We start from the raw sequence: 62689 nt of genomic DNA on the forward strand, positions 1-62689 counted from the left end.
AGAGGCTGAGACAGGAGGATCCCAAGTTGGAGGCCAGCCTGGTCAATTAGTGAGATCATGTCCCAAAGTAAAAAAGGGCTAGGGTGGTAGCTCAGTGGTAGAGTGCTTGCCTACCATGCCTAAGGCCCTGGCTTTGATTTGATTCCCCAGTAGCACACACAATCTCTCCATCCCTCCCTCTCCCTCCCTCCCTCTCTCTTACACACACACACACACACACACACACAAACACACACGAGAATCCTAAAGAATACACACACGTGTACAAGCAAAATTAGAACTAATAATAAGTAAGTTCCCTTTCTATTTTATGGAATAGTTTGAGGTGCACTTGGTGTTATCCAGGCTGGGGTTTTCTCTCCTCTCCTCTCCAGCTCTGGCCAGGAAGCCAGCCAGGTCAGTTGCTGTGATTATTACTGTTGCCACATTTTAAAGATGACAGAAATGCTAAGTGTCTTTCTTAAGGTCAAAGAGCCAGACACTGTGGGTCTCCAGAGAGCGAGGCTCCTCCCTTCCAGGAGGCATTGGTCCCAGCCCCCGGCAGCCTCCCCACACTCCCAGGAAACATGCTTCTCTGAATATAGAACAGACAGGCACAGCAGCCGTAGGAAGCAGCAAAAAATATTTATGAGTACTTAAGAGTACATAACAGGCATGGGGGGCTTGCACTTCCATCACTGGGTGGGAAGGGGTAGATGGGAGGCTGAGCCTCCTCTGGGGGCCTCCCGCTGCAGCACGGGGCTGATGAGAAGCTAAACACCGTTAGGACACAGGGGCTCTCCCTGACCTCCACCATGCAGCTCCCAGTCAAGTCCCTGGGCCCCTGGAGGCAGGACAAAGGACAGGGGTGGTACCACAAGTCACTGCTGGGGCCCTTGGGGGCACTGGGGTTACTCCCCCACTGCACTCCTAATGCTCCACTCCGTATGCTTCACATGGGACTTCAAGTGAAAATTTCCATTAAAAAATTAAAAAAAGAATCTCCTTTAAAACATTATAAACTACTGGACTCGTCTAGTCCTCATTAATAGCTGAGGAAATTGAGACTCAGGAAGGTAAGGGACTGGCCCAAGGCCAACAGTAAGTTAGCGGTGCCGTCTTTTCTCTTTGTCTATCCAGGACACCGGGGTGTGCTCTGAAGCCCTGGGTCCTGGACCCTGCACCCTCCAGGTCCATAGTCCCTCTCCTTAAGCTCCGAGGGCTCCAGCCTCAGGGCCAGCCCAACCCTAGGAGCTTCCCCAACATGTGTGCAACCCACGGACATCCCTCTCCTAATGCACCCCCTCAGACACCCCTCTCCTAATGTACCCCGCTACTCCTCACCTCCTAGAAAGCCGCAGCCTGGCCACTACTTGGGGGGCCCTCCCCACCTGTGTTGAAACCCATAGTTTGAGACCTGGGCCAGGAAGGTCTGGGGGGCGGTGTGTGGGGGAGTACCTTGGTGAGTGCAGCCCCTGCGTGGGATCCCACTTTGCTCCTTCCTCTCTATAGCCATTCACCTGGGGAGTGACAGGCCAAATGCAAGGGGTCACTACCCACCTTGGCCTGGTGTCCCTGGCCACCCCCTCACCCCTCAGCTTGGAGCACAGACCCCAGGGCTCTCAGCCAGGCTGCGGTTTCCCTCTACCTCATTTCTCGGGGTAAGAACCTAGCAAGGCAGAGGGAAGTTTCCAGAGGCTCCCAGAGTGCCCTGGAGAAAACCCCAAAGGAAAGGAACAGTGAGTGTCAGGGCCCGGGAGCTGGGGAAGGGACCAGGGAAGAGGATCCAGCTTCGCCCCACCCACCAGCCCCAGGGTCCACCACTTGAGCCTCTGCTTTACCAACTCACTTGGGTCCTGGCACAGCCCTGGTTGAAGTGGTTGTCCCCCTGAAGGCTGTCCCCTAGAGGAGGTGGGCATGGGAAGAGGAGCTCAGAATGAGCAGAACTGAGCAAGGCCATCTCCCAGGGACCCTGCTTAAGTTGGTCAGCTAAGCCAGGGCTCAACCCAGGCCTGGAGCAAGACTCCTGGGGCAGGGAAGCCCTAGAGTGACCCAGGGCCTCCTGTCTCCCCAGGCTCCCAGGAAGAGTGAGCTCCAGCCACCCACTTGTGAGCAGCTCTCCCCAGATGAGTGCTGACCTGGCACCCCCCCTCCTGCCTTCTCAGGGCTCCTCATCACCTTGTCCCTCCCTGTGCAACACCTCTGCTCTGTCTCCATTGGCCACACACGTCCTCCCGCCATGTCCTGCCTGACACCTCCCAAGAGCTTCCTTGTGCTGTTCAGCTGCTCCAAAGACAGTGTCACCACCCCTCTCCCACTTCACTTTCCCACATCTTTTTTTTTTTTTCTAAAAATGTGCCTTAATTGAATTTCCCTACCTGGGAGGACAGTGGCAGTGGGGATGCCCAATCATATTTTCCTAGTCAAAAATCACATGGTCCAGGAAAATCTGGGCTGAAGACCTTCAAAGCAGTAAAGGTCAAGCTCAAAGGTCAAGTCCTCCCCTGGACACTGACTGGCCTCTCCTCTCCCTTATGCCACTTTCTCCTTCCCCCCACTCCATCCTCATCCCCTCCTCCTCCCAGACCAAGATGAGTCTCAGCACAACTTCAAGAGCTTTAGCTAGCAAACATTCTGTAATGATGGGAAGTGGCCCAGCAGCACCTCTGTCCACCCACAACTCTCCCAGGGTCCATGCATGAAAACCTTGATCTTCAACCCTATTCTCCACCAGAAGGAACTAGTATTCCACATCAGGACAGCGCTGGTATATCCCACCATGTCCAAAAAGCAACATGAACCATTGGACTCTATGAGGTTCTGCTGCAGTCCAGCTGCAGCAAAATAACCGGGGGGTGACGAACAACTTGTGTAGATTGATACAGCAGGAGTGGGAGCCATTTATTGTAGGACAACAGAGGTATTTATACATTCCACACAGCTTATCTTAATTAGCATAAACTAGATACATCAGTCAACCAATAAGGAATCTTCACATTTAATGGCTCGCTGGAGTTACTTCACAAATTATTCCCTCTGGCATTTTGCCAGGCGCCATCCAGACTTGTTTACAGACTCTAACATTTTCCAGGCACCATTCTGACTTGTTTACAGACTCTAATATTTTCCCCTTTTGTTTAATTTAAATAACGACCATAGCGGTTTTTACATAAACACCATAAATAATCTGCTACAAGCAGAAGGGGAGGATACAAAATGCCAAAATACCAAGCCAATTGATGGCTCCATGCAAGAAGCCCTTGGAAAAATTATACCAGCAATGACACCGTTAGTAAAGATACTGAGTTACTATTTGTTGTAGATTACAGTTTGTTGTCTCAGTCCAGATAAAGCAGTGTCTCAATAGATTAACTCACAGTCCAGGTAAATCACAGTCCAGGTAAGTTCTGTAGGCAGCTAGCTTAAATCATAGTCCAGGTAAGTTCTGTAGGCAGCTAGCTTGATCTGAAGTTTCGTCTGTTTCTCAGCTGAAGAGATGGTGGCCCGTACGGGGAGCCCCGAGACACTCGGGGGTAAATGACGAAAAAAGCTGCCCGTCCATAGATAGGACAAGAGCAAATCTGCTCGTCCCTAGGCAGATAGGGCGAAAAGAAAAATGACCATTTCGAGAAAATTGCCACAGTCTGGCTGGGCACAAATGCCGCAGTCTGGCTGGGCACACAATCACGAGCCACCACACAGCTTGTAGATTCAAACAGCAACTCTTTATTCCCGAACTCACACCAGCCGTCTCTGCCCAAATCCACCTCCACTGGGCTTCTATCTCCAAAATATACTGTCTGAATCCCATGAGAACTCAAGGGGAACTCAGGCAGCAAGATACGCCCTATTCCCAGGAGGAATAATCTTAAACCTTAAACCTGGAACCTAAACCGGGAGCGCCCTAATCCGCCTTGGTCCTTGAACAAGGTCACCTACATTCAATGTCACTGCAACATGGGGTACGCTGGCAAGGAAATTGTCATACCTACTTGGCTAATGGCTCCCAGCAGAAAATGGAGAAGATTAATACAGTATGTTTGTGTCTTGTTTTGTCTCAGTGTATTGTATTGTCTTTGTGATGAAAATATGGAAGGGGTAAAAAGTAAATTGATAAGGGCAAGAGGCACCCCAGTGGAACCAAGAGCAATTAGGGCATGTGTTGATAAGAGCCCAGGAACTCTAGTCAGAAAGAAAAAGAAAGTTCAGAAGAGGAAGGATTATCAGGAAAAAAGTTGCAGCAAAAGGCTATTACTAAATACTTTTCATTATTTATGGTGTTTCTGTAAAAACCACTATGGTTGTTATTTAAATCAAACAAAAGGGGGAAATGTTAGAGTCTGCAAACAAGTCTGGATGGCGCCTGGCATTTTGCCAGAGGGAATGGTTTATGAAGTAACACCAGCGAGCCATTAAATGTGGAGATTCCTTATTGGTTGACTGATGTTATCTAGTTTATGCTAATTAGATAAGCTATATGGAATGTATAAATACCGCTCCTGTCCTGCAATAACCGGCTTCCACTCCTGCTGTATCAATCTACAGAAGTTGTTCATCACCCCCCAGCTATTTTGCTGCAGCCGGACTGCAGCAAGGTTCTGCAGCAAGGTTCTGCCTCCTTTAAGGTGCTACAGCACTTAAGAAACTAGTATCCTACCAGGTGCAGTGGTGCACGCCTGTAGTCCCAGTGACTTGGGAGGCTAAGGCAGGAGGATCACAAGTTCAAGTCCAGCCTCAGCAACTTAGCAAGGCCCTTAGCAACTTAGTGAGACCCCTCTCTCAAAACAAAACATCACAAGGATTAGGGCTGCAGCTTCAATGGTGAAGCACCCTTGGATTCAATCTCTGGTACCAGAAAAAAATAAATTAATTAATGGCAGAGTATTAAAAAATTTACAGAATTTTTAAATTTACAGGAAAAATTTTTGGTTAGATATGTATAAAGTATAGAAAAGGTTGATTATATGTAAGTTATAGAAAAATGCTTTAAGGTATGATAATTAATAAATTTTTAAGAACTGAGCAGTACATTTGAATATCTTCCTCTCCCCATGTGGATCTCTATCTGACATGAATAGAATCCAACAGCTCTGAGGCACCCAGACCAGCCTCTCTCACTGGCTCCACTCCTGGGCTCCTGCTGCAAGTCTGCGTCTCAACGCGCTCACACTCCATGGGGCCAACCCAAATCAATTGCCCCATCTTCTGCCCAAGTTCCTGTTGCCTCTCCTTCTTCCCCTTATCCCAGGGGATCAGGGCACCAGGCTTCTCTCTGTTCCTCTCTCTTTTTTCTTCTATCCCCCAAACGTTGATTCTTTTGTTTGTTGGTTCACTCATTTACTCAGATTTCTCTTCTTTGTGTGCTGGGGATGGAAGACCCAGGGCCTTGCACATGCGCAGCAACGATCAACCACACAGATACACTCCCAGCCGGAAATATTTCAGGGCATCAAAGATGCCTCAGTCAAGCCGGGTATGGTGGTGCACTCCCGAAATCCCTGCGACCTGGGACACTGAGGCAGAAGGATTGCAAGTTCGAGATCAGCCTCAGCAACTTAGTGAGACCCTGTTTGAAAACCCTGGGGATGTAGCTCAGTGCTACAGTGCCCCTGGGTTCAATACAAAAAGTTAAAATCCAGTACCGCACTGGGGTTGAAAGCACTGTAAACAGCCCGGCCAGCCTACTTTCAGGGTGGTGAGGGCAGCTGCAACACGAGGCCTTGAGCACCATGGGCAGTGGCCAGGGTGGCACAGACAGAAGAGGGTAGGCAACCCAGCCCACAACACCCAGGCACATGCAGAGAAGAGGCCCAGAGCATTAAGTGCTAAGACCCTGAAGAGGGCGATTCCAGCTACTTCTGGTTTCAGAGGCTGTGTCTAGTCTGGAGAGAGTAGTCTGAAGAATGTCTGTTGGCTTTGGCCAGCAATGAGAGCATCATCGTGACAGGGCAGGGGCTGGGTTGAGTGGGCCAGGAAGTGAAGGGTGGGGCTAGTGAGCATGGTCAGCTCTTTCAGGGAATAAGGCACAGAGGGTACAACAGGTGGAGTGGGGGCTTGGGACATTAAGGGTGGGGGTTGCTTGGCTTTGAGGATGAGGCACAAATGTGTAGATGACCCCGGGAAGGAATGGTAGTGAGTGTAACAGCAGCCCATAGGGCACTTTCTGGTACCAGCCACTGTTCTATGTGTCTTTTGAGAATTCACTCACGCTTCTGTGTTTCACAGATAGGGCACTGAGCGACCAGGTGGCTAAGTAGCACACACAATGTCCCCCTGCTGGTAATTTGTGGAGCTGTGATTTGGACTTATGTGGTCTGGTTCCAGAGTCCTTGCCACCAGCCACCAAGCAAGTGACTCCAGGAGGAGTTGCAGTCAGGGAACGGAGTAGGGAGGGAATGAAAGTTGGAGCAAGGAATCAATGCCTGTCGTGGCTGCTGCAAGTAACGGAAAGGAGCCCTGTCTGGTGAATCCCAGAGGGCAGACCACATCTTGGATCCTGGATGTGGAGGGCCTCATTCTGAGCATGGGAGGAAGGGCAGTGGCCTATGGCCTGACCTGGGGCTGGAAGAACCACAGGACAGAGGAAGGGAAAAGGCTGCCAGGCAAACTCAGTGATGGAGTGAAGCTGGAGAGAGGAGAAGACAGGCAACCACAGGGCTGAGGAAGAAGGGTCAAGCAGAGGAGTCCCAGGTGGGAGAGAACCAGATATGGCAGTGACTGAAAGGGTGGGAGGTGATGAGCAGAGAGGCTCCTCTGTCTGTTCAGCAGCCTCCCCTCCCCCTCCCCCATTGATGCTGCCCAACAGTCTTCCTGAAAGAGCCTTTAGTCAAGTTATTGTTGTACTAAAGGAATCCCATGGCAAAGATGCCCACTCTTATCATTCCTATTCAACACTAAGAAGAAAGAAATAAAGACACAAAGATTGGAAAGAAAGTATCAAAAGTGTTCTTTGCAGAGGACATGAATTTCCATGTAGCGTGAACAACAGCACTCAGCCAGGGAGCACCCGGATTCAATCCCCAGAACTGGTAAAACAGCAACACTTAGAACTCCTGTTCTCTGGAAGGTGCTGGGAAGAAAAGGAGGAGACAAGCCATGGATCGCAAGAAGAGATTCTCAATTCACAGATCTGATAGAGAACTCTTAAAACTCAATAAAACAATCCCCCCGCTTTTTTTTAATGGGCAAAAGATTGGAGCAAACACTTTAACCAAAGACATACCAATGGCCAAGAAAACATTAAAATATGCTCAACATTGGGGCTGGGGTTGCGGCTCAGCGGTAGAGTGCCCGCCTAGCACGTGCGAGGCCCTGGGTTCGATCCTCAGTGCCACATAAAAATAAGTAAAATAAAGGTATTGTGTACAACTAAAACTAAAAAGTATTTTAAAAAATATGTTCAACAACATTGCTCATTATGAATACACAAACTGGAGCCTTAATGAGATACCACTACTCATTTATTAGGATACAATTAAAAAACAAAATAAAAAATGACAGTGTCAAATATTGGTGAGGATATAGAACAACAGGAATTCTCATACATTGCTGGTAGAAATTAGAAATGGTACAGTTGTTTTGGAAGACAAATTTGGCAATTTCCTATAAAGCTCCACACATGGTTACCTTATGACTCAGCAATGCCACCCCTAAGAATTTACCCAACAGAAATGAAAACTTAGGTTCACATGCCTGTACACCAATGTTTGTAGCAGTTTTATTTATAACTGCCCCAAACTAGCTGGGCACAGTGGCCCATGCCTGTAATCTCAGTGGCTTGGGAGGCCGAGGCAAGAGGATTGCAAGTTCAAAGTCAGCCTCAGCAACTTAGCAAGGCCTGAAGCTAATTAGTGAGACCCTGTCTCAAAATAAATCATAAAAAAAAATAAAGGGGATAGGGTGGGGGATGCTGGGAATACAACTCAGTGGTTAAGCATCCCTGGGTTCAATCTCTGGTACAACAAAACAAAACAAACAAAAATACTACCCAAAACTAGATATAACGTAAAAATCCTTCAGTTGGTGAATATATATATATCTGTAGGGCATCCATACAATACTACACAGCAAAAAAAAAAAAAAAGACAGAAAAAGAGATAAACCACCGATATGAGCAACAACATGGATGAACCTCAGATGCACTGTGCTAAATGAAATGAAGCCAGACTAAAACGGAAGGGCTCCATTTATATGTGATCCTGGAAAATAAAAAAATCAGAAGGACATAGGGAGAGAAAGTGACAACAAAAAAGATGAACGAAAGAATTTTCTGGGGTAATAAAACTGATCTAACCTTGATCATGATGGAGAACGTACGATGGTATCCATTTGTCAAAATCCCTAACTGTAGACTAAAAAGATTGGATTTACTGTTTGTCAATGATTCCTCAATAATCGACTTAAAAAAAATCCTACCATGGCTCCCAGGTTTCCACTTCATCAAAACTGAATTCCACGCTTGACTTTCTGGGCCTTTTTAATGTTGACCCCATGGGGTCAACTTCATTGCCCATGCCACCTTGTGTTTGCATTAGAGCCCTTTCCTCATCATTCCATTAACAGCCTGGTAGGGTGGCTGGTCCTAATCTACAGTGCGGGCCTGTCCAAACTCTTGTTTCTTCCAGTCTGCTACACCACTCAGGACCGATCCCCTCTCAGAGTGTTCCTGGGTCTCTGCGGGCGGTATTCTGATTGCAGGTGGCACAAGTGCGGGCTATACTTACTCACCTCCATACCCATCCTTCAAATAACACGCAGCCTAGCCCCAGTGGGCTCTCTAGGCGATGCATCCTGTGGGAGGATGACCACGGAGCTCCAGGGGGAGGAGAGAGCTGAGCTGCAGCTTAAGAGGTGGGTCTGGGAGGACTAAGGAATGCGGAACCCTCAGGGCGAAGGGCAGTGCAGAAAACGCAGAGTGGAGTCGCTGAAGTGCAAGTTGCCTCTGCACAGCTGGGTATTGCGGCCCAGGGTACCTGGCCCTCAGAGGGGCGCTGGGCAGTGCTCACCGGTGCTGCCTGGATCTGCAGCAGCCAAGTGAGCCGCAGCAGGAGGCCCGAGGTGGATACAGCCCTCACGCGCCCTGGCAAAGAAGCCAAACCCAAGGGCCATTTTCTCCGTGGCCCCGCCCCTCGACCCGCCCCACCCTCCCTGGCCCCGCCCACCCTCCCTGGCCCCGCCCACAGTCTGGGTCTGGCTCCGCCCTCCTAGCCCCGCCCCCAATAGCCCCGCCCACAGACTCTTCCTCCCTGAACTGACCGTTAGCCCAGTACACCCAAGAGAAACCTCACTGGCGTCCCACTCCGTGGCTCCGCTAGATTTTTAACTCCACCGTCCGTCCTACCTTGCCCATCTCTCTGACTCCACTTGGTGCTTTTGACTTGTCCTTCACAGGTCCTCCCAAGTGACTTCTCCCTCTAGCCACGCCCACGTCAACCCTGCCTTCAGTTACCCCGCCCCATCCTCTCCACAACCGGGGCTGGTCCCATTGCGGACCCTTGGGACTGTGTGGATACGTCATGGTTTTGTCCAGGGAGAAGGACGTGTGTCTTGTGCGCAGGAGGAATATCATGCAGGTAACCAGCAGGGCACCCGCATAGAGGCAAAGGGACACGAGCCACAGCCGGGAAGATGCGGAAGTTACAATGACAGATGCAGTTATTGACCCACTTGCAGGGGTGGTCAGACTCCTAGGGGAGAGGAAGCAGGCCTCAAGGCTCTATCTGGCCTGGCCTCCATCACCTCCAAATACTGAGGCCTTTTCCAACCCGGCCCTCTAGGCCGCCTGCTCTTGGCCCTACACACAGGCTCCCATCTCAGGGAGAACCTGGCATTTCCATTGTTAGAGCACAGGACTCCATGGCTCATCAGGTCCCCCCACCCTGTCATGAGTGAGGTCTTTAGAGACAAGACCTGCCTGGTGTCACTTGGAGGAGATGGAATAACTCTGGGCCTCTATTTTCTCAGATACTGGATAAAGATGAAAAGAACACCCTTGCCCAGCCAGCCTTCTGCACCTGGAAACCTGTGCAGGGTGTGCACATGTGAGAAGAGCACTCAGAACCCAGGAAACCCTCCAACTTGGACACCCAGAGGCGGACAAGCAAAGATCTCCAGAACGGGGCAGCAGCCAGCCTAAGGGTCTGGGCATATAGTATCAGCAAGCCAGGGGATGGGGCAGGTGCTGGCTTTTCTCCCCCTGACTCTACCAGGCTCTGCACGGATGTGATGCCCTTTGCAAGTCAGCACCTGTGCAATCAAGGCCAGTCTCTCAGGACAGGTGCAGACACAGAGGCGATAACATATGTAAGTGACCAAGAGTGGCTGAGAGTCACTTTTAGCAGTCTGGGAAGACGGTCTCAAACCCACCCCTGGCCCCCGCCTATGATGTGAGGTTCCTGGTCCTGGCCAGGTACCTGATGATGGGTTGGTGAATGGACAGGGAGGAGTACTACTCACCTCCACACAGATGTTGCATGAGGGACAGTGGAAGGTCCAGAGTGGGTAGTGGAAATAGCATTTTGGGTACCATGGCATTTGGAAAGCCCTGCAGTACATCCGTGCCACATATGGTGTCTTGGGGTCCTGTTTGAAGGAGCCTGGCATGGGAAGAGGTTTGGCATTGGCAGGAGGTCTTTCCATCACTCTGATGCTTGGGGCAGCCCCATAGCATCACTGGGCAACAGGAAGGTCAGGGAGGAGCTGGGCAGGGGAATCCTGGTCCCTTTGAGCAAGCTGACCACTCTGATGGGCGGGCAGTCAAAGAGAAGGGGGTTTCCAGTCAGAGGAGCTCCACCCTTCACAATAGTGATCAGTGCTTGAAATCGTGTGTGAATGGGAAGGAGGAAGAGTGAACTGCATGGTTTGGAAGAGCCTGCTGACCTCTCTCGCCAGCCTGCCCCGTCCTGCCTTCTAAAGCAACTGGAAAACGTCCAGGATTCTGTTTTTTCACACCTCAGTGGCTTGGGACATGAAGTGCCCCCAGTCTAAGTAATGACGACATGGAGAGAAGGGATCCTGAGCCATAGGTGGGTTAGCACTTTAGAAATCACCCCTGAAGGCATCAGCCCTTTGGGTGCCCCCTCCTCCTCCCGGGGTCTGAGGCCTTACCTCGATGTAAGATACCAGGGTCTGACAAATTGAGAGAAACCAGACTGCAGAGGATGATGAGAAACAGAAGGCCGGTCACCATGGGAGAGGCCCCCTCCCTGTTCTGGGCCAGCCATCTGCATCTGACACCAGAGCCAGACTCAGTTCTAGTCTGGGGCAACCAGAGCTCCCCACAAGGCCTGGCTCACCTCAGGTAGGACTCACAGACCTTAAGGGCAGATTTAAATATTCAGGCTAGAGACAGACCACGGAGACGCCACCAAATGTCACCAGCATTACCAGCCACCGGCAATTCCCTAAATGCACCAGGCACCCTAGACGTCTGTGCTGGCGCATGGGCTTCTCTCTCGCTGTCACTCCCTCTGCACGTGCACGTCACTGTCTATTCTCCTTCTATCTCTTTGTAAGAAACCTGACTCCTTGCACAGGAGACTCATGGAAAAGCAAAGAAGAGGCCACTAAAAGTGACCAGCAGCACCACACTGAAGCAGCAAAGAGACTTGGGAGAAACCAGAAGTGTCTGACCGGAGGCTGGGCTGGACATGACATCCTTTGAGAACAGCATGGCTAGGCTTCCTGTTCTCAGAGAAATGAGAGCCACCAGTTTCCTTTTTTTTGGATTGGCACCCAGAGTGCTGTGACCACAGCAGGGAAGGAAAGAAGTATCAAGTGTGACATCACAGAGGTTCCGGAATGGGGGCTCTGGCTGCTTCCAAGGACCCTCCCCTACCCCCACATACACACATGTTGTAGACTGGGACATCCTCCTCTTACAATGTTGGCTTTGTTGGAGCTTGTGACGATGTGATGTGGTTTGTCCCCCAAAGGTTCATAGGCCGTTGGCTGGGTCCTCAGTGTGGCAGTGTTGAGGTGGTAAAACCTGTGAGAAGTGGGGCCTCATGTGAGGTAATTCAGTCCCTGGGGATGAGGCCCTTGGAGGAAGTAATATACTTCTCATGGGCCCCAATTAGTTCCTGTGAGAGTGGGTTGGTATAAAAAGAGCAAGAAGTCAATCACCAAATCTTGGACTCTAAGCTCAATAAACCTCATCTCTTTATAAAGTACCCATTCTCAGGTATTTTGTTAGAGCAACAGAAAGCAGGCTAATACAGAGATCATATAATATGGTCTCTGGGGAGACGATGGGGAGACGTTGGCTGATTCTTACCCTTCTAGGCCCAGTGCTGACTGAAGCAGGCAGTGCTCATTGCTCATCCTAGCTCCACTTCTTTTTGTTGTACAGAGTCCTAGTTTGGGGAAGGAGGTAGCAATCTACCCGACTAAATAGCTTCCCAGTTTCCTGAATTTCCAGGGTGGGCTTTGTGACACAATTCTAGTTAAAGAGATGTGTGCTAGTGTCCATTGAGGATTTCTGGGAAAGTTTTTGCCTTTTCAATAAAAGGAAAGATGATGCATTTGGCAGAGCTCCGTCCCCCTTCTTTCTGTCTTGAAGCTAGTTCTGCTGGGTGGGGTATGACCTGGGATCCTTTAGGTAATAAGTCATGCTACCCAGACACAACTTGTGACATTGTCATAAAGTCCTATCCCTCAATGCCTCCCCCTGAGCTGCATATTATGAGAAAATAACTGGGTTTCTATTATCCTGACATGAGTCATTGTATTGTCCACTGAGCGCCTGAAACCCTCTGTGTCAGATTCTTCCCACTGTAAGTCTTGGTGAAGGGAAGAAACCATTTCCCCATCCCAATTGGAGTTGAAAACAGCCAAATACGTGTGGCTTCTCTTGCAGTGATTACGGAGGCCTGTGTTTCAGGTGACACTAATTTCACTCTAGAACTGCTACCATTGACTGACTGAGAAATCTGTACTGAGATGCAGCAACTGCCCAGATGTCCAATGCTCATATGAAGTCCCCCCCCGCCGACACCTTTTTTTGGACTAGGGATTGAACTCAGGGGCACTGAGCCCTCTTTTATTTTGGGACAGGGTCTCACTAAGTTGCTGAGGCTGGCTTTGAACTTTGCGATCCTCCTGCCTCAGCCTCCCAAGCCACTGGGATTACAGGCGTGCATCACTGCACTGGCTGAGGAAATGAAATTGATTAAAAATAGATCAGGACTGATGGCATTGAGATGGGGGGTAAAAGGACAGTCAGTGTAGATAATGAAGGATTGGGTCAGGAAGATGGGGACTGATTCAAAAGGAAATAAAATGCTAATACTTCCAGAGCACTTCCCCCTCCTCCAAACTGTTGCTAAGGTTACCTGCCTCCAGGGAATTGTTCCTCCCAGCTAAGAGCTGTTAGTGAGCACCCTTTGGGCTGCTCCCTTCCTGCCTTTTGGCTACATAGGCAGGATGGGAGGAGGGGACATGAGAAGAAAGGAAACCTGAAATCTATAAAAGGTGCAGGACACCCCTACTCCCTTAGATACCAGCTCTGGACCCCCTCCTTTCCAGAGGAGTCTCTCTCTCTCCAATCTTTAAATAAAACTTTGCTCTTGCCTCAGCATTTCTTGGGTATTCAATCTTTAACACTGGGAGAATGAGACCCAATCCTGATTTTCAGGATTCTCAGATGGGAGCTCTTCAGGGATTGTCACAGGGGTAAGCTCCTCTGCACCCACATCTTTCTGAGGTGCACCTTTCGGCCTTTATGGAGGACATTAATGGGCACCCATTGGCCAATTAAACAGCTGGTGCAAGTTGTCATTCTCCAAGACTCGGGTGACAGGATTCACAGCCTAGGTGCCTCCTACTCACCTGTCCTGCGGGTCAGGCATGGTGGGTTCAGCCAAGGTCATCTGTCCTACCCTGGCTTGAAGCGTGTCCAGCAGGAGTGTGCAGCGTCTCTAATCCCAGTCTGCCTTTGGACGTGTGGAGACAGAAGGTGGAACTACTGTAAGAGTCTGGCGGGGGCCACTCCCTGGGAACCTCAAAGGTTTCTCCCTGACTCCTTTCCCGACTGCCCTTATGGGGTGTCCTTTGGTGACTGTGGATGAAAAGGCGCTGTGCAAAAGCCCTAGTGACACACACCTCAGGAGGAGCTGGACTTTATCCCCGCATTCATTCTCCCACACTCCCCTCCCCTCCCTGTCAGGCTCTAGCCACGGTTGAGAGACATTTTACATGGAATGGCTGGTAAAGGAATGCCTGGTTCCCTTCGTTCACACACTGAGCCTTTACTAGCCTGTAGGGCTTGTCCCCATTGTCTTCTCTGTGCGCCATAGGTTGTCATATTTGGAAGTTTCTAGTGGCAGGAGAGGTCAGTCATGCCTCTAAGTCTGGATCTCAGGGACCACCTTCTCTTCTCCTAGGCCAGAGCTGGGAAACCGTGTTGAGAGGGGGGACCAAGCCACTGCAGAATGGGCAATGCATATTGGATTGGCCCCAGAGCCAGGCCACTGGCCTCGAACTTGTGGTCCTCCTGCCTCAGCCTCCCGAGCTGCTGGGATTACAGGCGTGTGCCATTGCACTGGCTTGGGGTTTTTTAATATAGAAGAAAATGAAGCTTATAAAAGTTGAATCACACATCCAAGCCCATATAGCTGACACGTAGCAGAACAGGGGTTTCAATCCAAGTTTTTCTTCCCTACTGTAGTACAGCACTTACTGTACAGAAACACAGCTGAATAAATTGCACTTATTATTTTAGCCAAATTCCTTTGTAAAACCTCAGACATAGTCTACTATTCTTTTTTGGAGGGTGGGGGAGGGGTACCAGGGATTGAACTCAGGGGCCCTCAATCACTGAGTCACATCCCCACCCCTATTTTGTATTTATTTAGAGACAGGGTCTCACTTTGAACCCACAAGCCTCCTGCCTCAGCCTCCTGAGCTGCTGGAATTACAGGTGTGTGCCTGCACCTGGCTACTATTCTTATATAGCAATCTTCATATTCATCTTCTGTGATATTAATAAATGACAAAGAAAATCCACTGTGTCCTTCTCATGAATCTGGAAAACAAAGTGTTACCACAGATAACAATAATAAGCTATTTTGTCCTTAGTTCCAATAACTTAGGAGTTATTACTTAGAACAAGAAGCTCTCTGATTCAAATATAAAAATAATTCAAATACAAGTGTATTCTAGTCACTAACACAAAGATTTAAAATCCCACTCTGAGCCATTTCTGTATAGTAAGAAGAGAAGATGAACTTTAAAGGGACAGGGACTGTTATGAGGACAAAGGGCAGGTACACTCCCAAGGTCTTAATTCATGATCTATTACCCACTAGGAGTATGGCATGCACGCCCCTCCCCAGGCCCCTCATCAATCTTATCCACCAGACACGAGGTGCATCATGAAAGCCAGATGGCTTTACCATAAAGTCTCCAAGAATAAACGAGGTAAGAATGGTGGGGACTACCCTTCACCCATCACTGGTTCAAAGCATGGTATGCGTTTTCTCCCACCCCACCTGAGTGCTCTCTCAGCTACAAAAGCCTGGCCTTATCCCAGGCTAGGATGTTAGTGTGGAACAGTGGCATGCATAGAGAGAATTCAACAGTTCCTGGCACCGACTAACCGTCCACTCTTCAAGGCCAGGACGGTGCACAATGCCCGACCAGTGGAAAGATCCCACCTTTGCAATCCCCTGAACATGGGTAGAAGCTCTCCTCCTCTTTTTTTTTTTTTTTTAAGCAAGCAGGTAGGAATTTTATTTAAAATGAAAGTGAAAGACTCAAAACTCTGGGCACAGTGTGCCTGGGAGGGGCAAGAGTATCCCCCCTTCATTTATGGGGACCAACCTGATTTATCCCCTTCTCCTCTAGGAGAACTCCCCTGCCTCTGCCGGCTTCCATTAAAGCCTTGCCTGTGTGTTTGCCCTCACTGATGGGTTTTGGATCTACCACTGCCAAGTCAGGAGGTCCCATCTCTTGGACCATTAAGAGTGGCAGATACCCGAGAGAAGCAGATGGATATAATTCACGCGTAGGGGAGTCTCTCTTTGGTCTGCGGAGTCATCAGGACATTTTGTCTCATAGTCTCTTGTGCCAGAGAGGGAGAGGGTATTTTAAGAGCATCCTCTGTACTGCTGAACACTGCTGTGGATTTCCATCAGTAATAAACACAGGGGATTCAGGTCATTCTTTTATTTTGGAAGCTTATTTTGCTAGTCAGCACCTCTAGAACAAATGCAAGGGCTTATGATAGGGCTCTTCAGTCTCCCTCCCTCCCTCCTTCTCGTCTCTTCTGCCCTCCTTCCTTCCCGAGGCTCCATTCCTCCATCCCTCCTTCCCTCCGACCTCCCTTCCTTCCTCTCCCCTTCTTTCCTTCCTTCCTTCCAAGGGTATCTCAGCTTCTCTGCAGCCTTTTCTGGAAGGTTCCATTCCAGGGGGCTGATTTCCTCCCTATTCATCCTTAGAAGTGAGTCTCTTGTCAATAGAACACTTTTTCTCTCTTGTGTCCTCTGATGTAGAGGGGTGAGTTAATTATCTATGGCAAATTTATCATATTAGTGTTGTGCAAGGTCCTCCTGTTGTTTTACTTAACTGATTTATTGGCTCTCTGCTGAGAGCCACAGCCGAGTCTGTATGGCCCCTGGCATTTTGCCAACAGTATTGATTGACAGGCGAGGCATTACTATCCGCCTTTGCCGCAACTTTTGAGTTCTCACACTATTTTGGAGTTCTCGTGGGGATTTCCGGGGATTCCCCGAGAGTTCCCATTGGTTGGGGAAGTGCAGGAGGAGGGATTTCCGGGAGAGATATTTCCGGCTGGGGGTTCCTGGACGAGCTGCGTGGCGTTAGGGAGGATTCCCCGAGAGCTGTGTGAAGTGTTTTCCTGCAGTTCAAAAATAAAGTTTGTTCCTGCTTCAGTGGCTCGTGATTTGTGCCCAGCCAGACTGCGGCAGCTCTCCACTCATTATCAACCCTCATGAGTCTTCCACAGACACCTCTTTGGATGTTGTAACGTGTACCCCATATCATATGTTTATCAGCACAAGCTTTTACCTAGTCAACTTTCTTGAGATGTGATTTACATAAAATAACATTTTAACCGTGCAAATGATGATGGACTTTGATCCCTGGGTACCAAGAAAGCACTTTCATCACTGGACCCTCCTCAGTCAATGCCCATCCCCTCCCACTGGCCCCAGGCAGGCACGGTTAAGGTTTTGTCACTGTGAATCAGAATGGTATTTTATAAAGGTTCATATAAACGGACCCATTCCACATGTTCTCTTTTGGTCTGGCTTCTTTCACTCAGTCTAATGCTTTTAGAGCCATTTATATAGAGTGAAGCAATAGTTGATTCCTGTTTTGCTGGATATTATTTTATTGCATGATGGCTACACCATGACCTATTTGCTTATTAGTTGATGGATATTTAGGTTGTTTCCATTTATGAAGAATACAGCTGCAATGGAAACTTAAGTTTTGGTGTGGACAGAGGTCTTCATTCTCTTGGATAAATGCATTCGAACAAATTCCTGGGCTGTATGGTAGACCTATGTTTAACTTTATACCAAACCATCTAGCTGTTTTCCTGCATGGTCATACCATTGCAGTCAGCAATAGCTGTTAATGTCGATCTATGTTTTCATGTACATCTAATTCTCCAGCTTGTTGATGCTGCAGAACACTCCATGATGTGTGTATGCAACACTTATTATTATTATTATTATTATTTTTGTGTGTGTGGTACTGGGGATTTAACCCAGGGCTGCTCTACCACTCAGCTACATCCCTAGGCCTTTATTATTTTTGAGACAGGGTCTCACTAAGTTTCCTAGGCTGTCCTTGAACTTGCAATCCTCCTGCCTCAGCCTCCTGAGTTGCTGGTATCAAAGGTGTGTGCTACCTTACCCAACTGCATCCATCACAATTTATCTTCCAATTTGCAGATGAAATCTAGGTCATCTTCAATTCCCTGACACTATGAACTTTGCTTTAACAGACATTAAAAAATTACATATATATATATATATATATATATATATATACACACACACACACACACACACACACACACACACTGATCTATATTCCTACCACTTTTTGTTTTTTATTTTGAGACACGGTCTCACTAACTTGCCCATGCTGACCTTGAATTTGTAATCCTCCTGCCTCGACCTCCCAAGTTGCTGGGTTGACAGGTTTGCCCCACGGCCCCCAACTTAACAGACACCTATAAGATGTCTAAATGTATAACATTTCCCTAGTGGACACATGGGGATTTCTTTGGTATATATACTCAAAGTGGAACTTTGAATCAGAATAAAATGCTCACCTAAATTGGACTAAGTGTCATTAGATTCTTCCCCAAAGGCTACCTCCCTCTCAGAGGAAGATCCTGGTGTCTGACACAATCATCATGTTTAGATTCTTTTTAAAGAAGAATACAGAATTAGGTACAAAAGTGAATAATGTATTTAGGAAAAAATGAGAATTCACGAGGTATTACTGGGCTCTCCCTAGGTAGTCTCCCTGAACTGCTTTCTTGCTAGAGGCTCCTGGCTGCAATCTGGTTCCTCTCCCTACTTAGAACATTCTTAAACTCCCAGCCACGGAGGAGCCCTGAACCCTCATGAGAGTCACAGTCCACGCAGCTCTGATCCACACTCCACCAGCAGTGTCTGACTATTCTTAGAATAATGTCATTTGATGTTATGACCAAATATTTGACAGTTTTCACGTTTCTAAAGTGTGCCAGTCTAGATCATCCTGACACCTGAGTTTGTGTGATTCCTGAGTTAACAATGGTTTGTATATTTTTTAGTTTCTTTTTAAAAATTTATATATGACAGCAGAATGCATGACAATTCTTATGACACATATAGAGCACAATTTTTCATATCTCTGGTTGTATACAAAGTATACTCACACCAATTCGTGTCTTCATACATGTATCTGGATAATAATAATCATCACGTTCCACCATCATTTCTAACCCCATGCCCCCTCCCTTCCCCTCCCACCCCTCAGCCCTATCTAGAGTTCGTCTATTCCTTCCATGTTCCCTATCCCTACCCCAATATGAATCAGCCTCCTTATATCCAAGAAAACATTCAGCATTTGGTTATTTGGGATTGGCTTACTTCACTTAGCATTATCTTCTCTAACTCCATCCATTTACCTGCAAATGCCATGATTTTATTCTCTTTTATCACTGAGTAATATTCCATTGTGTATGGTTTGTACATTTTTAAGTAGTTGAAAAACCTAAGAATAATAATAGTTAGTGATATGCATAAATTATATGAAATTCAAATTTCACTGTCTATTACTCAAGTTTTATTGGGATTAATTCTCAGCCTTTTGTTTATACACCGTCTACAGCTGCTTTGGTGCCACCACTGCACAGGTGAGACAGACAATATAGTCTGCAAACCCTGAAGCATGTCATCGGCCCTTGACAAAAAAAAAAAAAATCTGACGATCTTCAGTCTATAGCATTAATTTTTCTTGGAGACATAAATCTTACTCCATGCCAGGAAGAAGGTATTTCTCTTGGTACATGTCTTGGAAATGATAGACATTGCCATTATTTTGCTAAAAGGCACTCGACTCTTTTCCGATCTCTCTGCCAGCCTTAGGTAGTAGCTAGCCATTACCATGTAATACTACATTTCACTCCCAAACTCAGAGGCTTAAAATAGTGATCCTTTACTGTCACTAGGTGTCAGCAGGTAGCAGGGGTTTGGCTGGCTTGCTCTTTGAGGCTGGCTTGGCCAGGGCAGCTCTCTCTCTCTGTGTCAATCTGTGGGCCATTGGAGAGGCTCTGCCCCATGCATCCTCTTCAGACACGGGCTTCTCTCACATTGACCGCAGAGGCACAGAAGGGCTACTGAGAACATCACTTGTTAGCGGCTGGGCTCAGAACTACTGTCCCTTGGGACCTCTGGTGGGCAAAGCAGGTCATATGCAAAGACTCTAGTAAAAGGATAGTGAAATACATTCCTCCCGGGTGTGGATTCAAGCATGACTGAAGAATTGGGGTCAACATTGCAATCCACTGTACGTGGATTTAGAAATGTGGTGGTTGTCATGTTATTTTCTTTGCCATCAGGAGGATGCTACCTGTTCCTATTAAACATGCTCTGTTGAAGGCAAGGCTGTGGCTTTCTTGTTCATTGCATTCTGTGAATGCTGACAGTCTCTTTTCCATTGGTGACAGCCCCAGAGCTATCAAGGTACTTTCTTTTGCTTCTGTCCTTCCTTTTATATCCTTACAATGAGCCACCAACATATGGGACAGCTAAAGATGTCTGCTTTACTGAAAAGAACCCAAGGCACACAGAAGTCTCACTTCTTTTCAGTCTTACTTGGTGTTTCTCTCTTCATTAATCAGAATTAATTAATAATGAAAACATTTGGGCCAGGAGCCGTGGTGCACGCTTGTAATCCCAGCAGCTCTAGAGCCTGAGGCAGGAGGATCGTGAGTTCAAAGTCAGCCTCAGCAAAAGTGAGGCTCTAAGCAACTCAGTAAGACCCTGTCTCTAAATAAAATACAAAACAGGGCTGGGGATGTGGCTCAGTGTTCAAGTGGCCCTGAGTTCAATCCCTGGTACCCAAAAGAACAAAACCATTTGTGCCCTTCTCATTCTTCTGAGCTGTATTACAAAACTCTTCAGAGGCTAAGTTGCCCTCTCGTTAACCTCCCTGCCCTCTCTCCTGGCCTGCCAGGAGAGTGTGATTGATCGCTTGCCTGGCCGTCTGGTCTCTAATGACTGTTCCTTTTTTTGGTTCACTGATCATGGATCTGCCACACTCTTCAGGGCAATAAATACCAGCCTGGACTGCCCAGAATGGAGACTTCTGCTTGCTCTGCCAGTCTAGAAGCTTCTATCCCTTCTGCAGCTCCTGCCACTCATGCAGCTCCTCTTCCTGTTTCTGACTGTCATGGTGCTCCTGGCCCAGGGCGCCCGAGGTAACTAGGCTCTCTCCCAGGGGGTGTGTGTCGGGGGACCTGATGCATATTCAGGGAACCTTGGGGGCTCTGACAGCTGAGGCCCGGAGCATGGTCTAGCAGGCTCCGTGGAGGCTGTTGGACAGTCTCTTTAGTTAAGGGAAGTTTTCGTTCTTTGGCACCAAATAATTTTTCCATCTCTCATTATTTGACCCCTCTGACCACCTTTCTCTGATTGACTCTGAATAAGTTGAACTTGATGACCCAGGGATATGGTTGGGGTCAAAGAGAGAGACGTAGGTATGGGGTATAGAGAACGTGGTGCTTTCCCAAAACATTCTTTCAGAGGATCTGAATTTTGATTTACTGTTGTCTCCATGAACAACATTCTAAGTTGTTGTCTCCTAAATTCTAAGTATTTGAAGATTCTGATTCTACTTTTTCATGCAGGTCCAAATTGTCCAGGCTACTTTAGGTTGTTGGTTTCTCCCAAAAGTGGTTCCTAACTCTCTTGACTGGTTAAGGCCAGTGAGAAGTCCCAGGATGTTGTAGAGAAGGGAGTGAGAAATTCTTGGGAGTTTTATGGATGTCAGAGAGGACTTATATTTGTTCCACTGGGTTCGTCTCAGATTCCTGTTCCTCTTCATTAGTACAACCAGCGGAGGTGCCAAAGGGCAGAGGGTGAATGTGGCTATTTGATATTAGGTAACTGGGAATCGTATAATATGGGGGAGATAAAACCCTGGAGAAAAGGGGTCCTCTTGCCTCTCCCAAGTGAGCTGTTCAAGGAGGGGAAGCTGCCTAGTAGATTTCACGTTACTGAGTGGAAAGGGATTGGAGAGGACAGAGTGGAGAAGGGACGGACCGGGATCTATGATCTCACTTAAACCTTGGGATTTTCATATGGGCTTCTACCCCACAGATCTTATTTCTCTTGTTACAGGGGACAGATGAGGCAAGAGACCATGAACATGAATCAGGTTTATTTGGCTGTAGCCAGGTTCAGAGGGCAAAGCTTTCGCTGTAATCAATAAATCCCCCCAAACCCCGAGATCAGGCAGTTTTAGAACTTTATACCTGGCTTGTAGGTGGAGGGGCTCAGAAGTTCACAGTCTGCAGAAGTTCACACAAAAGCAGCTTTTTCTTTCGCTATTCTGGGCAAGTTAACCCTTCAAGGACAGCGCTGGAGAGGGAGAGAGCTTCTTCTCCCCTTTCTTCCCTCCCACTGCCAGCTGTTACCACTAAGCCCAATTGGCAACCTCTTCTCCTCTTTGAAATGTAAACATCTCTGAAGCTCAGGTCCAAGGTCAGAGAGCTAGTTAAAAGAATCTGTTTTTCCTATCACTCTCTGCATTTGCAAACACACTTCTGCAAACTACTACATTAGGAAAGGGGCCTTCAGCACCTGGGTGCTGATCTCTTCCAGGATGGTGGCCAAGTAAGACAGAGCGACAGGAAATAGGAAGTTTAACTACACTGAACTCTTTTGTAGAGACTCTTCTTCGGCTGATAGTCCGAAGATCAGTTATAGTGAAGGTTTTTGGAGAAGCTCAGAGAAGATTTTCTGCGGAGGAGCCGGTGCCGCTACCCCTCAGTGCTCTTTCCTGTCCTGGAATTTACCTTCTCCCTCTCCAACCCTTTGCTTTCTTCAGGACTAACCCTGCTCCCTCTTTCCCTTTGGCTTTCAGTCAAGAAGTGTTGGAGCACATTTGGCAGGTGCAGAGAGAACTGTAAAGAGAATGAAGTATTCTATCTATTGTGCAAAGAAGAGGGTAAGTGCTGTGTGGACCCCAAGTATGTCCGATTTAAACCGAAGACCTTAAAGAACCAGTTGGGAACCAAAAATTAACTTCTGCAGACTGACTCTCTTCCGACCTTGAGTCTCAGGAGCATTGGAAACCACAGTTCTATTAAATCATTCATGGCTGTTCCCTGTTTCTGACTGACAGTTCCATCTAGTTCAACTTGGAGACAGAGAAGGAAAATGTGTGCGTGTGTGTGTGTTGGGAAGAACAGGATGAAGCAGTACGTGGTAATAGCCTTATCCTTTGGCAATAATTCCCAACCTGCCAGCCCCTAGTTGGTCCACAGGATATTAATAAGGAATATTTATCATATTCATTTAATTCTTTTTTTTTCTTCTAGACTAACACCCATAGAACCTTCTAAATGATGAAAATGTCCCAGGTTTGGTTGTCCAATATGATAGCTACTAGTCAGCTGCATGTAGCTACTGAGCACTTGAAATATGGTAGTATGACTGGGGGACTGAATTTTTAAGTTAATTTAATGTAATCTATGTTTAAATATATAGCTACATGTGGTTAGAGTCTAGAGACGTTAGGCTGAGGCAGGCTGTAGACCCCAATCCCTGGGTATTTCAGGGCAGTCAAAGAGGCAAGCAAGAATCCAGGGTGAACACAGAACTAATTTAAAAAAATATTTATTTTTTTAGCTATAGGTGGACACAATATCTTCATTTTATTTTTATGTGGTGCTGAGGATCGAGCCCAGTGCCTCCCGCATGGTAGGCAGGCGCTCTACCTCTGAGCCCCAGCCCCAGCCCCAGAACTCATTCTTGGCCCGCTGCTTCTCTCTGCTTCTCCAACAACGGCCTCACTTTTCTCCTGATCATATGGGCAATTCTGCCCTCCAGGGACTCCAAAATCACGCCTCTGACACATCTCCTCACCTTGGAGGGAGCTGGGACCAGGTCCTGGGCTCCATCTTTTTTTTTTCTCTAGCTGGGTCACCAGACACTGGACCAGGATTGATCCTGAACTGAAAAAAAAAATAATAAAACAGGGATTTGGCCACTTTTCACCCCATGATCTGGGTCATCATGGCCCCAGTATCTCCAACCTTTATCAGACCAACCAGAAAGAACAGGATTCCTCACCGTGGGCCAGGAAGTTTCATCCTGAACACCCCTCTCCTATCCACTAAATGACATCGTCAATCCCTTTTATTTTGAGACAGGGGCTTACTAAGTTGCTGAGGCTGGCCTCAAACTTGTGATCCTCCTGCTTTAGCCTCCGACTTGTTGGGATTTCAGGCATGCACCACTGCATCCAGCTACCTACGGTTGTTGAGAAATGCAAATTGAATCTAGGTTTATCCTTTCAGGCCCTGCCTAGCAGTTTTCTGCCTATAAAAAATTAAGATCCTCCTTCATATTTTGCTTCCAACTCTTACTTTCCACAATCAATCCCTCTTAGAATTGAGCTGAGGGCCCTGACCCCACACTTTTCCTCTAATTATCTCACCCTCCTGACTCCATTTTGCCCCACCCGGCTTCCGGCTTCCATATCACAATCTGCTTTGTGGCCTCTCCCCTCGCTGCATGGTGTCAATCTCAAATTCCTAACCATGAAAGAATAGCCCCCCTTGCCTTCAAGTTGGGGGCCTCAACTCTGCCCGACCCGTCTCCTGCTTCTCCTTAAGCTTCATTTCTCACTCTCTGAAATGGCTATTCTATGATTTTCCCCTCTTCTCAATCTTCTATCACTCTCTCCCTCTAAAATATCACCAGAAGCAAATGCATATTCTCTTTACTAAGCCTATGCTCCCCTGCATCTGTCTGTAACTCCTGTCTCGCTTTTGTTTCCAACTAAAGAACGTCTATCCCGAGAAACAAGCCCACACCCCATCTCCCCTTCCTACTCCAGGACCTCTGGTGAACACTGACACTAAGAAAAGATCACCATCCCCAATGTTAAATCAAATTAAAGCAAGCTTGTATTTGTGTACACAAAGGCTGGCCAGCGACTGTCTCACCCGAAATCCCGGGCTAGAGATCAGTCCCCCAGCTTTCCAGGGACAGGGCTTTATAGCACAAAAAGTTGCAAAGGAGGGTGTCTTGAGAACTTACAGATAACAGGATTTTGACAAGCATAATATAAAGGCAGGTAGCAGGTTAATGATCTACATGGCTTGAATAGTTCAAGGTGGGGAGTAAATTCAGATCCCAACATCAGAATTTAGGAGGCACCGCTGAGGTTTCAGAGAAGGTTGTTTTCTGGTCAGGGGGAGCCAGGCATGGGTGAGTTCAAGGCACGGGCAGGAATTCCAAACAAGTTCAGAAATCACAGTAATTTATAGTAAAATAGAAATTAACTTTTCATGACTTTGTGATGAGATCTTAAAATGGAATTAGGCTGGGTCCACCACCTCACCTTCTATGATCCTCTTCATTTTTCTCTTCTGTGCCAGACCATTTCACCATACCAAAACAAAACAAAACAAAAACAAAAACAAAAACAAAACTAATACTCCCTCCTTTAAAACATCTCCCAATTCCACATTTTTCCCCGGACAGAGCCTCACTTCTTTGTAGACCTTCAAAGAAAACCTTAAAAGGTGTGTCTTTGCTTTATCCATTTTAAATTTCTCAATCGTTTCTTCAGCTTGACCCAGCTGGGTTTCATGTGACACTGAAATTTCTTCCATGAAGCTTCCCAGCTGTCTCCGGCATTGCCAATCCCAGAAGGGTCCCTCGTTTTCCTCTAATTGATTCTGAGCAAGTGCTTGACGTGTGGACCACAATCTCCTCATTCAAATGCTTTCTTCTGTTGATTTTAAGGTACTACATCCTCCGTTTTGATATGTGGCTATTGCTTTTCAGCCTTCCCTCCCAAATGCCAGGCCTGTTTATATGTCTTTTCTTTTCTCTGCCTACTCCTTTTTTTTTAGTAGATACCTTGAATACTCTCTATAGACCAATCACTTTCACATTCATATCTCCCCTGCCAAGCTATCACCCCTGGACGGGCGTATCTGCTCCCTGAATGACACCTCCATTTGGTGCCTCCTGACATACCCAGAACGGAACTCCCGGTGGGGACCTCACCTCATCAAGCCTTGTTACCTCCTTTCTTCTTCCAGTCTTGATGAGTGGTACCAACGCGGGCCCAGTTTCTCCAAACCTAGATGGCTTCCTGGACTCCTCGCTTGGGCTCACTGAATTCAATCTATCAGCAAGTCCGGCGGCTCCATCTTTAAAAGACTTCTCAAACATCGACTTCTTTCCAACTAATTGACCCAGCGAAGGTTCGTCTGTCCTTTGGTAGCCATTCAAGAATTTATGGCAGCTCTACCCCATCCCGACGCCTGAGACTTTTGATGCTTTCCTCTTGTTTTCTCCCATCCCCTAAGGCCCCTTGACTCTTTCTCTGTTTTTGTGCAAGCCTTGCTGTTTGGGGGCTTCTCTGTCCCTCACTAGCATCCCCTCCCCTCCTTTCCTGTCCTGGCCTTCCCTGAGTTTTGCTGCTGTTCCCCTAATGTCCCTGCTAGGTGGTCCCTCTTTCTAGCCTTCAATCCTTTTGGAATTCAGCAACATTCCTGCAACATAGTTGACAATGAAACATCTTGACTTTTTTATTGCTTGTGACATTAGAGTTCATCAGGGACCAACCTAAGCAGAAAGGATATTTCTTAGAAGGATATGGTGTGCCTCATAGAACTGACTGGAAGTCTAGACGATTGGAAGAACTGAGGGAGAGTGGGCAGAAGTATTAGCCTGAAGAGGTCCTATAGCAAGCTTTGCCACCTTGGCCCTGGGCACGGGCATCATCCCACCTGGGCTCTTGCCGTTGCTGCTGTACTTTCCCAGTTCCCCTGAGATTTGGGTTGAGCTCTTTGAGACTCAGTCCTTGGCTGGAACATCCCGTTGGCTGAGCCAGGAGCACACACTTGTTTGCTAACTCCCCCCAGAGAGTATTCACCTTCAGAGCTCCCTGTGGTGGAGGGTCAGCCCTCTCTTCCACCAAGACCCACAGAACAGAGAGTAACTCCTAGATGGAATGAGGCCAAGTGTCCAAAGACACAGCACGTGACCACTAGAGGGAATGTCACCCAGAGCCTTCGCCTTCCTGCAGAGTGTTTTCCCTCCCACTTTGACCCTTCTGATTGCCAAGAGAGGGGGTGCCTGGGATGCCACACACAAATGAGGCACTCACTCTCAGGGTTGTGTCCTTAACTGTCACTCCTCAGGCAGTCTCACCTCCCCCTTATCCCGACCCTGCCAGCTGCATTCTGCACTTCTTGGCAGCACCCAGCCACCTGTGCTTAATACCTGTCCAGGAGGGTGCAATGCTGAGCACCTTGCAGCTCCAGCTCCTCAGGAGGCTGAGGTGGGAGGATCACTGGAGCCCAGGAGTTGGAGACCAGACTGGGTCACATAGTGAGACCCCGTCTCCAATAAACAAAAGGGCAAATTTGCTCAGTGTCTGTCTTCCTGACAATCTTCATGAAGATGACTGATTTATTTTCTGTACTCAGAACAGCCTTGGTGCAAATATTGGTGTTCAATCAGCATTTGTTGAGTAATTGACTTAAGGAGATAAAAATCTGGCTTAAAATAGCAAAAATGATCTTATAAGAAAGTTCCTCTTTGTAGGTATACATTCCCATGGGAATAGTAAAAATGTTTGATATGTAATAAATGCCAGAGCTACTAAAATACAGATTGAAATGAAAGGATAAGACAGTGGGGATGGGGTGAGGTGGGGGAGTGGGAGTCTTATCCATTGCTGCAAAGGTCGATGGTCACGAGTTAGTACTTCCATTGTTGATAAGGAGGCTAAAGGGCATGCTCTTGGGAATCAGGTGATGTCTTCTTTCACTGTCCGGTGGGTTTTTTTTTTTTTTTTTTGGTATTGGGTTTGAATTCAGGCTGAGCCACATCCTTAGCCCTGTTTTGTGTTTTATTTAAAGACAGGGTCTCACTGAGTTGCTTAGCACCTTGCTGTTGTAGAGGCTGGCTTTGAACTTGTGATCCTCCTTTCTCGGTCTCCTGAGCCGCTGGGATTACAGGTGTATGCCACCACACCTGGCTGTCTGGTATTCTTAAGAGCAAGATAGGATATACTAATAGGGTCAGCTACATAAAGTAGTAAGTTTATTTGTGGGAAGGTGATGTATCAAGAATTTAACGTAGCAATTAATTGCTTGATATATATATATATATATTCCATTTTACTTGAGTAAGCATCAGCAAAAAAAAAAAAAAAAGATTTATCTGTGCTGTTTTTGGAGGGGAAGCCGGGACTTTCCATTCTGAGCCTGGCCTTCTTTTCCTGCTGCAGAATTCAAAGCAGGTGCAGACGTGTTTGGGAGCTTTCCTGGAGCCAACCCCGACTGCTATCCAATTTTTGCTAGGAAAACCTGGGAACAAGGAGGCTATTTAAACTTGTCTTGGGAGGAGAAGGAGGGTTTTCTTTTTCTTCAAGGACAGGAGAGAGGAAGGTCGTGGCATCTGGGGGGTGGGGGTCAGATCTCCTTGGAATGGGAGAGGAAATAGGGGTTTGGTTCGCAGGGTGTTTGATGAAGCACCCCAAGGGGGCAGGTATGTGGATGGGGTAACCTGGAGGGTAACCACTGTGGAGAAGAGAAGCAGCAGAGGCCTCCACGGCTGGTCTGGTGGGTGGAGACGACCGTGGTGAAGAGCCATCCTCTAGCCTTCAGAACTGCACAGTGAACAGCTGACGGAATTCATCAGCAGCGTCCTGACCATGAGAAGCCAGGGAAACAAAGGCCATCATTATTGATAGGACCAGGTCCTTCCTCGTTTCCTAGAACATGAGGTCCTGTGGGATCAGGCACGAGACCCCAAAATAACGGACATCGGACATCTCACCAGCTTCTGCAAGTGGTGTCTTGGAGCCGGGCTTTAAACTAACAAATAAATGCAGCATTTCCTGAGATTTGGGTGTGGTGGTTACTTTTCATATTTCCCTTAATATTTTAAAGAATCCTAGAGAAAATATCCCCCCTCTGTTTATTTCTTGGGGAGTGCCTGGAACAGGCTGCAGGGGGGACATGCTGGTCCACCGTCCAGCCCCTCTGTAGTGTCCTTGCCACACCTTTAGGTTACCTGGGCTTCATGTTTGCTTCCCTGAGCCACAGACCCTACCTAGGAAGCGAGGAGATGATGTGATACTCAGAAGTCCGCAGGAGGCTGTGATTTTAGTTATTCCTTTTACCTTCTTGTCATATTCATATATATATATATATATCTGGAATTGAACTCAGGGACACTCAACCCCTGAGCCACACCCTCAGTCCTATTTTGTATTTTATTTAGAGACAGGGTCTCCCTGAGTTGCTTAGCACCTCCACCATTACTGAGGCTGGCTTTGAACTTGCGATCCTACTGCCCCAGCCTCTCCAGCTGCTGGGGTCACAGGCATGCGCCACGCCACGGTGCGGAGCTTCTTGCCATATTTCTAACCTGATGGATTAGCAGGAGGAATCCGTGAAATAAGGCCGGGGTGCTGACTCGCTGGGAGCATCCTGAGAGCAGGCTAGCTGACGTCCCCTCCCCTGCCCTGGAGGCTGTAGGCTGGGGAGGGAGGCTTTCCAACAATTAAAAAAGACAGCTGCTCAGATCTGAGGGTAAGGGTGGTGCACGCCTTCAGACCCGCAGGGCCAGGCTGTACCAGTGTGGGAGACATTACAAAGTCTGAGGCTGCAGTCTGTCCTCATCTTGGCGGGTCCCAGAGACACCATGACAGGATGAGTTGGCTCTCTGGCTAAAGCTCACTTCCTTCCCTATCTCCTGGCCCCTGCTGCCGACACTTTCTTTGGCCACTTCCCTTAGCCTTGGCCCAGATCTCCCAGCTCCATAAGGGAATCCATGTTCCCGGGGTCACGGGGTGCAGAAGTCTGTGGGGAGTGGCGGAGGGCTGGACAGAGCTCTTCCCTGCAGCATTAGAAGATCTGAGAGCAGAGACGTGTGCACATAGGTACTAGTGCACACACTCGCATGCTGGTTGTGGGTCTACACACCAACTGCATGAAAGGATAAACAGGTGTGCACTCACAGACTCACACACACAAAACACATGTACACAACACACACACAAATCCACAGAAAACACAAAATTTGAGCATGCACATCTGTGCATAAAATTATACTCACACACACACACATACCAAGGACATAGGAACAAAATATAATTCAAATATAAACTCAGACACCCCCACATAAATGCTCCTCAACAAATCATCTTTTTTTGGTTTCTTCTATCAGTCAAGGTCATTTTTTTTGAATCATCACGGTGCTCTCTGTGCAGACCTGTGTGAACACAGAGGGTGTAAGAAATATTGAAAAGCTGTGGGCAGGAATGCCTGGAATCTCCAGATGGGGGATTCTGATCTAGCAACAGCCACACACACTATATTACAGCTTCCAAGAATCAGGTGTTCCAAGTGCTTTATGTGCTTTCACTCATTTAATCCTCACATCAGCTCTTCAAAGTATTGTTATTCCCATTTTATAACAGGTTCATAAAGGTTGGGTAAAAAGCCTCCCATAAAAAACAGGTTCAGAGAAGTTAAGTAACTTTTATAAGGCGACAGAGCCAGGAGGCTAACATCAGAATATAGGCTTGTGGTCACTCTCTGTGTTGTCTCAATCCGTACGGAGTCCTGCAGATGTTGAATGACATGTGGAAGGACACAGGGTAAGTTGCTCAGTCTTGGACTCAATCAGACACCTTCATGTTCTCATTTCTGGATGGTGTCTCCCTCAGACTCCTCGAGCTGGTCAGCTCCACTGTACACCAAACCCATCCTCTCCACTACCTGTAGTGACCTCCTACCAAGCTGAGCTCCACGTAAGAACACCCAACTCTGAAATAAAAGTTTGCTCCTGGGAAGCGGTATACACCATTCCTCTAAGCTGAAGTTCAAGGGGTGCTTTAGATTTTCTGACTGTGTTTTTGGCCCCCGCCTTGCTGGTGGCCTGTGCATGTGCTCAGGCTCCCTCCTGGGGCCTCCAGCCCTACTCACAGGTCCCACCTTGGTAGCTCCAGGTCCAGTGCTCCTCTTTCACCCCCACTAGACCTCCCCCCTCTTTTCCAGCCCTAAACCCCTACCCCGCAGAAGAACCAGCTGCATTTTCCCTAAGACAGTTCAAGGCCTGGCCTCCTCCCTCAACCCAAAACACAGAAATCATAACTACAATGTATTGGCTACTTCCTGCCAGTACTGCGGTGGACACTTTTTATCACTTGAAAGTCACAGTATGAGACACACGTTATCATCTTCTTCAAATGGGCTAATCTACTTGCTCAGGGTCACGGCCTCTATTCATATTTCCCTCCCCCTTGGATACTGAGGATTTACCACTGAGGGATACCCCCAGTCCTTTTTATGTTTTTATTGTGAGAACAGGGTCTCCCTCAAACTGGCTGGCCTCAAACTTGCGATCCTCCCGTCTCAGCCTCCTAAGCCACTGGGATTAAGGCATGCACTACCACACCTGGCTCAATTAGGATTTTTAGCCAAGGAAATCCTTTGGCTGAAGTTCAGAGAAATCCCAGAGCTAGGCTCAGCATAGCGGTGGGAGACAGGGAGGTAGGGGAAACAAAGCAGAGTGAAAAATCACCTGTATGCCCCGTCCAGGGAGGGTACGGTAACACTGTACTGATCCCTGTCCTCATTTGCCCCTGGACACTGGCCTCACTCTGGCGCCTTTGCTAAGGTAAATACCCCACTGATCCCCTTCCTGGGATCCTGGGTACCTGGTTCAAAGGTTAGGGTGGGGTCCCCTGGGTGGCTGGGCCGGGGCCGTATGCTCACAGCCTGCTTCAGGTGACATTTGAACTTTTCCAGTTTTAGGGTGGAAGGCAGCACCGCCTCTTTCTAGGACCCCTTCTCCAGACAGAAAAGTGGATGAAGAAGGTGGACAAGCGCCAACCCAAACCCACAGACCAAGCCCAACACGCCCGGTGCCCACACAGGTAACAGGTGCCCACGGGTTTCCCTGGCAGCTCTGTTGACACAACGTGAGGATTCAAGGACAAGGCTGTGCAGTCATTCTGTAAAAACCCTTCCTTTCCAAAGAGAAGCTCCTCCCTGTTGAAGTTCATCATTTCCTCCGAGTTCTTGACTCCACGTCCTTCTTCTTCTCTTGGACTTTCAAAACCTCCATCCACAAACCCCTCACTGAGGTTTTCAGTGTCTCTGAACGTTTAGATTTATACCGCGATGTCTTTCCCTCAGCCTAGGGGTTACTTACAAGTCCCATGTCTTTTCAAATCCACTTCCTCTGGACCTGCTCCCGGGCTCCTCTGGAGAGTGCTCTGAGTTCGAGTCCTGCCCGTGGGTGTGGCTCTGGCTCCTCACGCCATCTCTGAAGGCCACAGCTTCTTCCTTTGTCACACATACCTCCTTGTGAGGGAACAGCCCCCCAAAAGGAAGCGAAGTTGATGATATTATAAACATCAGTTCCATCCACCCCTGGGTGGGAATGACCAGGGATGGTCAGTGGGCACAAGGGATATTCGGGGTGGGGATGATGGAAATGTTCTAAAGTTAGACTGTTGCCATGGTGGTACCATTCTGTAAATTTACCCAAAATAATTGAACTTACATTTAATGAGGAGATTTTATCATATGTAAATAATACTTCACTAAAAATGTTATAGAGAAATGAAGGCCACTGACGATTATTTCTCTGATCTAGCCCCCTCCTCAATGCTGCGGAAACTTCTTAAATCCTTCTCAGCAAGAATCTTTCCAACTGGCCTCCTCACTTGTTGGGTCCCAGTTGAAAAGTCATCATTAAAAGCTTTACATTTGGGAGCCAGCAAGACCTGGGTTCAGATCCTGGGTTCCCCCTTATTATTACCTGAGCCAGATATTTGCCCTTAAGGATTTTTGTTTTCTTACCAGTGCAGAGGAAAAACCTAGGAGGAGGAGGAAATGAGAATGACAGGGACGAAACACCGGTCACCAAGCCCAGCAGAGGGTCAGTGCCCAGCAGCTGAGACAGGGCTTCTTCCACAGCCTGGTGGGAGGCCCTGGGAGTTTCCAGCGGTCGGTGACGGGTTTTCTTCTCTCACATCCTTTATGTGTGCCCCCTCCCAACCCCTCTCAGGCCTTGTCATTTCATCCTGGGGACTTGAAATACCTTCCTGACTAATCTTCCCTCCCTTGCCTCTGCCCCAGGGATTATCTTCAATGTGGGTCGTCAGATTTTTATAAATATATAAATAATTCTAACATGCCATCAGGGTCCTCTCTAAAAAAATCTTATAACACCCCATCACTTATGAGATGGACCTTTGAGCCCCGAGCATGGCTTTAAGTCCCCATGTGGTGATCTGGTTATGCAATCTCACCTCCTCCTATGTCTCCCCTCCTGGCTCAAACCTTCACAATCACAGCTATTGGCTGACCATTTCTTCCATCCTTTTCCATGGAAATCTGCTTTCCTTTTTTCCTGCTCTTCATCTCTCCTGGAAATCCCTTGAAATCCCTTGAGCAGGTCCCCGCACCCAACTGAGTCTCGATTTTGTCACATGCACGTTGGGGTGAACCACATCCACTTCTCAGCTCTGGTCTGAAGATAATACTGATGGTCAACGATGATGACAATAATAACGAGAATCCAAAACAATTATAAGAGTGGTTAATAATTATTCCGCACCTCTCTTGTGCTGGGGACTTGGCTAAGCAATTGACAGAAATGACCCCAGTTAATTAAATTAGGTGCAGTTATGACTTGTTTTTAATTACAGGAGGATCAGAACATTTAACTTCCTCAAGGTCTCCAGGTAGCGAGAGTCAGGGCCGAGCACAGTCTAAGTCTGTGCTAAACCAAACCTGTGCTTCAAGCCTGGCACGCAGCAAGTATTTAATGGATTTTCTTCTTCCCTTATCCACCTTCATAGTCTCTAGTTTAGTTCTGCCCAAAATATGCCCCCTTATCCAGATTCTCCAGACACTTGGCTGGAGGGACACAGTCCACGTGTCCTCTCTCTCTCTCTGTTTTTGTGGTGCTGGGGATGGAACCCAGGGCCCTGAACATGCTGGACAAATGCTCCACCACTGCGCCACACCCCCATCCCACGTATTCTCTGACAGGACTGGGGTTGTGTCCCCATTATGTCACCTTTTACTCAGTCTAAGTTATTTATTGTCTACAATTATTTACTGCAATGATGGACATTTAGTATTTATTATCTACTCATATTTGTTATGTGATTAAATATTATTTTATATTTCATGTCAGGAATGTCAGAGAAGGCTCTCTCTTCCCTGGTGTTGGACCTCCCATCCTGATTGGGCAGCCCCTGAACTAGCCATCATTGTCCAGAATAAAGAGAACATGTCCAACAGGTAGGTGTGCTGGGAATGAGCTCTGGCCATTGGACTGGGGTGGAAACAATGTGTACCACCTCCGAATGGTGTCCCTAAAGAAAACACTGTTACACTTTGTTTCCTTCTCTCCCTCCTTCCTGATGGCTGAAATGGGGACTTGATGGTAGGAACTGGAATAGCCCTTGGGTCATCAAATGAAGTTGCCTATTGAAGATGGACCATGAAGTCAAAAGGAGCCTAGCTCCCTGCTGGATTGTGAAGCCGCTACAATTAAGTACACACACAGACTTTTACATGAAAGAGAAATCACTGGATGTATTTTGGCACCATTGTTTGGGAGCAATATCTGTTAAGACAGCTGAATTAATACCTCACTACACCAGGTGATGTTGTGGATACTAGGATTATAAGCTGTATCAGTCCATTTTGTTATAACAAAACACCCAAGGCTGTGTATTTTGTAAAGAAAAGAGGTTAATTTATCTTGTATTTTGGAGGTGGAAATTCCAAGATCAGGCAGCTCCATATGTTCCACCCTTGGTCTCATGATAGATGGTATTCTGATGGTAGAGTACACGAGGAAGAGATCACACGGCAATGGGAGAGGCCAGAGAGATTTAGGGGTCAAGCTCACTTTTTTTTTTTATAACAATCCACTCTCTGGGAACTAACGAGGGTCCCTTGAGATCTCTTCTAAGGGTGATGGTACCCCATGACCTAACTACCTTGCACCAGGCTCTACCTCTTAAATATTCTACCACTTCTCAGCCCAGCCGTACTGGGCATCAAGCTTCCAGCATGTGAAGATTTCAGGGAACACACTCAGATCACATCCCCCTCACTCAAGCCAGGTTTCGGATTCTAATGAGAGAAACAAAGGTTAACCATGTAAAGCAAATAAAACCACCCAGGCAAATCCAGGCAGGTCACAAACAAGCTATTGTGAACCAGAACAACGAAGGGTGTGAGTACCGTCTTCTAGGGTGACCAGTGAAAGCCTCTCCAAAGGGGTGACATTGAGATGAGATCAAATGACAAGCAGGAGCCATCCGTGGGAAGATCAGAGGAAGAACTTTATATGGACCACAAGTGACAAACCCTGTTCCCCTGAACTGGAAATGAGATTGGCAAGTTCAAGGTCCAGGAAGACATGGACACCTATGTCCTTCTGTTAGAGAGCTGGGTAAGTCTTTTTTCAAATTAAATGTTTCTTGACGTGTATTCGTATATCAGTTAGTCAATGGATTCCTCCGTGGGTCTCGAAAGGCCAGATGGCTTTAATTCACCTGCCTCCTCACCCCTCCTGGCACGGTGCTGGCCTGAGTCCCACGCTCTTATTTGTGATGTGCTGAGACATCTGCTACACACTGTCCTTTGGCCCGGCTGACCTCGGACAGATTCCCTCCTGTTCTGATTCACTGCCCGCGGCCCTGGTGATAAAAAGAGTCTCATCTCTGCTGCGGAGAGCTCCGTCTGTGTCCCCCGCAGCTCAGCCACCACCTTCTCCCGGGGCCTGACAGCCATGAAGCTGCTTCTCCTGTTCCTGGCCATCTTTCTGGCTGTGGAACCCGTGATGTCAGGTAACTGGGGCTCTCTCGAGGGCCTGGGATCTTGGGCATGGGCTTGTCCCCTTTTGTTCTCTTCTCACTGTGGGCAGCCCCCGAGTCTCTCCTCATTTCCTGGCGCTTTGGGAGGGTTTCCCAGGATCCTCTCGTGTTTATATCTCCCCACGATGCTGAATGGGGGGATGAGAGCTGTTTAGAGCATCAGGTGCTTCAAGGCAGGATGGCCTTCTGGTAGGAGCTGGGGATAGAGCTGAGGCTGGAAGGTGCAGGTCGGGGGCTCTGGGAGATTAGGATGAAGGTTGGGGGTGAGTCCCGGTAAGGGAGACCTGTGGGCTTGCAGTGGCAAAGGGAATATTAGGATGACCTGGAAGAGGGGGCCTGGGACTTCCCCATGGTCTGGGGGAGTTGGAGAGGGAACGGATTTTGGCTTGAGTGGCGCTGGTGCTGGGCATCTGGCTGGGCTTGACCTGAGGCTGGGAGTCAGTGCCCCAGGGTGCAGGGTGCTTGGGTTTGGCTTGGTGATGGGCATCTGCTGGGAGTTGTGGTTGGTGGCTTGATTAGATTTGGGTATGGTTTGCAGCTGGGGCTCAGTGGGCACTGAGCAGGGTAAGGCTGGGTGTCGACTGCATTTGAGTTTGAACTGGGTGAATCTGGGCTCAGAGGATTGGACATTGGGTTGTGGCTGGAGCTGAGTTTTTCTGGGCTCTGTTACAGGGCCAGGCTGTGGATGAGGAGCTGGGATTGCTTCATGTGAGAGCATCTCCATCCCCGAGTGTCAGAGGTGGACATTGTCCTGTTCCCAACGTTCCCTTGCTTTGTTCCCTTCATTTGTATCAACTGATCCCTAAGTAAGAAGTAGGAAGTTAGGGGTCGGGGGACCCAGGGTGGGAAGTCTGGAAACTGTCCTCCTGAAAGCTCTGGAGTTCCCAGTTGGAATCATCGCTCAGTTCCTTCCTCTCCCAAGGTCTCCTCTCCCCCTTCCTGGGAGCGGATCCAGCAGGGCTTACTCAGCCCTCTCTCTGGCCTTCTCCCCCTCCCTGGGTTCCTCCTCCACCTCGGTCTCTCTCTTAGCAATACTAACATCTGCTTCCTGGTTGTTTCTGTGCCCAGAAGCGGAGTGTTGGAGTCACGGACACTGCCGGTTGGTGTGCAACGATGACGAGGATCATGTCTTACGCTGTGCAAATTGCAAACGGTGCTGTGTCCCTAGTCGCTATGTGACAATGAAACCAATAACGATCGATTACGTCCTTGACTGGACCACGCCAACCGTGCCCACAACCGTCCCCACGACCGTCCGTAAAAGGAAGAAAACCAAAAAACACGGCCAGGGGTGATTTTGCTTCAGACTTCTTAGTTTCCGCGCTTCATTAAAACTCACACATGGGCTGCTTGTGTCTGTCAGTCAAAAGGAGGGGTCCCCCAAACGGATGGAGGCAGGGGAAATGGCAGGAAGGGGCGGGAGTTAGGAGAGAGAGTCATCAGGGCTGGGTCAGAGCAAATGGTGATGATCATAGCTTTGAAGATGGTTCCTTATCTGGTGGCCCCAGGAGGGGGTGTAGCATCAGGTGTGGGAGAGGGCAAGAGATTTAAAGGCACCTCAGGTGTCTGTAAAGTGGGACAACCCTCAGGCTGGAAGAGTTGGTCCACCTTGGAGGGGAGAGGGGAGGAGGTAGTCAGGGGCTAGGTGGAGCCCCAATCCTTGGGTTTCTAGGAATGTCAGCTCAGAGGCCTTGGGGATGCTCAAGAGTTCGCAGCCCCAGGGGTTAGAAGGTTCCCAAGTACTAAAAAATGATAAAGTACCTGAATTTACTCATTTACATATGAATTTGTTCATTATTCAATTTTTAAAAATATTCTTCCATGCATTTACTTGCTCATTCGTTCAGGTGAGGTCTGCCACTCAGCACTAGCAGACGGTGTATCCAACCCTCTCACAATTTCAGTTTCCCCAAAGGGAGGTTAGAATAATGATCCGTCTCAGGGTCATGGTAGGGATGACACGGGGTCATGTACAAGGACCCATGCATCACGAGTCCTCGAAAAATGCTAGCTGTTGCCATCGTTCCTTGATTTATTTAGGCATTCACGGAACACACGTGCTGCCTGCTCTTCAACTGCTGTTAGACTGGGGGAGGCAGAGCCCGTCTCATTTGAATGGATAATTTAGCCCCAGGGAGACTCACTCAGGGGGAATACTTATGAATCCTGACTGGGAACCTAGCAGACCTGGGTGTCTTCCCAGATGTTATTATCTCAGATTCTATGATCAGGGCCTCATTTATCCACACGGTTGTTCCCTGCTGGCCGACGTTGGGACCTGGAGTGCTCTGAAACATGGGACATGACCTAGAGACAGAGAGAAGAAATTCTCTCTGATGTAGGAAGATCATTTGCCTTTAGTTCAATATTTCTATTCTTAGACCCTGGAAAGAAAAACCCCTCCCCTGATCCTGGTCCTATTCTGGGCTTCCAAATGAGGTCCTCCCAGTGGGATGGGGACCTATTGGGGCAAGAGGGGCACGTCCACCCACTTCTGGACTGGGCTTCAAGCGCCTGCAGAACTCTTGTGCCTGCTTCCAGGGGCAGCAAGAGCCTGTTCCCAAGGTGCAGCCCAGGCAAGGGAATGCCACATGCACTCCTGTTTGCAGGGGCCCTGGGCAGAGTGTGGAGGGCCCAGCTGGAGCCCCATGTCCACGTGTGTGAGGCTCTTCATGGTGGGGAGCAGGGCTGGCATGTGGCAGAAGGGGGGTGGGCTGCCCTCATGCCTTGTGTGGGCACGAAACTCTGAGAAAGCCAAGAATCTAAATCCAAGTCTGACATTTCAGGTCATTACAAAGGACTATTTCATAAAAGGGGACAGAATACTTTTCATTTTTCTTTCATTAACTCAATTCATAACTTTGAAGCATTCAGACATATGATACATTTGTCTTCTTACCATATATATATATATATATATATTTTTTTTTTTTTTGTACCAGGGAGTAAACCCAAGGGCGCTTAACCACCCAGTCACATCCCCAGCCTTTTTTTATGTTTTATTAGACACAGGGTCTTGTTGAGTTGTTCAGCGCCTTGCTAAGTTGCTGAGGCTAGATTTGAACTTGCAATCCTCCTGTCTCAGCCTTCCGAGTCACTGGGATTACATTCATGTGCCACCACTCCCAGCTTCTTACCCCAGGTTTTTATCTCACCTCTGTAGGTGGGTTCAAATTGAGTTCTGATTGGCTTCCCAAATGGTCACTCTTAAGAAGTTACAGCATGTGTCCCATTATTGTGTAATTATTTGAATCACCGTGTCTTCCCACCAATCCCCAAAACTTGGCTGGGACATTTTATTTGCACCTAGCGTGCATCCCAGGGCTCAGCAAGGATGCCATTATGAGTGTTTCTTGACAGACTGAATAGATGAACAGCGAATTTACAAGCGAAAGCTTGAGCACGTTTGGAGGGAGCACAAACCGCTGGTGTCGGGTTCCAGAAACCCATTGGGATCCTTGTCGGGCAGAGGACCACTGCATCAGGTAGATATGACTCTGGCCAGGACTGTTAGGACGTGGAGGAGTTCCTGGGCTTCGTATTATTTCTCAGCTGGTTTGCTCTTGAAACACAGACTTCACAGTATGGAAGGTGGCCTGGGATGGTACAAGGTTCCTCAATATCTGGGGCCTGGCAGTAACCTGTCCATGTGTGACCATTCAGCCTCCACCAAATTCATTCATTGAATCATTCCTTGGTGCCTCCTCTGAGCTTAATACCGGGAAAACAGAGGTGACCCCAGGGAGTGACAGAAGGCTCAGATGTCACCATGGAGCCCCAGGAAGTTTTTAGATGACAGTCAACCCTGGGCCTGAATGTCTGGATTTGGGATTTGGGCATGTGGAATTTTAGAAATTCCCTCTGATTCTTCCTTTGGGAGATAAGGTGTCACCCCTCAGTTCTCCTGTTACACCTCCTACATTCTTTATAGCCCTCAAAACTGGGGGACTCCCAGGCAACCTTTCCTTATTTTCCCATTTCACAGATGGGAACACAGGCCCGGGGGCGGGGTGGGGAGGAAGTGGCCGAGGCTCCTATGTAAGTTGGAGACAATGCTGAGATTAATGAAGCAGCTTCTTTGACTTCTGGCAAGAGGGAGGCGAATCGAGGGTGGCATGCAGCAGTTGTGGGTAATCAGTGAGTAGAGACCTAAAGAGTCACAGAGTCAAAGGGTGGATGCGTTCAGCAGTGGCAAAGCCCCTGACCAATGTCTTCACTCTCGAATCCCCGCCTGGGGCTGCTGTGGCCTCTCTTCAGAGGGAAATCACAGAGCAGGCTGGCTGGTCTGCGCCATCCTCTCAAATGCTCAGTTCTGCTCGCCGCACCTTTGGATGCAGTTGGAACCTCGTCCTCAAGGGAGAAGGGAAGGACCTTATCTCCAGAGGATGTGATAGAAGGGGATTTTGCTTTTGTAAGGCTTCCTTGAATCTCCCTTTGCCTCCCTTGTAGGCAGAGGGGTGATGAGGATGGATGGGACATTGCCAGCAGAGAGCGGCCCACCTGGGGTGAGGGTTGAGGGGCAGTCCCAGAATGATTATCTTAAAGCAGGGAAGACCAGGCCTCTGCATTGTAACCTCCCTGGGAGTGACCAGCAGGCCTGCTAAGGAGGCCGAAGCTCAATTCAGCGTCTGCTGTGTATATTAAATCTGTTGGGACATAGGGCCCTTGTGTGCCAAATGCCAAGTTTAAGGCCTGCAAATCCCAGGTGCTGACAACTGTTTGTGGAATGAGTGAAAGATCCTTGAATACCGGGTTCAGAAGTTTGGCTTTGACACTGAAGAAACCCAGGACCATGACCTCAGCTGTCACCAACCAATGCAGCCAGGGCCTAACATGCAGACGGGAAGCACTGTGCATTAGAAAGAGTATGGGCTTTGTGTACAGGAGTCCTTGCTCTGCTTCTAAGAGCTGTGGAGCCTTTGCCAGAACATTGCCTCTCTCTGAGTCTTGATTTCATAATGCAAGAAAATAAAATGAAGAAATGTGCTTCATAAGGTTGTTGGAGGGATTCAATGAGTTGGCATAGATCCAGTGGCTCATAGTAGATGCTCAGTAAATGGTAATGGTCATTATTTCAATTTTCTTTTCAATGAAGGATCATTTGTGTTTTGGAGGACTCAACCCCAAGGGGGGCATAATAATAATGTTAATGGCTAACATTTCTCCAGTGTCTACTGCAGAGCAGGAACCTCATCTCTGTTTCTTCCATGGGCTCAGTCTCACCCTAGAATCTCTGGCTATCGCTAAGGGACTATGGTCTGTCTAAATTCATTGAATACTCTCTCTCTCCTGTGCTGGGGATTGAGTGGGGGGTCTTGTACAAAGTGCTCTACCACTGAGCTACACTTCCAGCCTTCACGGGAATCTTTTCAAACTGTGTTCATAATTGAAGTCTAGGAAAAAATGAATCTTCCAGGAAAGACCCTTCATCTCATAACAAGAACAACAATAACACGTCACACTGGCTTAGTTCTTACTCTGTGCTAGTCCCTAATTGCTTTCCATTTACTGTCATTAATCCTTACGGTTCTAGGAGTTAAATACTTTTATAGTTTACATGGTAGAGACGAGAAAAGGGTAAGAGAGAGAGAGGGACAGAAATAGATTTGCAGGAAGTTGCAAGAGAGAGATCCTGTGTGCCCTTTGCCCAGTTTCCTCTTATAGTTCTATTTTATGTAACTACAATAAAACCCAAGAATCTGATATTGGTACAACGTGTGTATAAATTTCTACGCTATTTTGTCACAGGTGCACCCCTCCCCCACCCCCGGGCCCCATGATCAAGACATGGGGCTTCCCATACGCCTTTGTAGTCCCACTGACTTTACTCCCTGGTCCTGCCACTAAATTTAACTCCTCATAACTATGAATTTCTTCTCCTCCTCCCTCCTCCTCCTTCTCCTCCTCCTCCTCCTCCTCCTCCTCCTCCTCCTCCTCCTCCTCCTCCTCCTCCTCATTCCCCTCTCCCCACCCCCACTTCTTCTCCTTCTGCTTCTGCTTCTTTCCTTTCTGTGCTGGGGTTCAAACCCAGGACCAGCACATGCCTAGAATGTGGTGTACCACTCAGCTAAACCTCCAGCCCTCTCTTTATAGTTTCATCTTTTTAAGGCTGTTGTAAAATAGAATCATATGTGAACTTCTGAGATTTTTTTTAATGCAACAAACTGTATCAAATTTGTTCCTTTGACTTCTGAGAAATTCTAGACAGCAAAATTCTGAAAGCAAAAAAGAAAATAAAAGGCATAGAGATTAGGAAAAAAAAGAAATAAAACTGTCTTGCCCAGTGTGGTGGCACATACTTGTAATCTCAGCTACTTGAGAAGGGGTAAATGACCAACGGTAATTGGTTTTTGAATTTAGCAATGTAAAGTTTATTGGTGATTTTGACAAAATAATTTTCTGTGGGAAAAAACCTGAATAGCAGGACAGTGAGTTCAGAGGCCAGCCCAAGCAACTTTGTGAGACCCTGTCTCGTACAACGTACAAAAAAGCAAAGGGGCCGGGGATGTAGAGCGCCTGCCTAGCATGCACAAGGCCCTGGGTTCCATCCCAGCACCACCCCCAAACAAACAAACAAACGGAGCAAGAGAAAGAAATAAAAAAGAAATAACACTGTTTCTTTTGTAGATATCATCATGGTTTGTGTAGAAAGACTCAAGGAATCTACAAAAATGAAAATATGTAGAACTAATAATTCAGCAAGGTAGCAGGATACAAGATAAACATATGAAAATCAATTGTATTTCTGTATCATAGCAATGAACATGTGGACACTGAAATTAGAAATACAATACCATTATATACAATACACAAATACAATACATCACTCCAGAAAAATAAAATTTTTAGATGTATATTGGAAAAAAAAGTGTGCAGAAAAACCACAGAACTCTGACAAAAGAAATAAAGATCAAAATAAACGAAGAGATAATGTTTATATGTTGTAAGATTCAACTAACAAACATGTCCATTCTCCTTAAATTGGTACATACATTTATCATAATTCCTATCACATTTCCAGTAAGATTTTTTTTATAGACATAGACAAGATTATTCAATTATTTGTCTGAGGATAAATTTGCAAAGGAATGAGAATAACTAAAATAAAGTTGAAAAAGATTAAAGTTGCAAGAATCATTCTACCAGATTTCAAGATTTACTATATGTGTAGTACTCAAGGCTGTGGTATTGTTGGGGAGATGGGCACATGGATCAATGGAACAGAACAGGGAACCCAGAAATCCAGAGGCAGTCCCAACACTAGTACTGCCAACTGATTTTTAGAAATGTTTTTATTAGTGCATTATAGTTGCACATAATAGTCGTGTTCTTTTTGACATAATCATACATACATGGAATATAACTGGCTCCATTTCAGTCCCCTGTGTCCCCCCGCCCCCCTTCCCTTCCTCCACTCTATTGGTCTTCTTTCTATTTATTTGTAGGGTTTTTTTTTGTTGTTGTTTTGTTTTGCTTTTTAAAGTTTTGGTGCTTGCTAAGTGAAATAAGCCAGACTCAGAAAGTCAAGGGTTGGATGTTTTCTCTCATATTTGGAGACTAGAGGAAAATAAGGGGAAAAGTGGGGGATTCCATGAACCGAGGGCTAATTAGGAAGGAGAGGAAGAGGTTAGAGGGGAGAGAGGAGGGATGGGAAAAGGGAGGAACTGAATGAATGAAATTGACCAAATTATATGAATACACCACAGTGCATTTCACCTGTATGTGTATCTATAAAGCAACAAATAATTTTTTGATAAAGGTACATAAGTAACTCAATGGAAGAAAGTTTTTTTTTTTTGAACTAATGGCACAGGAGTAATTGGACATCTACAGGTGAAAACCCCCCCAAAAAATATAGGGGAAAAAAAGAAAATAAAGCAAAAGAACCTTGCCTTGACATAAACTTTGTCTGACACCTTATATAAAAATGAACTCAAAATGGATTGTAGCTTTGGGGCTGGGGATGTGGCTCAAGCGGTAGAGCGCTCGCCTGGCATGCGTGCGGCCTGGGTTCGATCCTCAGCACCACATACAAACAAAGATGTTGTGTCCACCAATAACTAAAAAATAAATATTAAAAAAATGGATTGTAGCTTTTAGCATAAAATACAAAATTATATAACTTCTAGAAGAATACATGGGGAAAAAAACCTTCAGATTTAGGTCTTGGTGAGGAGTTCTTAGATACAAAAAAGCACAATCTATAAAATAAAAAAAATAATAAATTTGACTTACAATTTAAAGCCTTCATTCTACAAAAGACCTCATGAAAAGATAAATTACATTTGGGTGAGAATATTGGCAAACTGCGTATTTGACAATGAATTTATACTAGACTTCAGAGACAGTTCTCAAAATGAACAGTTAAAAAAATCTAATAATAAAATGGACAAAAAACATGAAAAGTCATGTCACTGAAAAGGTTATACAGATGGCAAATTAGCATATGGAAAGATGTTCAACCTCATTAACCTTTAAGGAAATGCAAATTAAGACTAGGAACAGATTCTACTACGTAACTATAAAACAGCGAAAATTAAAAACAGTGATAATACCAAATGCCATCGGGTTTACAGAGAAACTGTGTCTCTCATACAGTTCTGGTAATAATGTTAAATGGTCCAGCACTCTGGAAAATAGTCTAGCTGTTTCTCATTTTTTGAAAGTGCTGGGGATTGAATCCAGGGCTTCGTGTGTGCTAGGTAAATGCTCTACCACTGAGCCACATCCTGAGCCCCTTGCCATTTCTTAAAAAATAAAATAAAATAAACTCTGATCATACTACTTGATGAACATAATCTAGGGCATTTATTTTTTAAAAAATGAAAATTTACATCCACACCAAAGCTGGTAGGTGAATGTTCATAGCAGTTTTATTTTTTACTAGTAAAAACCTGGAGGCTAGGAGAGGGTACCTTGGAGGAACAGTTGCTTGCCCAGCAGGCATAAGACCCTGGACTCAAGCCTTGCACTGCTAACAAACAAACAGACAAACAACAAACAAAAGCAAAATGAAACAACCAATCAAAACGCCCCTCTGTAATAAACTTGCACCGTGCATACTATGGAGTATTACTGAGAATTAAAAGGGGTGAACTAGTGGTAGACAGCTTGGAGGGAGCCCCAGTTTGGTCGATTGTCTTTTGTCCATTCTAGTTGAGATGCTCCTGGTTTTTAGTAGAATGAATAATTTCTGATGGAAATCTGGACACCTTGAGTATGAGGCTCTGGGATTCTGGGTCCTATTCCAAGGATCCGAGCTGTGCTAGCCCTCCTGCTCTGTCACTGCTGTGGCCAGGCGAGCAGGACGGCCTCCATTATTCCAGGAGGGATAGAAGTCCAGTGTCTGCACCCGGCTTCCTCTGACACGGAGGTAGGTGGGGTGAGGTGGCTCCTCATTACTGCAGGCTGCCACCGCCAGTTCCAGCTCCCAGGTGTGCCTCCTCTGACATCACCCTGGTTCCCCACGTGGCCTGCCTGTGACATCGCAGGGGCTGGTGGCCCTGTAACTGTTGCCTGATGCAAGACAGGATGCCCTCTTCCCACTTGGCAGGGGAAGTTGAGACTCCCCCACATGATTTCTGTTGACACTGGTGGTGGTGGAGGTTACTGCACAGCAGGGGTCAAGGTCCAGGCTGTCACTCAGGTTTCTCAGCTACCATCCTCGGAGGCAGCGCTTCTTTTCACTCTAGAAAGGGCGGAAGTCTAAGCTCTCCACTCGGCCATATTTACTAGAGGTATGAATGGGGCTGTAGACTTTTCTGTGTTTTTTGAGCAAAGAGGCTACTGTCTAAAACGTTCTATTTTGCTAGGCTGCCCTTTTCCTGGTCTTTGGACTAGAAAGAGCAGAATTTTCTTAGGGACTTCTTCTTCTTTTTAAAAAAATCTCTGCACCCACATGTATTTCCAGATTGCTAGCTTCTCCAGCACCATCCTAGAATAAAAGAGGCAAAATCAAACCTAAGAGATCGTTCCTCAGATCTTGAGGTCCCTGCCTGGCTTGACTTCTTCTCTTTACCTTTCAGAGGATTCTTATATTTATGTATAATGCCAGGGTTTTAAGAAGACAAGTAGAGAAAATGACTTTGGCACTGTTTTTCTGGAAGTGGAAGTCTCTGTCAACCTTTAGGTTTTTATGATGCTCCCCGACCCATCAGATCTATGTCACTGCCAAGTGGAAATTAATTATCACTGTCATGTTATTTTATATTTTGTCCAGGAAGACATTCCCTCCTTCGATGCATGGGTAGCATGGGCGTCTGCAGGACCGCTTGCAGGAAGATAGAGCATACCTACTTCTACTGCAGAAATTACCAGTCGTGCTGTCTCCAGTCCTTCATGAGGATAAACGTGGCTGGCAAAGACGAACCTGGTGTTTTGTCCTACGCAAAGCACTGGCCCAAGATACCCTGAATGTTGGTGATCACCCTCCTCAAACTCTCTGGAAACCCAGACCTGCCATCATTCCCCTTCATTAAAATCCATGCACCTGCCACCGTGGTCTGTCTTTCCTCCGTGGGAATTCTCAGCAAGGGACTTGAGCTTTGTGTGGTGAGCTGTCTGTCCCTTCTGGACTCAGCCCTGTGAGACAGCACCTGGACCAGGTAGTGAAGATGGGCTGGGGGAGGGGGAGAATGAAGCTGAGATCAATAAGGGAAGGTTGAAGGGTGCAGCCGAGCCAGGACTCAGAGGGCACTGGGACTCGTGGGATGGGTGGTAAGGCAGTAGGTGGAAATCTCGTGGACAAGTTTGGGCTCAGTTTATGGAACTAAGAGAGAGCCAATGTAATGTGGGATAAACTGTCCTGTCAAAGTTTTAGGTTGGGGGTTTGTTTGTTGGTTATCACTGAGGAATTTGAATATTACATGCGGTTGTCATTGGTGAGTGCGGAAATCCTTTAAGTCCTAAAAAATCTAGGAGGCTATTACCCACCGTGACAACCAATGTTAGCATTTCAACAAAAAGTTCTAATTTTGCTTTTTATGTCTTATCTTCCACTAATCTTCTTTCTTTCTTCCTGTTGAGTTCTACATTTTCAAAGCCACACTTCGCTCATTATCTTTCTCTACTTTTCTGATTCTTCAGAACTCATCACAATCGCTTTTTTTTTTTGGGGGGGTGGGGGAGGTACTGGGGATTGAACTCAGGGGCACTCGACCACTGAGCCACATCCCCAGCCCTATTTTGAATTGTTTTTAGAGACAGGGTCTCACTGAGCTGTTTAGCACCTCACTATTCCTGAGGCTGGTTTTGAACTCGCAGTCCTCCTTCTTCAGCCTCCCAAGCCACTGGGATTACAGGTGTGCTCCCCGCCCCAAACCCTGTCCCCTGCGCCCGGCAGTATTATGTTTTGAAATGACTTTGCAATCAGTAGAGCTCGCTTCAGGGTACACAGTGTCACCAACCCATTTTCACATCTGTAACCAATACAGGTCCCCCAAATGCTCCTTCCAAATGCGACGTAAGCTCAACACCGTGCTCTGCAAACAGAGCTTGTGCCTGGCCAGCACCGTTCTCCTGTATTTAAGGAAGTGGCCGTTTCAGCATCTTGGGTTTAGACATTGAGTGGTGGGTTCATCCTTTGAGGATTACCTCCTTTTCTCCTTCCTTTGATGCTGCCACCCAGAACTTCACCCAACAAAGCTTAGGATCTGGAGAAAGATGCTAGTTCCGAATCTGTGTGGGGGAAAATGTAGGTCTAAGAACCTGGGCTGAACTTCTCACTGAAAACAATTTAAAATATACGATAAAACTTACGATAAAATAAAATATACAATAAAACTGGTTAAATATACAATAAAACTTCTTGAGCATCTTGACCTTGCAAGAAAACAAGATGAAGAATATTAAGGCCAGGTGAAGGCAGGCACTCTTCTGAAGGCAGTCCCTGAATCCCAACTTTGTCTTGGAGGCATTTGGTGCATCAGGTGAACTTGAGGTTTGGACTTTGAGCAGGGAGGTGAGGGCACCGGAAAGGAGATGTTGCCTGGGGTTTGAAAAAAATGTGTCTAGTAGGAGACTCTGACATAGGTCTCAGTCCTGAAAGTGTTACATCTGCTGTGAAAGGATAAACCAGCTACATGGTCCTTCTTTACAAGATGTTATCTGGCTTTGAATTTGGTGCTGGGTATACAGTTTAAAAAAAAGAAAAACTCCATTGAAAATTTACAACCTTAAACCGGTCCTCATGTAGTCTCAGCTAGAAGTTTTGGTACTTAAGTGGTTTATTTATTTTTTCACCTGTACAGAAGTATTTATGTAAGCATCTTTCATAATAGCCAAATGAACAATTAGAGGTGAATGAATGAACAAAATGTGGTATATCCATACAGTAGAATATTAGTCAACCATAAAAAGAAACGAAGTACTGATAGATAGATGTTGTGACATGGACAAACCTTGAAAGCGTTATGCCAAGAAGCCAGTCACAAAAGAATACATATTGTGTGATTCTATTTATGTGAAATATCTGAAATAGGCAAATCAATAGGAATAGAAAGTAGATTAGAGGTTGATAGGGGCCAAATTGGGAAAGGAGTATAAAATTACTGCTAATGGGGTTTCTTTTATGGGAATGAAATATTCTAAAATTAGACTGTGGTAATGGTTGTACATCCTTGTGAATACCCTAAAAACTACTGAATTGTATACTTCAAATAAGTTAAAATTTTGTCATTGGAATTATATCTGAATAGATTATTTTGTTAATAAAATAAAATGGGAATAAAGTTTAACCTCTCCACATTTGGTTTTCTCACCATTATCAGCAGTATTTTCTATTTACCCTGCGCCCCACACCCTTTTTAACTGATGTTTACACAATAACAGTTGTACTTTTTGTATTGGTGGAAAACCTACAGAGTGACAAGTTATTTATATTTTAATAATCACCACAGTATCTTCAGAAATTTGCAGCCTAGAGGTACATGATATATGGGACATATGGTTATCCATCCTGTAGTCTGTGCATGGTGGCTGTGTGATTGTTCACTGGGACACGGCAACAATTTTGAAAGCTACTAGGGATTTGGAGCCACTAAATTGGGAACTACTTAATGATAACATCAGAAGTGAGATATAAATAATGGCTAGTATAGAAAATTATACCCTAATTATGTACTCTGAAAATTCAGCTCCTGAAGTGATCAGTTTCTTTTAAATACTGAAGACTGCTTGAAAATTCCACTTTAGAACTGATTTTTAAAGTGTACTTATTTGGATTGCGGGTGTAGCTCAGTGGCAGAGCTCATGCGTAGCAATGTGTGAGGCCCTGGGGTCAGACCCCAGCACCCATCCCCAAAAGAGAAGAAGAAGAAACATCATAGGGAAAAAATCAGAAGTAAACTAAATGTCTAATGATGCCTAATTAAGTTTTGGATATATTTATCTGTTGAAAATTAGGCAGCAATTGAGTATTATAATTAAGAATTGTAATTCTTGTAATCTAGCAATTTAAAAACAAGATATATTATCATATATCTTTAAACATTTTTTTTAAATGGACACATACCTTTATTTATTTTTGTGTGGTGCTGAGGATCGAACCCAGTGCCTCACACGTGCTCGACAAGTGCTGTATCACTGACCACAACCCCAGTCCTCACCTGAGTGGTTTATAATTTAGCTTAACTTGTCCCAGGACTCATAGCCTCAAAGATGTCCTACAGAAGCAAATGAAAGAGTAGACATTGAACCCAAGACTCAGTCAAGTTAATTGGACAAAGTTCCAGGGAAAATGCGCAGATCAGGACCCCAAATGACAAAGCACATAAGGAAAGGGCACCATGAGTTAAGGCAGCAGGAACCATAGACCAGGGACGGAGACTTCCAAGGACTTTCAAGTATCAGAATTACCAGTTATAAGAGACAAGTTCAAAAACCTAAATTCACGAGACCTGAGTCTTCCATCATGAATTCCTATCTAACCTCTTGAATACTAAAGTCAGAGTTGCAAAGAAGCACTCCAACCTGAGGTGGAAATGTTATGTTCAAAACTGGGACTTAGCAGGCCTAGAAAACATGGACTGCAGAAGTGGCTGGTTCAGTGACCCATGGGACCATTTCCTGCTTTAATTGTACCTGCTTTGCCACACACCAATGACGTCCTGAGGAATTTCTAAGGTTAGCTAACAGAAGAGGAAAATAAATGTCAGGTTTGTTGACACTGAAAAAAGTAAGCCTGGCAATGTGACGCATGCCTGTAATCCCAGAGGCTCAGGAGGCTGAGATGGGAGGATTGCAAGTTCAAAGCCAGCCTCAGCAATGACAAGGCGTTAAGCAACTCAGGGAGACCCTGTCTCTAAACAAAATATAAAGTAGGGCTGGGGATGTGGCTCCGTGGTTAAGTGGCCCTGAGTTCAATCTCTGGTCCCCACCACCCCCACCAAAAAAAAAAAAAATCAGGTTTGTTTTTGCTATGTGACAACCTGGTGTGGAGGTGGCCCAGAGAGTCAGTGAGGAGATCCTTCCATCGAAGGAGGGAGGACTTGAGCATGGCTCTGTGGTTGATTCACAGGAGAGGACGTGGGTGGCAGGGTTGTCTAGGAACTTGGAGAGAGCAAGGTTAGAGGGTCTGTAGCAGTGAGGCTTGGATAGTTATATGCGTGGACCTCTCTGAAAGGGGGCAGACGGGAGGATATTTGCAGGCTATCAGAAGGGGACAAATAAGCTCTAAATAATGAGCTGGCAAATCACTCACCCTTCCACCCACAATTGGGGGCCCTTGGTACCCTTGGATGTCCATGTGTGACCAAGGATTGGTCAAGGAAATGGGCCCAGGGAGCCAGCCTTTCAATTGCTTCTATTCCAATCTTGAAGCAACTGGGGCTAATAAAGGAAATCTTATAACTTATACCCAGGGCAGCCAATTTCCTACAGCGAGAGAAAAAACAGGGCTTCAAGGCCAAGGTTAGTAGGAATTGGATGCTTTCATGTTGAAATATCTGCTACTCCGTAAAGAAAGCTTTTGGCATCCTGGTAGCTGTTCTCATAAATGCAAAGACTTAGAATTCTGATAAAAATTCTGACCACTTATGCCATCACCCCTTTGGATGATAAGACTAACACAAGGAATGTGCCCTGGTGTCCCAAAACACTTGTTGGAAGGACAGAGGACACATGGAAATGTCAGTGTCAGAACTTAACTAAGTGATTAAGGCTATAGATAAGTCAGCAGCAAACGCTAGAGATGGGCTAAATCTTCTTGCGGAAATTACTCAATAATTCAAGAAGAATATTGAAGAATTTATAATTGGAAATCAGCTTCTTTGCACAGATGTGTTCATCTGGAATTACACCTGGGTAGGGCTGAGGGTGGATACCTGGTGTTTTCAATGCCTTCTGTACATGACACCGTCCATGGTTCTGAAGATGTGTGGGTGACATCTGAGAAGTCATGGGCGAGGATGAACTTTTGGGACGGGGTCTTGAGTTCCCAGTCTTCTGTCAGATTCTTCACCCACTCCGTCTTTGATGCTTACTTCAAAGTAGTCTGTGCTGGCACGGGCACAGAAGAAGAAATACGAATGGTCAGCAAATAGTATGAGAAAAGGTTCAATGTCACTAGCAATTAGAGAAGGGCAAATTAAAACTACATGGAGATTTCATCTCGCTCCAGTCAGAATGGCAATGATCAAGAATGCAAGTAACAATAAGTGTTGGTGAGGATGTGGGGAAAAGGCACACTCATACATTGCTGGTGGGACTGCAAATTGGTGCAGCCAATATGGAAAGCAGTGTGGAGATTCCTCAGAAAACTTGAAATGGAACCACCATTTGATCCTGTTACCCCACTCCTCAGCATAGACCCAAAGGACTTAAAATCAGCATACTATACTGACATAGCCACATCAATGTTCATAGCATTTGCCTCATTTTTCGTATTTCTTTGTTAAGATTTTCACACCTGTTAGGATGGATAGCTTTTCCACTCTTACGTGAGGGCCTTTTAGTACGCAGTCTTCTCTTGTTGATATGCCCTGGACATAGTTCGTTGTGCATTATTGAGGCTAATTACAATTGGACTTCGTAATGTTTTCCTGTGACTGCTTTGGTTGTGATTAGTGGGTTTTGACACAATGCATACTGTGTTGGAGCCTAATGGACCTGAGTTCTCTGCAGGTCTTCAGAGAGCGGGGTCCCTCTGGCAATTCAGGCAGATGTAAACAGCAGGACACATGGGCTATACCCTTTGTGATTACTCCTTCAGTCTTGTCCATAATGTACAGTCTGGTAGGGAATGGAACCACCTATGTTGAGGTCCTCAGAGATGTGGTATCCATGACCAGTTTATTATTTCTTTCTGTTGGTGCTATGGGGGTGAATGTTCAGTATTAGGACTACAGGATTCCTTCCAACCGTGCCTACTTGGGCAAGGGTCAGTGATTGAAGGCTTTTATCTCCTGTATTCTTTAAATTAAAGTATCCACCAAAGTTTGAGTGGTGCTGGTTATGGCTGAAATCAGGTGCAGTCTCTGAGCTGTCCTGGAAATGGAGCTCCGTTGGCAGAGCACCCACCCAATGTGCTTGAAGTGCTGGGCTCCATCCCCATCACCACACAGAAAGAAGAAAACCGGCAATGACAGCAACAACAACAACAAAAAGCCAGATAAAGGAATAAAGTAAAAACCAAAAAATACTGTCATGTACAACTAAAAAGAAAAAATTTAAAAAGAATAGAAAAATGTTTTAAAACTTGTTAAAAAAAAACTTGTTAAAAAATCAAATAAAACCCACAATCACAGGGGTTGTGGCTCAGTGGTAGAGTGCTTGCCTTGCACTCATGAGGCACTGGGTTCAGTCCTCAGCACCACATAAAATAAATAAATAAGTACAATAAAGATATTGTGTCCATGTTCAACAACAACAACAATAACAACAACACAATTACCACAACATCAACAACAGAAAAGGAAGGGATAAAAACAATGCAGAATAAACTAAAAGGTTAAAAAATGATAATAATAAAAATAAAATGAGTAGCTGGGCATGGTGGCACACATCTGTAATCCCAGTGGCTCTGGAGGCTGAGACAGGAGGATCACAAGTTTAAAGCCAGCCTCAGCAACAGAGAGGTGGTAAGCAACTCAGTGAGATCCTGTCTCTAAATAAAATACAAAGTAGGGCTGGGGATGTGGCTTAGGGGTTGAGTGCCTCTGAGTTCAATCTCCACTACCAAAATAAAATAAAATAAGTAAAACCAGGAAAAATAAAGAATAAAAAAATTAAAAATTAAGAAAAGAATAAAAAAGTCAGAAAGAAGGAGAAGGTAAAGCAGAAAAAAAGAAGGAAAAAGAAAACAAAATTAAATATAATCAAAAACATTAAAAAAAAAAACGAAATAAAGTTACACAATTTTACTTACCAGCTCTCAATAAAACTTCTAAAACAAAACAAAACAAAAAAAGAATTTTGTCTGGATATACATAAGTATTCTTTTGGAAATTTTGGAATAAACAGCAAATAAACATAGGTTAATAAAATTGCACAGATGATTAATTACAATTGATTAATTAAAAAGTCATTTAATAGAAAAATATAAAAAGGAGGAGGAGGGGGGAAACATATATGCAAATAAAAACAGCAATAATGAAAAAAGTATTATTAGAAATAAAAACGTCCTGGCTACCAAGGTGCTCAATTGTGCAGGTGAGGCTGGATGTTTGCACCCTAAGCCAATGAGAGCTTCTTTCCATATCTGCTTAGACAGTGCATCCTTTGGGGAGAGCAGAGGCTGGGGTTCTGCATGGTCAGCTGACTCCATTGCTCTTTGCCTGCAGTGGGGAGAGGGCAAGGTGGAGGAAAGTGGCTCCTCTCCTGTCAGCCAGGAAGCAGACAGAGGAGGAGCCAGGTGGACAGACACATTCCTGGAGACCTCCTTCCTCCAGCCACGCCCCACCTGCCTACAGTTACCACCTAGTACAGTTGTTCTTTCAAATTGTTAATCCATCCAATGGATTAATCCACTAAGTAGGGTACAACTCTCACAGCTAATCCTTTCACCTCTGGTCATTTGTGCATTCACACAGGAGGTTTTGGGGGACACCTCGTATCCAAACTATGACACCAGGCAAAGATTGGCTCAGTTATTTGGGCTGTGTACTCCAAGATCTCAGGAGACACAGACACTGCAGTGTGTCACCAAGCTACATGGCATGCAATTGTGTGGCATGAGCTCCCTCTGGGGCCCTTTGTGCTGTGCACTCTAAGGCCACTGACGTGGGGAAGGGGAGCTGTGATGGGTCAAGGATTCTGTCATCTTTTGTGCTGCTCACTCTGAGGATGGGGAGAGGCTAGGAAGTCGTGACTCTCTGTGCTGGGGCAGCGGGTAGTGGCAGTGGTGGCAACAGGCCCTGCACAACCCCCCACCCACAACTCTGGTTGTGAGAGCTCCCAGGCAAAATCACAAAGGACTGCTCAATCACCCACAACCCCACTGCAGACTCCCCCAACCACAGGTTTTCAAAGGGGAAGCTTCCTCTGTTCCCTTATGGAGACCCCACTGCCTGGGATTCTCAGCGATTGGGTGTCTAGCTTCAGGTGAACCAGGTGTGACATTCCAGTGGTTTAGATTCTATCTCATGGAGAAGAGAGGCACCTGCTTAGACAAGTGCTGGGTGCCTCCGATCTGCCATCTTGAATCAGGATCGCTCAGACTTTTCATGGACGTGTGCCCTAATGTGTGCCACCAAGAACTACAACAACTCCTTGTCCTGACAGGATGTCGGTGGTTGGCAGAATTTGCCTCGGGCTGCAGCGCAGGTGTGAATTCAGCCTCAGTTGCAGGTTGATCTTATTCCATGGAACGCCACCCTTGGTTCACCTCAAGGAAGGCGCCCAATAGCTGATGGAAGGTTCAGGTTTTGTGGCTGGTAGGGACTTCAATCTGTGTGAAATGAATTTCTCTTGGCCCCAGGGCCTTCATGGTTGTTCATTACTGGGAGATTTGACCATGAATTCAGTGGACCATGGAGACTATAGCAGTTGCACAGGTTTAATTGCTTTTCCATTCCAAATGCTTTCCTCTAGATGTGGCCCCGTCTTGTGGGCACACAGGCTGATCATTTACCCACTGTCTCTCAACTTCTTCCTTCTGGGTTCCGGGGCTAGGACTCTGCACACATCTCCCGGGCACTCTGCCATCTGGCCTTCTGTTCTATGAGAGGCACCAGGGGTGGATCAGGAAGGGAGAGCTCACTGCCCTCCTATACCCTGTGTCCTTCTATCGCTCCAGCACTGGAACTTTGTCTCAGGGTGGCTGTTTGCCCCAGGAGCAGCAAATACTTTTAGTCTCTAGTTGTTGTTGTTGTTGTTTTAATACTCGAATAAATTTCCACCCTGGTGCCTCTTTATAAGAATCTGTAACAGGGCTGGGATTGAGGCTCAGCGGTGGAGCACTTGCCTAGCATGTGTGGGGCCCTGGTTCAATGCTCAGCACCACATATAAATAAATAAAATAAAGGCATTGTGTCCATCTACACCTAAAAAATAAATATTAAAAAAAGAATCTGTAAGATGCGAGGATCACCCCTTGTCTGAAAGAAGAGGCCCACCTTTGCAGCCTCTGTCCTCTGAGCTCCTAGGTCATGGTGACTTCAAACTCCTCCTGTCAACTCTGAGGTGGTAGCTGCTCCCCGCATTTGTCTTCTTGGGCTACCTGGGGGTTCTCTTTTGCTCTGTTTGTCCTCCAACAGCTGATAAACCAATGTATAAAATCTTGGTCAAAATGCCTTGTGTGTGTGTCTGTGGGGGGGGGGGTTCTGACTGTGTAATAACTTGGTATCAGGAGTGATAATGGGAATAGACCCTCACATGTGAGGTTTGTATTACCTTCCAATGGACAAGTGATACATTGATAATTCATGGCATGCAATGGTATCATAATTAATTCAATCACTATTGTTGTTGCTTGAGACTGAGTTACTAACACAAGTTCTTGGGGTCCAAACAGAGTCCAGAACTGGATAGTTATGGTAGGAAAGATGACTCCCAAGCCCCTGGGATGTGATGGTGTTTGGAAACAATGGAGAGAGCTCACAGAATAAACCCAACAAAATCAAGGCTTTAATCTCTCAACAGAAGTCATAATCAAAAACTTTCATTTCAGGCTCCTTGAAAATCAGACTCCGCAATTAATTGTGCAGTTTGTAGATTTCAACTTCAGGTTAGTTCACAGACTTACACGTTTGATCATGTCAAAATTAAAGTATTGATTAGGAAGGACTGGGTCCTGACACTTGACAAATGTGTGGAATCAGATGGAACTGGTAATTTAGAATCTTTATTGTTTAGGAGCCCGTCTCTTATGTCTGAGTAGCTTTCCGTTGCCTGCAGACCCTAATGTAGTCTGCCCTGAGTTTGCTGCTAAATTCCTCTAGAGTCGGATTTCAACATGCCCCAGAGTGACAGTTACAAAGCCAGACCTACGAAGACATAATTTACACCCCCAAATAATTTCAAGACTTTTCTACTTTTAATAAGCATAACCTGAAGATATGTTCAGGTCTAGATTCTAATGTATGGTGTTTTTGTTTTTTTTCCCCCATAGTAAAAAGCATGGGTCTGGGATTCAAGATGTGGGAGCAGGGATGGTTCTTTTCTTCCTCATTCATTTTTATCACAGGTTGTTAAGGTGGGCCACATGAGGTTTTCAACACAGATACGCAGTTAAATGATTGGTCTTCTTTCTGCAGCCCCCTCATAATCTACTTACAGAGTTTGTCCACAGGAGTGGTGATACTTGTGCAAAGATGATTTGCATTAGACGGGACTGAATTTAACAACATTTAAGTCTTTTTGTCCTTGGAAACGTATTATCTTTCCTCAAGTCACCCAAAGTCATGCAGATGGTGGCACACTCGTGGCCCTCTTTGACATCTCAACCCTCTTCTTCCTTTTACAGACAAACTGTTTGAAAGACTAACCCTAGTTGTTTACTTCCTTCTCTACTCATCTTGGATAGTTACTACGAAATCATCAGCACCATGGGTGGGGTCTCCTTGGTGGGTCTGTGCAGTTGAGAATCTGTCTTGCTGGGAACGCAGCAATAGTTACCATGTTTACATGGCTTCTTCACCTGTTCACCAGATCTGCAGTTTTTCCTGCAGTGTCCTTTTATGACCCAGCAAGATTTTTGGCTCCTGTGGACTGAGAAGAGCAAACAGAGGCAGTGAATTAGCTCAAGCTGTTGGTGCTCATCGTCGTGATGTTGGGGTGACCATACTCCCAACAGCCCTGTGCTTGCTGGTTAAGGGAGATTATGTGAATGAAGGAAGGTCTGGCGCATCTCCAAACATCTCACCATCATTGTCGAAAGAAACTTGCTAGCTAACAGGGAACTTGGGTTATTGGGTGAGAAGTGATAATGATCACGTCAAATTAGTTGTTCAAAATAGGCTCATTCAATTTCATCTCAGCTGAGTTCTTTGCATTTGCTGAACCACAGACCCAGGGATTTCAATTTAAGTTGGGCCTACAATTTTCACTTAAAATATACTTAGAGCAATTGGTCTACGCAGGAGGAATCTTCTAGAGGAGATGGACAGGTAGATGGCATAACTTGTAATAGTTATGTTTGAATACTTCTCTCCAGACTCACCCAGTCTTATACACTAACTATATACAGCGTTTTGTGTATCAATTATAATTCTAAAAAAAAAAGTGTTTTTTTTTTTTTTGTTCTGTTTTTTAGCTACAGACTTCAGAAACACAGCTGTAGTGGATTATTTACTGGTTCTCATCCCTGAACAAGCATGAGAGCCTCTCCGGTGAGCTTGTTAAAATACAAATCACGGAGTTCCAGCCCCGGAGTTTCTAATTCAGTAGATGTGGAAATTAACTTTGCTAATTGGATCCCAGAGAGTGCTGATGTTGCTGGTTGGGACAATCAGTGCCTCATAAATAAAGCCTGGAATATCTTTAGATGATATCTACTCATTAATAAACTCTCAACCAATTAGTTGAAAGAATCTGAGGAGGAAACATCCCCATGAGTAGCTGGATATGTTTTGTTTCATTTTTGAGAAAGATTTGTGAAAGACGTTTGGGTAATTTTACAGAAAACCTATGAGTAAGTCATAAGATGGAGTCAGGGCAACCAACAAGTTTTACTTTTAAAGGCTTCATTACTTAAGTGTCCAGCAACCATCTATCTATCTCAATGTGGCTGTTGATTTTGATCTGAGTTTTTTGTTTGTTTGTTTGTTTTCTCTTAGATAGACAGGACTAGAAAATGTAGGCCAACTCTCCATCATGTCAGCTGAGAAACCAACTTCCTTAACAAGATTCCTAGAGCGCAAGAAATAAAATCAAGCCTCAGTAAATGGGATAGTACCAAACTAAAATGCTTCTTCACGGCAAAGAAAATAATTCAGGGGCTGGGGATGTAGCTCAGTTGGTAGAGTGCTTGCCTCGCATGCACAAGGCCCTGGGTTCAATCCCCAGCAACACACACTCACACACACACACACAAAAAAAAAAAAAAAAAGAAGAAGCAAACAATCCAGAGTGTGAAGAGAGAGCCTACAGAATGGGAGAAAATCTTTGCCACCTGCACCTCAGATGGAGCACTAATCTCCAGAATACATAAAGAACTCAAAAAACTTAACACAAAACCCCCCAAATAACCGAATCAATAAATGGGGCTGAAGAACTGGACACTTCACAGAAGAAATAATCGGTCAACAAATATATGAAAAAATGTTCAACATCTCTGACAATTAGAGAAACGCAAATCAAAACTGCACAGAATGAATTTTGTAAAGGCGTGTCCTTTAATTAAAGAAATGTGAAATAAATACACTGGGAAATGATACTCCAGATTTCTATTAGATAATATTTGCCTAAAATGGCACTTTACTATTTTAATATTTCCATAGTTTTTAAATATCAAATGTGTCTGTGTCTTTTAAGCAGCATATAATTTGAGCTTTCTTTAGCTCATTAAAGAGTGTGAGCTTTTATTGGTAAACTTAACTCGATTATATTTATTGTAATTAAAATTAAAATTAAAAATACTTATTTCTGTAATTTTGTCTTCTATTATAATTTTATTTACTTGTTTACTACTTTCAATTAGCTGAATAAGGTTTCCCTTGATTGGTTTAAAGTGTACTGATTTTATTTTTATTTTTATACCATAAGCAATTGTGCAAAGCCCTGGGCTATGACTGATTTCTGAAACTTTTCCATGATTACATCTCACCCCTTCACAAACTACTTGAGCAGTGGTCATATTGTTGGCTTTCTCTTCAGTGAGTCTTGATCATTCTCTTCTGACCATGTTGATTGTCTGAAACTTATGAGCAATTATGGAATCATTTATCCTTCTTTCTAGTCTAGTTTAGTGTTGTGTGTGTGTGTGTATGTTTGGTTGTTGTTTGGTTGTGTTTTTTGTTCTTTTTGTGGTGCTGGGTCCTTCCACACTACCCCTTGCCCTCTATTACTTCACCACTAAACTGCATCTCTAGCCCTCTAGCCTAGTTTTTAAAGTCAACTATAAAATTAGAAATAATTGATAATTCTTACCCATCACACCTTTTCCAGCAGCCTTCTGGATTTTTTTCTCTTTTGATCTGAGTTCTTTCTCCATGAATGTTTACAAAGTGGATCTTTGTGTGACAAACCTTAGAGATGTTATATGCTTGAGAATATTTTTGTTATGTCCCTATATTTAAAAAGCAGTGTGATGGATATAACATTCTAGCTTCAAAGTTCTTTTCCTTCACCATTCAAAGTATTTTTTTCCCTTTCACAATAATGTTATAGTTGAGAAGTTGACATAACCCAGATGCTTTTGAGTTTGTATAAACAAATGTTCATTTGAGTTTTCTAAAGCTCATTTGCTCTGGATAGCAAATGATTTCTTCCAGGTATGTATGACTCAAAGGACACTTAGAAAAGATGCTTATGAAAACCAAAATTACAAACTTACTCTTTTCCTAACAAGTTGACTTCTATGAACTTATTTAGAAATTTTTGCCCAAGTGTGCAAGTTGGAAAGGTCCCATTTTACCTTAAGTGGATATTAGATATATAAATTGTGATCTACCTATCTAATAGAATAGCAAATGGCTTCTAGAAGCAATGAGGCAGATTTCTATGTATTGACAAGGAAGATGTCAAGCACATAACTGCTGAATTAAAAACCTTTTGAACATAAAGTGTAATTACCTTTTATTTTTGGTTAAAACTATAGGTATATACATGTTTATATGGATTTATATATACATAAAGAAAAGGTTTTAGATTTCAGAAGTAGGGGAATAATACCTTGTTTAAAAAATCATAGCGGTCTTTAGGTCTTTATAAACAGTTTCAAAGCTCTGACAATTTGTTTATGAAATCTTATTATAAATCATTAACAAAATCACAGACTTTTTTGATTAGAGAGGAACAGAAAAGTCTGTACTTTCTTCCACATGACTGTCCCGAAGATACTTTCATCCCAGAATAGGAGAATGGGGGTTTTGTAGGAAGCAATAACAGAACTTAATGTCTAAGAAAGGCTCAGGGCTCACCATCTGGTAGAGATCGAAAACCTGCTGAGGTAGAGCAGCCTCTCATTTGGGTCACTGGGACACTGATTGATGCCAAGTACCAAGGGAAGCAGTCAGATACCAAAGGGATTTCTCAGAAAACACTGCCCTATTCCAAGGCTCCAGGTCTGTGGGCCAGATATACTCCCAACATAGGGACTCGGGTCTGTCCTGAGAGGAAAGCATTCTGCTATGATCATGCCGACTTCAGCCACCCCAGCAAACCCCGTCTAAGCAGATGGAAAGATATGAAGCTCCCCAACCTGCTCTCTTTTCTGGCTTCCTTGGTTCTGTTTACCTGGGAACATCTGGAACAGGACCAAAACCACAATAAGAGTCAGCAGCCAGCATTTCATGGTCTTGGAGAAGGATGCGGCAGATGCAGAAGTCCAGAACCTTCTGCAGTGGGGCTCTGGACTCAGGTTTTTATTTGTTCTAGGGGGTGGAGTCCAGAGGGTAGCCATGGGTAATGAGCAACGCAGAGAGGTATAAAGGAATGTGGGTCCTTTGGCCAGTAGCACTAACTGATGATTCACCGCTCAGCACGCTGTTCTGTGTGTACAGAGCACCTGCAACGTTAGGAAGGCTTCCTGCCCCCTCCCTGCCCCCATGGGTGTGTTCAGATCATTCTGCTCAAGACCCCTTCCTCTCTGTCCTAACACTTCTCACGCTGCTTTGGGACCAACTGAAGACTCCTGGTGGGGTAGAGGGGCAGAAACAGTCTCTCGACTGTTTCAAGGGCTAGGAGGTTAAACTTATGGGGCTCAAGAAGAAATATTTCAATGAAGAGAATGAACACATTTTTTTTTATACAATGCATAATCCTGGGGACTCTTACAATCAGGGTCTTTGGAATTAAGTAGGTCAGACCTTGTTTTATAGATGAGAACCCTAGGTCGAAAGAAGGGGAAGGACTAGCAGGCAGGAGAGTTGGGGACAGATACCATCAGAAATGCCCACCTCCCAGGGTAGAGAAGTATAACAGCGTTGCTGCTCAACAAAAGGCATCCAGGGAGAGGGCATAGCCAGTCTAGGAGCCACCCCCACACAGGACCGACTCTGGACCCGAGGTCACTTTGGTCTACCTCAGTCTTGCCTCTCCCTGGCTCTCTGTTCACCCTGTGATCAGCCCTTGCAGAACGAGCCACACAACCTCTGCCCACATCCTTCTTGGCCTCAGAAGTACTAATACAGCTGTAGAGGAAGTGCCCAATTTTCTTGTTCTGGAGAAGTTTCTAGGTGATTGATTGATTGATTTCTCATTTCATGGTTAGTTTCTAGTATTAATGGATGACTATCAAATTCTAGGACCTTCCTGGGCACAGTGACTCACGCCTGTAATCACAACCAGGCTGAGACAGGAGATCACAAGTTCAACGCCAGCCTCAGCAACCTAGTGAGACCCTAAGTAACTTAGTGAGACCCTGTCTTAAAATGAAACATAGAAAGGGCTGGGGATGTGGTTCAGGGGTTAAGAGCTCCTGGGTATGACCCTAGTACAAACAAACAAACAAAAAACTAGGACCTGTTCGCCTTTAGTTTGGGGAATTTAGTAATCCTTTCTTTTTACCAAAGAATCAGGACCTTTGATATGATCTGGGACAAAAGTCTTCTATTCAATTAAGCTTTTTCACCCTTTTAATTAAATCCCAATAGTATCATTTATTTTCTATTTATTTGAAGTATGAACTATTCAGAGAGCTGTGTTAAAATTCCCCAGATAGGATTACATAGCTAATCCAGTTCTCCTTGTATTTACATGCTTATTTTGTTGATTTATTTTGCAGTGCATAATTTTTATGACTGTTGAGGTTTCTTTGTGCATTTTTTAAAAATTTTGTGTTACCACCTAGATGTAGGTGACACCAGCCATTTTTTTTTGTACTTGTAGATGGACAGAATGCCTTTATTTTATTTATTTTTAGGTGGCACTGAGGATCAAATCCAGGGCCTCACACATGCTAGGCAAGCGCTCTGCCACTGAGCTACAGCCCCAGCCCTCTGTGTGGATTTTGACATATGATTTTACCTAACATTCCACTTGTCTTCCCCTTGAGTCCCACTTCCACTCTCAATGTTGGTTAACAGAGGAGTTGTTCTCTGGCTCCGAATCTGTCCCAACATTGGCAGCCCTTTCAATAGTCTATACAAATTATTGTACTGGACTTCCAACTGTCAGAATTGCAGATGAGGAGTCTGATGCCGGTTGGATCCTCTTTCCTTTATTAGTGTCTTATATCTTTTGCCTGTAAGTTTCTTTTATGTTTCTTCTATATTTTAGGAATTAAATTTTTAAAAAAAAATTTTTCTTAGTTGTAGTTGGACACAATATCTTATTTTATTTATTTTTATGTGGTGCTGAGGATCGAACCCAGGGCCTTGCAAGTGGTAGGCGAGCTCTCTACTGCTGAGCCACAATCCCAGCCCTAGGAAAATTTTTAATCACATAAAATTATATGTATTTCTGGAGTGCACATGATGCTTTAGTATGTGTGTGTGTGTGTGTGTGTGTGTGTGTGTGTGTGTATATATATATA

General features: G+C 45.7%; 2 protein-coding genes and 1 long non-coding RNA gene across 3 annotated transcripts; 2 read left to right on the forward strand and 1 right to left on the reverse strand.

Annotated features, from left to right (window-relative positions):
* The first annotated feature begins 24970 nt into the window (after positions 1-24970).
* Positions 24971-27120, forward strand: LOC125619022. Its single transcript, XR_007350485.1, has 2 exons — positions 24971-25484; positions 25595-27120. It is a non-coding gene; the product is annotated as an uncharacterized LOC125619022 (long non-coding RNA).
* A 14828-nt stretch (positions 27121-41948) lies between these two features.
* On the forward strand, positions 41949-46112 carry LOC125618923 (beta-defensin 119-like). Its single transcript, XM_048810552.1, has 2 exons — positions 41949-41958; positions 45839-46112. Exons 1-2 carry the CDS (start codon positions 41949-41951, stop codon positions 46030-46032), a joined length of 204 nt encoding a protein of 67 aa, XP_048666509.1. The 3' UTR covers positions 46033-46112.
* Positions 46113-56212: 10100 nt separating this feature from the next.
* LOC107141558 lies at positions 56213-60548 on the reverse strand. Its single transcript, XM_048810553.1, has 2 exons — positions 60385-60548; positions 56213-56859 (listed from the first exon to the last, which is right to left on the reverse strand). Exons 1-2 carry the CDS (start codon positions 60506-60508, stop codon positions 56582-56584), a joined length of 402 nt encoding a protein of 133 aa, XP_048666510.1. The 5' UTR covers positions 60509-60548; the 3' UTR covers positions 56213-56581.
* Between the last annotated feature and the right edge of the window lie 2141 nt (positions 60549-62689).

This window comes from Marmota marmota, unplaced genomic scaffold (assembly GCF_001458135.2).
Source record: "Marmota marmota marmota unplaced genomic scaffold, marMar, whole genome shotgun sequence".
In the NCBI taxonomy this organism is placed as follows: domain Eukaryota; kingdom Metazoa; phylum Chordata; class Mammalia; order Rodentia; family Sciuridae; genus Marmota; species Marmota marmota.

Bases quoted from the DNA above. Each gene is read 5' to 3' on its own strand.
- LOC107141558 (XM_048810553.1), bottom strand. From the start codon at position 60,508: ATGAAATGCTGGCTGCTGACTCTTATTGTGGTTTTGGTCCTGTTCCAG. The intron at 56,860-60,384 runs AGACGGGGTTTG...TCCCTTAACCAG, and splicing joins TCATATCTTTCCATCTGCTT to CAAGCACAGGGCTGTTGGGA.